This window comes from Heterocephalus glaber, unplaced genomic scaffold (genome assembly GCF_053883595.1).
Source record: "Heterocephalus glaber isolate CG9 unplaced genomic scaffold, H.glaber_assembly_v1.0 deba00001690, whole genome shotgun sequence".
In the NCBI taxonomy this organism is placed as follows: domain Eukaryota; kingdom Metazoa; phylum Chordata; class Mammalia; order Rodentia; family Bathyergidae; genus Heterocephalus; species Heterocephalus glaber.
The window spans coordinates 1,201,935-1,274,023 of record NW_028258415.1 but is presented as its reverse complement, the minus strand read 5'-3'; positions in this window follow the sequence as shown (position 1 = coordinate 1,274,023).

Here is a 72,089-nt window from a genome sequence, read left to right as displayed (position 1 = left end):
CATGTAAAGTAGAAATCAATTGAAGGCATAGACTTCACAAGGAGGAAATTAAAATTATATCTAGCTGTACATAATGTGATTGTAGGTAAAGGAAATGCAAAGAATCATTAGTAAAAATATACATTATAATAAAAAGTACATACAAAGATTAATGTTCATCTCATACCTATCTCATGTCCATTCATAAGAAATACAGTAAAATAAGATCATGTATATGAAGAATATATATGAAGAATGAAAAATATATATACATATATGTGAATGAATTTTTTCTTAGAACTTGACAAATTGATCGTAAAGTAAATGTAGATAAAGAAATAAGCCAGAATATCTAAGAAAGCTCTTAGAAAGAAAAGGAATGTATAGAGAAGTAGTTGATAGCCTTACCAAATAGTGATTATAGACCAATGGAAACAAATATAAAAATACAAAAACTATATCCAAGCACATATAAAACTCTAGAGGTAATATAAACATGTAATAGGCAATATTTGCAAAAGTAGATAAACATTCATGAAAGAATAAAATTAACCTATCTATACATAGAATTATATGTGAAAATACAGAACCCCTATTCAAATTTTAATTTAAAATGAACAGTTTTTAATTAGTGTGTCCCTAAAATTACTTCTTTTTATTTTAAATTCATTTTTATCTGGTGGTGCTGGGGATCAAATGCAGGACCTTGTGCTTTGGCATATAGGCACTGAGCTACATGCCTGGCCTTTTAAGTTTAATTTTATTTGTTGAAATTTGGCAAGCATGTTCCCAGGAATGCCACAGAGAATACTAATATACCAGGAATATATAAGATATAATGTAAAAAATAAAACCATATAAGAAACAGAATAAATTATGCTTAAATTCTTTTATGATCAAGAATTGAGATATATATTCTAATAATTCAAAATCCAGAATTAATAAATAAAACAATATTGACAAATTCAGATTTTTAAAAATCACACTTTTCCATGACAAGATCGATATCAGCCAAGTAAACCACACATGATGAGCTAGAAAAAAGTGTTTGTAATATTTGTCCCAAATACATAACATCTGTGATATCCAAGCAACCCCTACAGACTGATTTAACAGCCCAAAATCTAATAAAGTAATGAGCAAAATATAGTAATATTTAGTACAAGAAATATTGAAATTTGCTCATATACTATTTCATGGTAAGAAAAACAAAAATTTAAATTGCATCACAATGGCACTAATCATATAAAAGGCATATAAGTTAGAGACCAGATAAAGAAATGTACTCACAATCCTCAACTTGAAACTATACTACAAAGTTACTGTGATGAAAACAGCATGGTACTGGCAAAGAAACAGATCTGAGGATCAGTGGAACCAATTAGAAGATACAGAAACAACTCCAGACATACTCAGCCACCTCATCTTTGACAAAGGAGCCAAACACCCTCACTGGAGGAAAGATAGGCTCTTTAATAAATGGTGCTGGAAAAATTGGGTTTCAACTTGCCAAAGATTAAAACTAGACCTATATCTCTCACCATGCATTAAACTAAAATTGAAATCCATTAAAAATCTAAATATTAAAAAAGAAACACTAAATCAGTCGAAAGAGAGGTTAGGTGGAACTCTTGAAGACATAGGAGTAGGAAAAGATTTTATGAACAAAAGCTCAGTTGCACGAGAACTAGCACAATGTATCAACAAGTGGAATCTCTTATTAAAAAGCTACTGCACAGCAAGAGAAACCATCAACAACATGAAGAGACAACCTACAATGTGGGCAAAATTTTTACCAGCTCTTCCTCAGACAAATGTCTACCATCTAAACTATATAAAGAATTCTTTAAAAAATCAGACCTCTCAAATTTAAAGACCCAATCCAAAAATGGGCATCTAAAATGAACAGACATTTCTCAGACAAAGAAGTAGAAATAGCAAATAAACAGATGAAAAAATGTTCAACATCACTGGTCATTCAAGAGCTGCAAATGAAAACGATGCTGAGATTCCACCTCACCACAGAAACAATGGCTGCTCTCAAGAAATCAACCAATAACAAATGCTGGCAGGGGTGTGGAGGATAAGGAATCCTTGCCCACTGTTGCGGGGAGTGCAGACTGGTTCAACCACTGTGGAAATAAGTATGGAGATACCTCAAAGAACTAGGATTAGAGGTCCCTTTCCCCTATTGGGTATCTTCCTAAAAGAATTAAAAGAATCATACCACAGTGATATATGTGCACCCATGTTCATAGCAGCACAATTTGTAATAGCTCAAACATGGAAGCAACCCAATTGTCCATCAACTGGAGACTGAATAAAGAAAATGTGGTATGTTTATAAAATGGGGTACTACTCGACATAAAGAATGAGAAATTAGAGACATTTATAGCTAAATAGATGCATATTGAGGCCACATTCTTAAATGAAATAAATAGGACAGATGTGTAAATACCAAATAGTTTCTGTTGTGAGAAACTGAATGTGTAAATAAGAATCAAAAAGCATAATAGATATTGTGAAATAGGAAGAAAATGTCCAAGGGGAAGGGGAAGTGGGAGGGATTGGGGAAAGGAAAGAAGGGAATGGAATTAATGTGAGAAAAGGAAAGAATGGAAACAAAGTCTTTTTAAGAAGGGAGGGTAGGTGAATGGAGAAAAAATAAGAATCAAGTTAGATTATGTAAAGATACAAATTTCCAATGATGAATGTCTTTATATTGTATATCTAAAATGTACCAATAAAATTAATTTTAAAAAATACACTCACTTAAATTTGTTGGTGAGAATTCAAAATAATTTTTGTTAAAAACCCTCAGATATATTTGACCCAACAATTCATGTCAGTAATTGGTCCCAAATGTGTATATCAGTTCCGCACAATGAATATATTTATTAGGTATCACAAATATATACTAACAAAAAACATAAAAAGAAGGAATATACACATATATATTCATACGTGTTTGTCATATTTGCAAAAGTAATGGGAAAGATAAACCAATAATTAATAAAATATTTAATATTGAGGAATAATAGTATGTAGAACTGAATAAAGTTTCCATGTGATTTTGACATTAGAAACACAAAGAGAAAGTCCACCCCTAAATATTGAAAACAAATAAACCATAATGTGTGTGTGTGTGTGTGTATAATTACTGATCAGAGAAAAGAATTCTTTCATGTGACCATAAAACAGAGAATTTCCAATGTATATATTTGATGTAATATTTCTTAATGACAAATTGATCTACAAAGAAATCTTAAAATGCTTTAGAACTTTTATTTCTGAAGTAATATAGTATACATTTTTTCTTTCTTTTTTTCCCCCATAGTACAGGGGGTTGTAACCAGGGCCCTGCACATGATAGGTAAGTGTTCTGTGGTTGAGCTTTACCCACCCAGGTATAAGATTCATATTTTAATGAAATTTTATATACACACAGAAAAAATAGTTTATTATTTTTATGTTGATAAGAGCAAACAATTTCAATGCATGATATAATAATAAAATCAAAAAAGTTAAGTAAATTCCTGTCATATGTAACATAACTAAAAATATAAGCATGAACATATGCTTTATATTATAGGATATTGAAGAGTTTTATTTATTGCCAAAGTCTAAAAGCAGTAGCAACTTAACAGAATGAGCATATCTAAAGTACAGATTATGACTCCTATTTTTTTCTCTAGAAGGACTTGCCAACTATATCAGAAAAACTCAAGTTTTGCTTGGTATTTCTTCATTTTCCACAAAGTAAAAATATAGAATACAAATAACTTTGTTAAAAAATAAAGATCACAGAATTCAAAGTGAAGAAGCTTCCACTGGTCAATGAGAATAGGAAGAAAAGGTTTAAAGGGGAAGTAGAAGTGGGAGGGGTAGGAGAAAGGACAGAAGCAAAAGGAAAAAAATATGAGAAAAGGAAAAAATGGAAACAAAGTCTCTGTAAATAGGGAGAGGTGGAAGGGTTGAAGGAAGGGCAGAAGAATGGGGAAAAATAAGAACCAAGACACATCATGTAAAGGTACTAGTTTCCAAAGATGAACGTAACTGTAGTGTATCCTAAAAGGTACCAATAAAATAATGATAAAATAAAAAGACTGCAGTCAACTCTTACACAATAAAAAAAATAAACAGAGGAAACAAAATATGCAAGCCTCATTTTTAAGTAGAAAAATAATCAGGATGATAACATTTTTTTCATTAAGTTTATTGGTACATTTTAGGTATACAATATAGTTACATTCATCATTGGGATCTTGTACCATTACATGATGTATTCGGGTTCTTATTTTTTCCCCATTCCCTTCCTCTCCTTTCACCCCCTCCTCCTTTCCCTATTTACAGAGAATTTGTTTCCATCTTTTTCCTTTTCTCATATTTTTTCCTATTCCCTTCTTTTCTTTCCCCTATCCCTTCCACTTCCCCTACTCCTTTAGAGCTTTTCTTCCTATTTCACGATATCATTTATACATTTTGATCCTTATTTAAACTTTTAGTTTCTAACACCAGAGAAACTATTCAGTATTTACACGTGTGTCCTATTTATTTCACTTAAGCTTATGGCCTCAATGTGCATCCACTTAGCTATAAATGTCTCTAGTTTCTCATTCTTTATGGCTGAGTAGTACTCCATTTTGTAGAAAAAACACATCTTCTTTATTCAATCTCCAGTTGATGGGCATTTGGGCTGTTTCCAAGTTTAGCTATTACAAACTGTGCTGCTATAAACATGAGTGAGCATATATCACTGTGGTATGATTCTTTTAATTCTTTGGGGAAGATACCCAGCAGGGGAATAGCTGGATCAAATGGGACTTTCTTTTTTATTGGTACCGGGGACTGAACTCAGGAACCTGCCCTTCAAAGGCAGGCTCCAGAACCACTGAGCTAAATGCCTAGCAGAAATGATGCTTCTAATCGTAGTTGTTTGAGGTATCTCCATATTGATTTCCACAGTGGATGCATCAGTTTGCACTGCTACCAACAATGAAGAAGGGTTCCTTTCTCCCCTACAACCCAGCCAGTATTTGTTATTGGTTGATTTCTTGATAGCAGTTATTATTACCGGGATGAGGTGGAAACTCAGCGTTGTTTTCATCTGCATGTCTCAAATGACCAGTGATGATGAACACTTTTTCATATGTTTATTTGCCGCTTTTATTTCTTTGTCTGACAAATGTCTATTCATTTCAGATGCTTATTTTTGAATTGGGTTTTTATATTTTGGGAGTATGATTTTTTTGAGTTCTTTATATATTCTAGATAGTAGACCTTTGTCTGAGGAAAAGATGGCAACAATTTTTTCCCACATTGTAGGTTGTCTCTTAGCTCTGTTGGTGGTTTCTCTTGCAGTGCAGAAGCTTTTTAATAAGATGAGATCCCAGTTATGGATTCTTTGTGCTAGTTCTCATGCTACTGAGGACTTGTTCATAAAGTTTTTTCCTATGCCATGCCAATGTCTTCAAGAGTTCTATCTAACTTAGGTTCCAGAAACTTTAGTGTTTCTCTTTTAATATTGAGATATTTATTCACTTTGATTTTAGTTTTGTGAATGGTGAAAGATAGGGGTCTAGTTTTAATCTTTAGCAGGTTGAAATCCAGGTTTTCCAACACAACTTATTAAAGAGGCTATCTTTCCTCCAGTGAGGATGGTTGGCTCCTTTATCAAAGATGACATAGCTGAGTACGTCTGGAGTTCTGTACCTTCTAGTGCATTCCATTGATCCTCAGGTCTGTTTCTTTGCCAATACCATGCTATTTTTATCACAGTGGCTTTGTAGCATAATTTAAAGTTGGGGATTGTGATACCCCCTACCATGTCTTTGTTGCCTAGAATTGCTTTGGCTATTCTAGGTCTCTTCTGGTTCCAAATAAATTTTTGGATTGTTTTCTCTAGATCTATGAAATATAATGTTGGGATTTCAATAGGGATTTATTGCATCTGTATAGCAGCTTTGGAATTATGGCCATTTTCACTATATTAGTTCTTCCTACCCAGGAACAAGGGATGTCTTTTCATTTTCTTTTATCCTCTTTGATCTCTTATTTCAGAGTGTTGTACTTCTCAATGTAGAGGTTTTTTCTTCCTTCGTTAGACTGATTTCTAGGTATTTCATTTTTTTGATGCTATTGTGAAAGGGATTGTTTCCCTAATTTCCCTCTCCATGAGTCTGTTGTGTACAAGAAGGCTATTGATTTTTGAGTGTTTACCTTGTATCTAGCTATGCTACTGTATCTGCAAATTAAGTCTGGAAGTCTTTTGGTGGAGCTTTTTGGGTCTTCCATGTAGAGTATTATATCATCAGCAATAGTGACAGTTTAACTTCTTCTTTTACTATCTGTATTCCTTTTATTTCTTTCTCTTTCCTAATTGCTGTGGCTAATGTTTCCAAAACTATATTGAACAGGAGTGATGATAGTGGACATCTTTGTCTTTTTCCTGATTTTAGCATGAGGGTTTTCAGTTTTTGACCAATTAGTATGATGTTGGCTATTGGTTTTTCATAGATAGCCTTTATCAGGTTGAAATAAAGACCATCTATTCCAATGTTCTGCAGGGTTTTTTTCCTGAGTAGGTGTTGAATTTTATCGAATGCTTTTTCTGCCTCTATTGAGATGATCATATGGTTTTTGTCCTTGAGTCCATTAATATAGTGTATTACATTTATTGATTTATATATGTTGAACCATGCTTGCATCCCTGGGATAAATCTGACTTGGTCAGGATGTATGACCTTCTTGATGACCCTCTGTATTCTGTTTGCCAGTATCTTATTGAGGATTTTTCCATCTATGTTCATTAGGGAGATTGGCCTGTAGTTCTTTTTTTTGGTTGGGTCTTTCCCTGGTTTTGGAATCAAAGTAACACTTGCTTCCAGGAATGAATTTGGGAGTATTGCTATCCATTCAATTTCATTGAAAAGTTTAAAGAATAGTGACAATAGTTTTTCTTTAAATATCTTGTAAAATTCATCAGTGAAGCCATCAGGCCTGGGCTTTTCTTTGTTGGTAAATTTTCGATTATGTTTTCAATATCATTGATTGTAATTGGGGTGTTTAAATTTTTTATTCTTTTATATCTTCTTTGTTCAACTTTGGTAATTCATATGTATCTAGGAATCTGTCCATTTCTTCTGTTTTCCATTTTATTAGAGTACAGGTTCTCAAAGCTGGTAATGATGATCCTCTGGATTTCTGTTGGATCTGTTGTGACCTCATCTTTTTAATTCCTAATTGCATGGATTTGAGCCTTTTCTTTCCTTTTTTGATACGGTTGCCTAAGGGTTTATAGATTTTATTTATTCTTTTGAAAAACCAACTCTTCCTTGATTTTTTGATATCATTCTTCTTAGTCTCCATTGCACTGATTTCTGCTCTGGTCTTTATAATTTCCTCCCTTGTATGAGCTTTGGGTTTGTCTTGCTGTTCTTTTTCTAGGAGCTTAAGATTCAGCATTAGGTTGTTTATTTGAGCTCATTCTGTTTTCCTAGTGTGGGCATTCACTGCTATGAATTTCTCTCATAGAACTGCATTCATTGTGCCCCATAGATTCCTGTATGTTTTACTGGCATTATCATTTAATTGCAAAATCTCTCTAATTTCCTCTTTAATTTCCTGTCACCCATTGATTTTTCAGCAGAGCCTTATTCTATTTCCATGTGTTTGTGAAGTTTTTTGCAGTTTCTTATGCTATTGATCTCCAGTTTAACTGCACTATGATCTGATAATATACACGAGATAACTTCAATTCCTTTCCATTTACTTAAACATGTTCTATGAATTAATATGCAGTGTATTTTAGAGAATGACTCATGTGCAGCTGAAAAGAATTTACATTCTGATTTTGTGGGGTGGAACACTCTGTAGAAATGTATTATGTTCATTTGTTCAAAAGGTTGGTTCAGTTCTAGTATTTCATTTTGATATTTTGTCTAGATGATCTGTCTATTTGTGACAGTGGGGTACTGAAGTACCTCACTACAATTGTATTACTGCTTATTTGGTTTTTCATGTCCCTTAAAATTTGTTTTGTATAGTTGGGGACATTAGTATTTGGTGCATATATATTTAAGATTATCATCTCTTCTTGGATTGTTCCCTTTACAAGGATGTAGTGACCTTCTTTGTCTCTCTTAAATAGTTTTGGTTTGAAATTTACTTTGTAGATAAATAAGATAGCTACCCCTGCTTTTTTCCAGGTTCCTGTTGCATAGAAAACTGCTTTCCATCCTTTTACTTTCAGTCTATGAGTTTCGTTTTGAACTAGGTGCATTTCCGGCATACAGCACATTGTTGGATTTTTCTTCTTAATCCATTCTGCAAGTCTGTATCTTTTCATTGGTGAGTTGAGTCCATTAATATTGATGGTTATAACTGATATGTATGGACTTATCATTTTCTTGTTATTTTCCTGTTGTTGGCTCTTTTTTATTTTTTCTTCCTCTCCTTTTAATTTTTTGTCTTGCCTGATGGATTTGTTCTGTTAGGCCTCATGGAGTTCTGACCTTCATTGTCTTTTTCTAGGATATTTTTTAGAAATTTTTGGAGTGCTGGTTTGCTATTCATGAAGTTTCTCAGATATTCTTTGTCACAGAAGTATCTTATTTCCCCATCAATTTTGAAAGATAGTTTTGCAGGATATATCAGTCTAGGTTGGAGATTGTTTCCTTTTAGGGCTTGAAATACTTCACTCCAAGCTTTCCTTGATTTGAGGGTTTGTGTTAAAAGTCTGCAGTGATTCTTATGGGCTTTCCTTTGCATGTGATTTCTTTCTTTTCTCTAACTGCTTGTAGTATTTAGTTCTTCTGTTGGGCTTCTGGGATCTTGATTTTTATAAGTCCAGGTATAGATTTTTTTGATCATGGCTAGTTGGAGTCCTATATGCCTCATTTATCTGTATGTCAAATTCTTTTGCTCTTTTTGGGAAGTATTCTGGTATTAATTATTGTAGGGAACAGGGAAAAGGGACATTACTAGAACCTCTTCAGTAAGTCCTAGTCTTCTGTGAGCCACTGCAGCACAAGGCGAATTACAGGAAAAGTAGAAAAATGAGGCTGAAAAGAAGCTGAGCTTTGGGTCTGATCAGTGCTGATCTGGGCGTCAAAGACGAAAGCCCCCAGCTTACCGCACCTTTTATTCAGTACATCGGGAGAAACAAATGTAACAGATGACTTGCAGAGAGCTCAGTACATCCAGGTAAACAAGATGGTAGCAGTGTGAGAACAATGAGGAACTGAGTAGATGTTTGTTCCTCCCAGGATGTTTTCAGCTCCCAGGATGTTTCTTGTCCTGGAGAATCACAGCATCACCGGATCATTGAGGTCTCAGTTGTGACCGGAGGCCAAAATGGAGTTATGTCTCGGAATTCTATGGCTGGGCTGTAGGCAAGAGAACTAGGCTAACCAAATGATTTTTCCCTAAAATTATGTAGCATCACTCCTGACAAATTCTGTGACCAGTTTTTTTAATGTCATTTGTACTTTCTCCTGCTTTTTCATGGATTTCTATCAGTCTTATTTATTTTTCATTGCATCATCTTGGAGCTGTTGGATTGATTTCTCATGGTCCCTTACTAGTTTTAAGAGATCTCTCTTTTCATGGTCACTGACCACCACTTTGTTTTCTATATCTGATATTCTGTCTTCAGATTGGCTCAGTCTATTGTGTATACTTTCAATAGAGTTTTTAACCTCCTGGATATCTGTTTGAATCTGTTTCATGGATTCCATTTCATTCCTATGTTGGGCATTCATGATTTCCATTTCTTTTCTATGATGGGCATTCATGGCTTCCATCATGGTCCTGAACTCCTCTATTTTTTTTATCTGTTTCTGTTCTAGAGTCTCTAATCATGTGTTTCATTCTGCTAACCATCTCTGTAGTTGGAAATTATTTCTGTTTTGAATTTTTCTAGAGCCACATTCATTTGTTTTGTTACTTCCTGTGCTATCAGTTCAGGGTGTCCAGGTGGTTTATTATTAGACTTTTCCACCTTATTTCCCCCAGAGTTTGCCCTTGTTGAGGTGGAAGTCTGTGATTGTGCCTTGCTTAAATGTCTTCTCATTTCTATTTTTGTTGTTGGTACTGTCCTTGGTTTAGTTCCTGGGTTGATGCTTCAATATTGGTTATTGTAGGTATCATTGTTGCTTGTATTTAGAAGCCTTATGGAATGATTGCTTCTCAGATGTGTCTTTCAGATATAGCTGGTCTTAAGGTTTTGAGTCTCTAATGACTCTGGGGCAATCTCCTTTTCATTATCCCAGAAGGATAACTAATTAGATCGATCAGAACACCATAGCCTAAGTGATACAATCAACAATAACAATAGTGTAAAGTACAGCTTAGAAAATGACAATTTGTAGTATTTATTAATCTATCACCTTTAACCATGTGAATTAAATCAAAATTGAGGACCAGCCCAAAATACGTTTATAGTGAATAAACTCTTCAATATAGCAACTTTACCCTTCAGGATGGGGACTTAGAAGAAGTTGGGGAGGGAGAGATTGATTGGTAGAAGGATAGGAAAATGTTAGAAGCGAGGCCAGAGGACCCAGGAAGATCAAGCAAACTCTAGGGAACTGTTGAAGACAAGAGGAAAAGACAGAATGAGAGAACAAAGACAAGAACAGAACAACCTATCAGCAATAGGGAAGCTAGGAACTGTATTCACTTTCCTTTGAAGATAATGGCAATTGGGAGAAGAAAAAAGAAAGAAGAAAAACAAAGAAAGAAGAAATCTGAATTAGGGCAGGAACTTGAACAAAAAGGGAGATGAAGAACAATGTGGGAGAGCAAGAGAGTGAGAGAAAGAGAGAAAGAAAAGAAAAAAAGAAAAAGAAGAAAAGAAAAAAAGAAAAAGAAGAAAAGAAAAAAATCTGAAAAGAATAGAAAAAGATAACTAAAAATTTAAAAATTAAAAATAAGAGAAAAAAATAATTTTGAAAATAAAAAATAAAAATGAAGGACCTCCTTCAGGGTATGTCACTGCTGTCACAATAGAAAACATGAGCAGCAGTGTGCAGATCTAAGTCAATTAGTCTCAGCAAGCCAGTAGCAGACTCTTGAGTTTCAGGCTGATTTCCGTCTGCAAGGCCCAAGTTGAGCTCCCTGACCTCCTGCAGGGTTGAATTTTGCAAGGTTCTACTGCAGGTTCCAGCTGCCCTTACCCTGATGATAGTCCAGGTTCAGATGGGAGGTGGTGATCACTCCAACTTACCAACTACAGTGGTCTGGTGTGCCTTTATTGCAGAGATTCTCTTCACTTTTCCAGTGGGCTTCAATTTTCACCAAGGAACTGGAGAATGGCCCTCTTTCTGTTGTTCGCTTCTGCTCTATCTTCTGGCACACAGAACAATGTCCTTTCTGACCCTCTGTACCTCTGGTGTGGGGATCCAGGTACAGGTGCAACCAGAAAGCCAGAGGTGTGGGGGGGGTGCTGGGGGGTTGCTGCAGGCACCCTCAGCTCCTCACTGGTGCACCCTTGGCTGGGAGGCCCTCAAGGCAGGAGCAGCAGGGCAGTTCTAGGTGGCTCCCAGGATGATAACATTTTATTCTGAAGATTATTACTTACAAGAATCAAGTAGTTTACATTTCATAGGAAAGTAACATTTCATTTTGGTGAGGGAAAATTTTTCTTTTACACAGAAAATGTCATCAAATACAGGAACGTTGATGAGGTTTATCGCCAGTTTCAGGTCTAGTAGAGTAATTATTTCATATAATTCCATCAGTGATTGAAACAATTTCCTGAAGTTTGATGAAAGAAATTATGTTCAAGGGCTCATCCCAACACTATATGTATATTTTGGGGGGGGGGTGGATAATGGGATAGTGGTACCCTTTGGGATTCTAAACAAATCTCTTGGTGTAGTTTCCATTTACAAAACTACTGAGGATGACATCATGAAGAAGTAAACAGATAAATCCAGTAGTGGGAAAACTGATTCAATAGCAAAGTGGAAAGGAGGAACTACTGTAGCTTAAAAGAGAAGCATCAAATATCATAAAATGTAGACCTAGTTTAGATTATGACTGACACTATTAAACAAGTGATACTCTTAAAAAACAGTAGGATTTTGACAGCTTTATTATTCACCACTCCACATTCATATTAACCCACCACAAACTGTGTGCATTTTATAAGTTATGGAAAAATTTAATATTAGTAACTGAAATATTGTATATGTTTCAATAATTTATATGCTTTAAAAGAATTTGAAGTACAAGTATGTTTTATAGACTTATATTTTATAGACTTTATAGACATACCATCTCTTTCATCTATTTCACTTTTCAGACGTTATTTTAATTTCTTCTCATCACGTTTTGCATATTTTGGGACAAGTAGACACCACACAAGCAGTCTCATTACCATGAGCAGGTAATTCGCTGGATCTTAGCAATCTTGCTTAATTTAGTAAATTTTTTCTCCCACTATGTATCACTTACTCACTTAAACCCAAATTTTTAACATTTAAGCAGAGAAATTTTAGTCTGAACTAATAGATTTAATATTTCCAATAGGACTAAATGTGTTTTAATTAAAATAATTATAACACCAGTTATAACACATTTTATCATTCAGTTTTATGGTTTGCTATTGTTTAGTAACATTCTAAATATGTGTTAACTCAGTGATAACTTTTTATCTCTTCTTTAATACATACATTATGTAAGTAACACTATTTTATAAACTTACTAAATTGCATATAATTTTAACATTTAGCCAAAGAAAAAAATGCTAACTCTGACTATGCAAGATTCTATGTACAGAACTTTCTTCTTTTTCTATTATTTCTCAAATAAGCATTATGGCTTTTGAATTCATAAAGATCACAAGACATCGCTGTCAACTATTTGAAACCTATAGTACTATATTGTGATTTTAGAAAACTGCTTCTGAAGAAATTTTTAAGTAGGCCTTTTCATTTTATCTCAATGCATAAAGATTTTATTTATGAACATTTTCATATATTTACATGCAAATGCTGTCTTTCTTTGATATTTCATTTTCTGAAAGCAAAGGAAATATTTTGCCTTGGGCATTGCATTCCCATTATGAGCTGTTTAGAGACAGACAATAATATATTGTAGCACTTTTAAAGAATTCTTATAAAAACCTGTTTCCTATTTACACTATTTTAGTATAGAAAATCCCTTTCAAAAATCCATTGGAAAGTTAATGTGCAAAAGTATGGACTAAGAGATTTATTTTAATAGTATATTTTAAGATTTAGAGATATAAAGAATGTTATACAAAAATTTATGTAAATAGTAAAGCCAGAAAAGCTGATTTTACTCCTTAAAGAAGGATATAGAACTGAAAACAATTTAATATATTCATATACATATATTCATGCCACATATACATATGTACCTACTTACCTATGTTTATCAATACACACCATCAAAACACATATGCACACCCTATGCAGATTACACTATCCTGAAAAGAAAACAAAATCTTGCTTTTCAAGACTAATTTGAAAGCATGCAATTGATCTTCATTATCCACAACTTTGTTCTCTTTTTATTTAAAAGTAAATACAACATGAATTTCAATTAAGAATAACATATTGTTAGAAAAACATGGTGGCACAAGCTTAGTCTTAGCCCTTGAGAGGCTAAGGCAGGAGAATCACAAATTAAAACCAGAAGGAGCTAACAACCAAGATCAAGGTTAAATAAATAAATAAACAAATAATATATTTAATACTTTTTCACTTATTTTTCACTTTGTGTACTTTAGTTTGAATTATTTTTATCATTCAATATTTATAAGGCTTGAACAATATTATAAAAATTAACATTGTTTTCTAAAAGATTGTAATGCATATTTAGAAAAAAGAAAATCAACATATAAAGGAAATAAAATTTATAGAAGTAAAAATGAAACTAATGAGAAAATTATTAGTTGAATTAGGAAGGAAAACAGCATGCACACACAAAAAGCTTTCTGATTTAGAAAGTAAAACAGCATGCACACACAAAAATCATTCCAATTTAAGACAAATTGATTAAATAAAAAGAAGACAGTGAGTAAAACTGCTGTGTAAAATAACATTTCCTTTTGTTAATATAAAACATTCAGCACTTACACTTATCTCCACAAAAATGTGAGCAAAACATCACATCATTTACTTTTCTAAATTATAAAAGTAATTCACTCATTAAAAAATTGTTAATATGGCAGAGTGATGTTAGAATAATTGTGGATAAAAAAGCCTTTTTTCAAATTTCAGACTTTAAAATCTCTAGAGTATATATCTGGATAACAAACATTTTAAAATTATATATCTAATATGCATAATATATACACATGTATGTACCAAACACACACATATGTCCTCACAGCAATGTATACATATTTCTCCAAGGCATAAATAAAAGCCATGTTCTTCTGTGGATATTGCATTGCACTGCGTTTCAAATAAAATGGTTACATATAAATTAAAATTTATTATGCTATTTAAGTTTTTCTAATATTGAGTTGTTTGCTTTAGGTGAAGTGTTTTAAAACTATATTCATATCCATAATTATAATTTTTTATTTGTTCTGATAATAATTAGAAATTGCTCTCTCAGTGTCAAGGTACTAATATTTATGCATGTTTACTATCTTATTTTTTTGCTTCATATAAATATAACTATAAATCTTCACACATATAGGTAGTATGTGTGTTTATGTAGTATGTTTTGTATATATAGTATGCTGTGTGTAATATGCTTTGTATATTCATAAAAATCATTACAATGTTAACAGAATTTTTAAGCACACTAAATAATGTCATGTAACATGAGAATAAAATTACATCCTGTCTGTCTTTAAACTCTAAAAGCATTTGAAAATTTGTTTCATATTTTTAACTAGTAACAAAGAAATTTCCAGATGGTAAAAAATATGAATGAAAAAAATAGGCAAATTATAATTAGAACTGTGATAGATTAATTTCTTTTTAGTTGTCCTTACATTCTTTGTATCCATGCCAAAAAATGAGCCAATAGTCTAAAAAAATATAAAAATAAAAATAAAGAAGGAAAAATTTCTAGAATAGTTTTCAGGAATATTTGAAATTTGAAAATCAAAATAACTGTCCATAAAAATAAGTCTTTGTTCTCTTATCATGTTTATGTTTCCAAAAATACATGCCTGAAACTGAGAGATTGCAATACTGATTATGCTCAAAGGAGGCTGTAAGCAGTGCAGGCTGTAAAGAGTTATCCCCATAATTGGCTTGTATACAAAAGTGAGTCCTGCCAAAGCCTATGCATGCTGAGGTCAGAGTAACTTGCACCCAATTCCATTCACTTGACTAAAACTTTCTTGCTAGAAGGATAATGCTCTAATGGCAACCATATATTTTGTCTATTCTGTTCCTAATTCAAGAATGCTTTTTCTTGTCCTTTACCAGGCTTGCTTATATTAATTTCTATAGAAACTACATAATTGCACATCCTCACACATAGTTCTGCTCTTGCACATAGCTTGCCTTTACCCCAATTGATTACCAATAAAAATCAGTGGCTTGGACTGGCCAGCACCCTTGTTGGCTGCATCCACATTGGTTGTCCTGGTGCCCCACTTTCTGTCTCTCTGTCTTTTAGCTTTGTTTCCCCCAGGCCTGCCTTGCACACTGAATAGGAGACTGGAGCTGCTGTAGAGGTTTCCAGTAACATTTCAGCATTCCTCAGTATTAAACTTAGAATCCCTTCTTTTACATATTTTTGGATATGTGTATATTACATGATTATAAAAAACAATATGGCCAAAGATGGAGCCTTCCTAGACGGAGAAAATAAAGCTATCCCTAAATCATAGGAACAGTGAAACCAATTAAAAGAGGCCCACTATTTTTTCATGAAGAGTAAAAATTTATCAAACACTCATGAAACAAGATAAGCAGTAATGAAAAATGCAATTATCCCAAAGTTGAGGTTAATTTTTCCCTTGTCTTCTTTTCATGCCTAAGATTAGTTTACATCAATGAATGATAAATTACAGCAGGAGCCCCAGGAGGGTATCACAATTCATTAGCTATGTTCTTGGACCCAAAAAAGCAAAAGTAAAAGCTGATTTTTATTTGTATTTTATTTATATATTCATTCATTCATTCACTTATTTGGTACTGGGAATCGAACTCTGGGCTTTGTGCTTGCTAGGCAGGCACTTTGCCCCTGAGCTACTTACCTGGCTAAGTTCATTCTAATCTGCCCAAAGGACCACAGCTCTCTTTTGGCAGTTATATGGCTAATAACTACCACCTGTGGACAAAGACGTGTAACGTGTTTGACCCCTTCACCTAGAAAAAAATACGCCATCAAATATAGTGGTACCTTGGTTCAGGTACTTGATTCTTTCCATGATTCTTGTCACAAACCGAGTTGGAAGAGAACCTAATCAAATTCAATAATTGGTTCAATGTTGACCTTATAGGGAAATTTGATTCGGTTGTCATCCAGTTCAGTTTGTGACCAGAATTGTGGAAAGAATTGAGTTTGTGAACTGAGGTACCACTTGTATCATATTGATTATATATGAATCAATGGAAATGCTCTTGTATGGGATATCTGGACCTGTTATGCATTTGAGATGCTAAAAAATACCTGTTCACTTTCAATACCTGTTACTGATAATCATTTTCTTCCAGTATTTCCTGAATACATATCAAAATGCCCATACTTATAAGAAGACTAAGGCATCTGTTGTTAAACATTTCTGAGAAAAAGAATGAAGCCAATATTTTTGATATAAACCTCCTCAAATATATTAATATGCTAATGAGCACCATGATCTCCAGTAAGGTACTGCTGAAAGTGGCTGTTAGAATATATATGTGATTGAAATATAAGCTAGAAATGTTTTGCCCTTCAATTCCTATATAAATAACATTGCCCCAAATTTGAACTCTTGCTCTTTGGATTTTTGAAAATTTTAATGTCTACTACTCTACTTTTACAAATTCCATTGCAGATTTGAGGAAGGTTAAGTTAAATAATGATGGAAATATTGAAATCTGAAGCTGATATAATTTTAAGTACTCTTTAAGAGTACTATACAGTTAGCAATACAAAATAAGGCATAAAAGTTACTATTAAATGTAAAAGAAAAAGAAATCACCATCAACAATGCATAGTGAAAAAGCAGATGAATTCTATAAACATTTTGAGGTCCATAAAAATGTTTGTCTTAATTGTATGAACACTTTTATTATACTATTTTCTGAAAATTTTAACTATATGCTCTTAATAGTTTTTTATATGACAAAGATTTTATAATTTTTCTGGAGAGAAAATAAATGTAAATCTTCTTACATGGTTGATTAAAATTTGCTATTTTTGAAGGATTAGAAAAATTGCTTTCACTTCAATAAGTTGTTCTTTAAAAAATTTTAATACATAAAAATTATACACAATATTGCGTTTAATTGTAGTATTTTCATACATGCCTAAAACATACTTTGCTTATACTCTCTCCTAATACACACCATTATCATCTCCTTCCCCCTCCTTGATCCCCTTCTTCTTGTCAAATACTTCCCTTTATATTTCCACATCATCTTTTTTGGCCCTTTAGATTTCATATAGAAGAAAAAAAACCACATGTGATATTTGTCTGAGTCTAGATTATTTTGACTAATATGATGATCTTCAATTCCATTCATTTTCCTACAAATTCCATGATTTCATTCTTATTTATGGCTATATAATACTGTGTCTACATATTCACCCATTGATGGCCACCTAGATGATTTTGTAACTTGACTATTGTGAAATGTGTCATGATGAATAATCAAGATGAGAATGCTAGTATCTCTATAGTATGCTAACTTTAATTCCTGCAAGTATATATTGCACATTGACAGTTCTACTTTCAGGATTTTTGTGGAAACTCCATAGTGGCTTTACTAATTTACGTTCTTAACAGTAGTGTGTAAAGTTTCCTTCTACCCTGCATCCTCTTCGGCATTTATTATTTTCTGTATTCTTGATGATTGCCATCCTGATTGCTGTAAGTTGGAATCTCAATGTCATTTTTATTTACATTTCCCTGATCAAGAAAAATACATCAAGCATTTTTTCCTATGATTGGCCATTTTACTTCCTTTTTTGAGAAGTGTTTGTTTAGTTCATTGGCTAATTTTTATTGATTGGATTTTGTGTTCTTTTGGTGTTAATTTTTTAAAGTTCATTATATAATCTCAATATTAATCCATCAGAAGAGTAACCAGAAAAGGTTTACTTCCCGTTGTACCCTGTCTCTTTACTTTGTTGATTGTTTCCTTTCCTGTGGAGAAACTTTTTAATTAGATGCCATCCCTTTTGCCTATTTTGTTATTATTTTCTGAGCTATTGGATTTCTATTTAAGAATGCCTTATATGGGCCAGGGATTTAGCTCAGTGGTTCCGGCGCCTGCTTTACAAGCACAAGGTCCCGAGTTCAATCCTCGGTACCAAAAAAATAAATAAATAAATAAAATAAGAATGTCTTATATATATCTTGAACTGTTCATGTTTTCTTCTAGCAGTTTCAAAGTTTTAGGTCTTATGCTGAAGTCTTTTATCCATTTGGAGTTGACTTTTGTACAGGTAGAGAGATAAGGATCTACTTAAAGTCTTCTATGTGTGGAAATCCAATATTCCAAACACCATTTGTTAAAGAGGCTGGGTTTTTCTCTAACTTATGCTTTTGACCCCTTTATTGAGAACCAGATAGCTGTAACCACAGGGCTTTACTTCTGAGTTCTCTCTTTTATTCCATTGGTCCACATAGATTTTGTTGTTGTTGTTGTTGTTGTTGTTGTTTGTTTTGTTTTCAATGCTTGTACTATACTGCTTTGTCACTATGGCTCTATCATGTATTTTGAAATTGGGTATTAAGATACCTCCAGCGTTGGTCTTTTTGGTTACCATTCTTTTGGTTATTCAAGGTCTTTTTTTTAAACTTCCATATGAGGTTTGAGATTTTTATACTTCTATAAAGAATGTCAATGGGATTTTGATGGAAATTTCATTGACTCTATAGATTGTTTTTGTAATATGGTCATTTTACCAATATTTATTCTGTGATCTTCAAGTGTGTCCATCTGTGTCTTTCTTCAGTGTTTTACAATTTTCTGTATTGATATCCTTCATCTCCTTGGGTAGCTTCATCTCAGTATCATAAAAATTTTTAAGATAATTATCAACTTTGGGAAATCCTTTATCAATATATTTCATATAGGCTCTAAATATTTAGTGTTTCAAGTTTTCTTTATGTGTTAACCACTATTAACTAATCCTTGAATTGATTATATTCATTGGCTGTGATCATTAATCCTAATATATTGACTTCAGGTGTAAGTTTGTGTATACATATTCCCTTGCCTGTTCCTTGAATGCAGTAAACAGAGCCTGATGGATAATTCTTGTCCAAGTTCAGAAGACCAAACTGCTAATAGAAATGCAAACAGTAAAGGACAGGCTTAGGAGATTTAAGTTAGAAACAAGGACTTCACTTGCATTTGGACTAGAGGCCATGTGTGTTACCTACTGAAGAAAATTTGTCAACATTTTGCCCACATCTTGTACTTTGTAGGAAACTGAGATTAAGGGTGTTGAACTAATTAATCAGATGAAGAATATTTTAAGACACCCCAACATTCAGGCTCTGGCACAGGTACTGATAGGTACTTTTAACTAGATTTGTAATGGGAACTTGGAACAAAAGCAGGAAAAGTTGGAAAAGCAGAAAAATTTGAAAAACTTAAATTTTGCCCCAGAAAGAACCACATGCAAAATTAAGACCAACAAAGGCATGGTTGATGAAGAATAGAAAGAAAGACAAAGATTCCTTAAAGGCATCTCAGGAATCACCAACATCCCACCCACATCAGACTCAAGATTGAAAAACCATCAACCTTTCATTTGAGAAAAGAGTTCATTGACCCCTGCTCAGCAAGAAGGTACTCCTAGGGAATTGGTTTCCCATGCTCAAGCATCTAGGCACTCAGAGGCCACTGCAGCCATGGTCCTAGGGCTGCTGGCTAGTACTTCTGCTGACAGTAGAACTTAGTGCTGACCATGTGATACTGGTTTTAACATTATGCACAGTGCAAGAGCTCTGAGGTCAGAGAGGCTTCCATCCTTATTAGAAAAGAAAGCCTTCAAGGATAGCCAAATAACCTGTGAGAGGGTAGACAGTAGTGTAAAAAGTTGGGGGAATAAACCCAAATGTGCAGTAGAGACCCAAGAATAAAGATGCCGAGAATACAGAATGTCTGCTGAAGCAAACTGCAGATCATGAAAGGAGCCAGCTCAAAAGAGAACCATTGTGGCCAAACAGCCAGGCCACAGAAGTTTGTCACCCCTCCCTCAAGCTTTTGGAATTCACATTGTACCACCATGTGCCCCTGCTGAAAAACACAGATTTATATAGAGATTTACATATAAGGATTTATGTTTGCCTGCTGGAATTTTGTCTTGCTTTGGTCCAATTGTTTTGTGTCTCCTAGTTCTCCTTTTAGAAATGAGAATTATTTATCCTATGCCACTGAACCTTGCAATTATGTATCTTGTTTTCTATTTTTACAAAAGTCCATAGCTAAAAATTTGGTTCTCAGAAAAGACATGGACATGAACATTTGAAAAACAATGGAACACTTGAGTCATTGGGTAAAGAATTGTTGCATTCTATTTCTATGCAGAATATTGTATTATGTTAGGCAGAGTGATGAACTTGCTATTGTCTTGATTTGGAATTTAAGTATAATTTAAAGAGATGTATTTCAGTGTGATAGTGGGTGGATTGTGACCATTAATCCTGAGTTAAATGTCAACTGAGTTAGATGAAGACAAACCCAGAAGATTAGTAAAACAAGTTCCTGAGTATGTCTGTGTGGGCCATGGAGCTGTATTAGGTTCTATGTATCTATACACATTGTACCTTGCTAGTTCCTGTCTAGCTTTGTTTCCTGGTATCCTTGTGTTATTTTTTTCTCAAAGATGCAGACATTATCCATTTCTAGTAATATAGTACACATTAAAAGCGAGAAAAATCTTCCATTTTAGAAATTTTAGACAAAATATATGATTATGTCATTTACGTAGATGCAAGCAGAGCCTCAGCCAGCAACTCTCTCTAGTAAAATCCTACAATATTTGATCTATAGGTATGAGATTTTACACAATGTGAAGCCTGATTGACAAATACAATGTTTAGTATTAAATTTTTATTACAAGTAAAAAACTCATTGCCATTGATCTCCCTGAAAGCACTCTCCTTCATTTCAAATACAATTATCCCATAGTTCATGCCACTTTTGAAAGCAGTTCCAGAAGTTCCTCTTTAGTTATGCTATCACACCTGCCTTGATGAGCTGAATTGAATTCAAAACACTTACCTTTAATAGTAATTTTTACCTTTGGGAAGAGCCAGAAGTCCCACAGTGCCAGATCCAGTGAATAAGATAAATAAGGACACAAAGTAATGCTTTTTACCAGTCTGACTTTTCAGTGAACAGCACTCAGAAGCAGTACTCACCATATTTTTTTTTTATGTGACGGAGACTGTATTTGGCCAACAAAGTCCAAAATACTTGCTCTCTGACTCTACAAAGAAGCAATACTTTGCCAACCCTTGTCATACAACATTTTAAAGTGTTCACCATGATTAACTATGTTCACATTAGATTTTTTAAAATTCTTTTATTGGTACATTTTAGGTATACAGTATGTTTACATTTATCATTGGGTGCTTGTACCCTTACATGATGAATCTTTGTTCTTATTTGTTTCCCCATTACCTGTGCACCCTTAACCCCCTCCACCCTTCCCTATTTATAGATTTCATTTCCATTTTTTTTTCTTTTCTCATAATTTTTCCTTTCCCTTCTTTCCTTTCCCCTTCCCCTCCCACCACCCCTATACTTTTGGACCTTTTAATATTTCCAACTATCAATTATTAGTTTTAATTATTTTAATCCTTATTTACACTTTTAGTTTCTCACACTAGAGAAACTATTAGGTATTTACACATGTGTGTCCCATACCTAGTAAAGATATGAAAGAGGATTTCCAGAACTTTTGCAGAAAGGGGCAAAAAATGATGGAAAAGTGTGTTCAAATTGAGGGGGATATTTTGAGGAGGATTAATGGCAATTTGTATTTTATGGCAATATATTTTTTTTTAATTTAAAGATTCACTATACATTTTGATCACATCTTGTATTTCATGGGAACAAGGAACTCATTTTATAACAAGGAGTGTGTGTGGCAATACATGCACTGCCATAATATTTGCTGGCCTTATCACATACTATTCGACTCAGGAGCTGTCAGCCTAATAGATCAACTGAACATCTTTATGGAGGCATATCTGAAGCAAGGGCTTTGAAATGATACCCTGAAATGTAAAACCCCATCTTTAATAGCCCAGAATATATCCTATGTCAGCACACTTGTTTGTAGGCCTAAAAATTATAATACATGAAACTGGAAAACATATGTGTTAACTTTCTGTTACTATAACAAAATAACTTAGGAAACTAACTTATAAAGAGAAAAGATTTATATGAGCTAACAATTTTGGAGATTTCTGTCCATGATTGATGGATCCTGTTGCTTTAAGGCTATTGTGAGGCAGCAAATCATAGTGGGAACACATAAGGAAGCAAAGATGTTCACTTCAAGGTCAGGGAACAAAAGAGAAATACTGGATTGCTAGGGTTCTAAAATGGCTTCCAATGGCCTAAGTACCTCTCACTAGTTCCTACTTTATAAAATGACCCTCCAATGGCACCATCCTGGAAAGGAAACTTTTAAAAGCTCAGGCCTCGGGGCCATTTGACATCTAAACCACAGCATCAAAAGTGGATATAGGTAGTTAGTTCTCATTGTAAACTATTTTTCTTGATGAATTTATTTTTATGTCTCTATAAGATTAGCACTTTAAGATCAGCGCATTATGTGCTTTATATGCATTTATTATTATTTTTATTTCATATTTTAATAAATGATTATATTGTTGTCATATGAAGACAAATTCAGGCAAATTGTTTTTCACAGTAGGCAAGCAAATACTCTTCAATGAAAGATCCGTATTAAAAGTCCATAATGTAACAATATAATAAACATGAAATAATAAGAGATTTCACAAAATGTGAATATATATTTATTATACATGTAGTGATGAAGTGTTTATAAATGTGCATGTCTTACTCAGTTTTGCCTTGCCCAAACTTTAGATATGACTTACTGTGATTTTGAAGCTTTAATCTCTCAAAAATCACCTCAAGTTTTTTTTGTGTGTGTGTTGGGGATCGAACTCAGGACCTTGCTCTTGTCCATAAGGCTTTTATTTGTTGTTTTCCTATCTTTTATTTTCTTACATTTCCAGATAACAAATGTACATCCATACTACTTAATCACATCTTGTTTGTGAATTATAATGTCTTTATGGAGGTATAGTTGAATAATGATCAGCTGGCAAGCAATTCAGTTTGTGAAGATAAAAGTGTCCTTGATACCCTTAACAGTGGAGTTAGAGTTAAAGAGAATAGACACAGTGGAACAGATTGTATAGTTCAAATAGTTATTATCTGCCTCAACCTGGGAATATGAGAAGACCTAAATATGTAACTTGATAAGAAGACATTTTTAAGAACATGGCAAGTTAAAAAATAGAATATTAAGAAAAAAACATGAGAAGTCGAATGAACAAATAAGCTGCAATAAGAATTTTAACAATCCTAGTTATTGCCATCAAGGTTTTTCTCAAATGCAGAAAGCATGTGGGAGTTTATAAAGAAAATGTTTCACTAAGTTTTAAGGCTGTATACTTTACAAAAATTATAGCAATTGCCTAACACAAAGAAGAAAAAGCAGAAGAAAAGGGAAGAGACAAAGAAATTAGAGAGGTGTAGAGGAGAACAATTCTGTCTTCCAAAAGGACAAAAGACAAATAAGAGTTCCAATTTAAAGATATTGTCTGTTGTTTACATTTTCATATGAACAAAATTGTAGATATAGAATAAATCTATATTCAAATACAAAATATGTTTTCCTAATTATTGTACTGTTGCTTGGCATAGAATGGGTTTATTAACTCAGAAGAGTTTATTTAATTGATCTTCCAGCAAAATTACAATTTTTAAATGAATTTTATTGGTACATTTGAGGTATACAACATAAGGACATTCAACATTTGAAATGTGCACCTTTACATAGTCACTCTTGGTTCTTATTTTTTCCCCATTCCCCTGCCCTTCCTTCAACCCCTCCATCCCTCCCTATTTACAAAAACTTTGTTTCCATTTTTTCATTTTCTCATATTAATTCCATTCATTTCTTCACTTTCCCCTACCCCTCTCACTTCCCCTTCCCCTTTGCCCCTTTTCTTCCTATTTCACATTTTCTATTATACATTTTAGTCTTTATTTGCACATTCAGTTTCTCACACTAGAGAAACTATTAGGTATTTACACATGTGTGCCCTACATATTTCACTGAAGAGTATCACCTCAATGTGCATTCATTTAGCAATAAATATCTCTAATTTTTCATTTTTTATGCTGAGTAGTACTCCATCTTACTAAAAAACACACACACACATTTTCTTTATCCAGTCTCCAGTTGATGGGCATTTGGGCTGTTTCCAAATTCTAGCTATTACAAACTGTGCTGCTATGAACATGGGGGCACGTATGTCATTGTGGTATGATTCTTTTGATTCTTTGGGGAAGATACCCAGCAGGGGAATAGCTGGGTCAAAGGGGACTTCCAGTCCTAGTTCTTTGAGGTATCTCCATACTGATTTCCACAGTGGTTGCACCAGTCTACACTTCCACCAGCAGTGGAACAGGGTTTCTCTTTCCCCGCAGCCCCGCCAGCATTTGTTATTGGTTGATTTCATGATAACAGCCATTCTTTCTGGGATAAGGTAGAATCTCAACATTGTTTTCATTTGCATCTCTCAAATAACCAGTGATTTTGAACAATATTTCATCTGTTTATTTGCTATTTCTACTTCTTTGTCTGAGAAATGTCTGTTCATTTCAGGTGCCCATTTGAGGATTGAGTCTTTAAATTTGGGAGGTCTGATCTTTTTAAGTTCTTTATAGATTTGAGATAGTAGACCTCTGTCTGAGGAACAGCAGGTGAAAATTTTTTCCCACATTGTGGGTTGTCTCTTCACACTGTTGGTGTTTACTCTTGCTGTGCAGAAGCTTTTTAATAGGAAGAGATCCCACTTACTGTTTGTGCTAGTTCACGGGCAACTGAGGTTTTGTTCATAAAATCTTTTCCTACACCAATGTCTTCAAGAGATCTATCTAACCTCCATTCCAGCTGGTTCAGCATTTCTGTTTTAATATTTAGATCTTTAATCCATTTTGATTTTAGTCCAGTGCATGTTGTGAGATATAGGTCTAGTTTTGGCAAGTTGAAACCCAATTTCTCCAGCACCCTTTATTAAAGAAGCTATCTTTCCTCCAGTGAGGGTGTTTGGCACATTTGTCCAAGATGAGGTGGCTGAGTGTGTCTGGTGTTGTTTCTGCATCTTCTAATCTGTTCCACTGGTCCTCAGGTCTTTCTCTTTGCTAATACCATGTTATTTTTTGGTACCAGTCATTGAACTCAGGTCCTTCTGCTTGGGAGGCAGGTGGTGGAACCACTGAAGTAAATCCCCGGCCCACTATGCTTTTTTTTTTTTTTATCACAGTAGCTTTGTAGAATAGTTTCAAGTTCAGTGTTGTGATACCCACCCACCCCCACCGCCCCACCACGTCGCTGTTGCCTAGAATTACTTTTGCTATTCTAGGTCTCTTCTGGTTCCAAATGAGTATTTGGATTGTTTTCTCAAGTCTGAGAAGTATGCTGCTGGAATTTCAATTGAGATTGCATTGAATCTATATAGCAAGTTTGGAAGTATGGCCATTTTCACTATGTTGATTCTTCCTACCCAGGAGCAAAGGATGTCTTTCCATTTTCTGATATCTTCTTCAATCTCTCTTTTCAGAGTACTATAATTTTCAGAGAAGACGTCTTTGATTTCTTTCTTTAGGTTGATTCCTAGGTATTTCAGTTTTTTGGATGCTATTGTGAAAGGAATTGTTTGCCCCATTTCTCTTTCAGTGAGTCTGTTGTTTATGCAGAGGAGAGCCTTGATTTTTGTGTGTTGACCTTGTATCTAGCTACTTTACTGAAATTGGTTATTAAGTCTAGAAGACTTTTGGTGAAGTTCTTGGGGTCTTCTATATACAGTATCATGTCATCTGCAAATAATGACAATTTGACTTCATTTCCTATCTTTATTCCTTTTATTTCTTTCTCTTGTCTAATTGTCATGGGTAATGTTTCCAGAACTATATTGAACAGGAATGTTGATAGTAGATATCCTTGTCTTGTTCCTGATTTTAATGTAAAGGATTTCAGTTTTTGATCATTTATAATGGTATTGGCTGTTGGTTTTTCATAGATGGCTTTTATCAGATTGTGGTAGAGACCAACTATTCCAATTTTTTGTAGGGTTGTTATCATAAATGTGCATTGGATTTTGTCACATGCTTTTTCTGCATCTATTGACATGATCATATGATTTTTTTGTCCTTGGCTCTATTTAAGTAATGTATTACATTGATTGATTTGTGTATGTTGAACCATCCCTGCATCGCAGGGATGAATCCCACTTGGTCAGAGTGTATGATCTTCTTGATCATCTTCTGCATTCTATTTGCCAGTATCTTATTAAGGATTTTTGCATCTATGTTCATTAGTGAGATTGGCCTATAGTTCTCCTTTTCGGTTGGGTTTTTCTCTGCTTTGGGGATCAAGGTGATGCTTGCTTCCAGGAATGAATTTGGGAGTATTGCTTCCCTTTCAATTTCATTGAAGAGTTTAAACAGTAGTGGCAGCAGTTCCTATCTAAATGTCTTGTAGAATTCAGCAGTGAAGCCATCAGGGCCCGGGCTTTTCTTAGTTGATAAGTTTTTAATTACATTTTCAATTTCATTGGTTGATACTGGGTTGTTCAGAATTTTTAGGTCTTCATTCAACTTAATAGATATGTATCTAGGAATCTGTCCATTTCTTCTGTGTTGTCCATCTTATAGGCATATAGGTTCTGGAAGTAGGTATTGATCATCCTCTGGATTTCTGCTGGGTCTGTTGTAATTTCATGCTTTTCATTCCTAATTGCATGGATTTGGGCCTTTTCTTTCCTTTTTCTCATAAGATTGGCTACGGGTTTGTCAATTTTCTTTATTCTTTTGAAGAACCAACTCTTGGCTTCATTTATTTTTTGTATCATTCTCTTAGTCTCCATTGCATTGATTTCTGCTCCAATCTTTATAATTTCCTCTTTTATGTGAACTTTGGATTTGTCCTGCTCTTCTTTTTCTAGAAGCTTGAGGTTCAGCATCAGGTTGTTTAACTGAGCATGCTCTGTTTTCCTAATGTGATTATTCAGTGCTATGAATTTCCCTCATAAGACTGCTTTCATTGTGTCCCATCGATTCCGATATGTTGTATTGTCATTGTCATTTAATTGTAGAAACTGATTTCTTCTTTAATTTCTTCTGTGACCCATTGGTTATTCAGAAGTGTGTTGTTCAGTTTTCATGTGTTTATGAAATTCTTGCAGTTTCTTTTGCTATTGATCTCCAATTTTATCACACTATGGTCTGATAATATGCCAGAGATAACTTTGATTCCTTTGCACTTACTTAGACATGTTCTATGAGTGAGTATTTGATCTATTTTAGAGAATGACCCCCATGCAGCTGAAAAGAATATGTATTCTGATTTTGTGTGGTGGAACACTCTGTAAACATCTGTTAAGTTCATTTGTTCAAGAGGTTGATTGAGTTCTAGTATTTTGTTGCTTACTTTTTTGTCTAGTTGATCTATGTATTTGTGACAGTGTGGTACTGAGGTCCCCCACTACTATTATATTAGTGCTTATATGATTTTTCATGTCTGTTAGTATTTGTTTTATATAGTTGGGTGCACTAGTGTTTGGTGCACATATATTAATGATTGTCATCTCTTCCTGTTGGATTGTTCCCTTTACAAGGATGTAGTGTCCTTCTTTATCTCTCTTAATCAGTGATTTGAAATCCACTTGATCTGTTAAGAGGATAGCTATTCCTGCTTTTCTTCAAGTTCCTGTCACATGTGGTATTGTTTTCCACCCTTTAACTTCCAGTCTACCAGTTTCTTTTTGGTAAGTTTGTTTCTTATATGTAGCATATTGTTGGATCTTGCTTCTTGACCCATTCTGCCAGTCTATTTTTTTTTTTTTTTTTTTTTTTTTTTTGGTACCAGAGATCGAACTCGGAACTTTGTGCTTGCAAGACAGGTGCTGTCTGCCAGTCTATTTCTTTTGATTGCTGAATTGAAACTGTTAACATTGATGGTTAGAACTGATATGTATTGATTTATCCTTGTCATGACTTTTTCTTTCTGTTGGATTCTCCACCTTTGCATTTAAATTCTTGTCTTGGCTGATGGATTCATTCTGCTGGGCTTTCTTTGGTTGTGATCCTCATTGTCTTTTCCTAGGATATTGTCTAAAATAAACTAAATATACTAAAATAAAAAGAGATTTTTCTCAAATTATGTCTTGCATCATGGGCACAATCTCTGCTGTTATCTGAGAAATTATTTATGATTTCATTTTTTCCAGGTCCTCTTTCCTTGCCAGTTCAGGGAATCCAGGATGTTCCATCTCGTTTCCCTCTGGTGTCTAACAAGCAGTTAGAGAAAAGAAACAAATCATATACAAAGGAAAGCCTATCAGAATCACAGCAGACTTCTCAGTGCCAACCGTCAAGGCAAGAAGAGCTTGGAGTGACGTATTTCAAGCCTTAAAGGAAAATAGCCTCCAACCCAGAGTGATATACCCTGAAAAACTAACTTTCAAATTGATGGAGAAATATGATACTTTCATGACAAAGCACCTCAGGAACTTCATGAATACCAAACAAGCAGTCCAAAAATTTTAGACTTTATCCTAGGAAAAGACAATAGTATCAAGAAAAATGAAATATTAAGAATCAATCTAACAAAGGAAGTGACAGATGTATACACTGAAAATTATAGTACTCTGAAAAAGGTGTTTGAAGAGGATATCAGAAAATGGAAAGATATCCTCTGTTCTTGGATAGTCAGAAACAATATAGTGAACATACTCATACTTCCAAAAGTGTTTTAGAAATTTAATGCAATCTTAAGCAAAATACTAACAGCACACCTCACAGTACTAAAAAAAAATCCTAAAATTTATATGGTACCAACATAGATCTAGAATAGCAAAAGCAATTCTGGGCAACAAAGGCAAGGCAAGGGCCATGAAAATTTCTGATTTAAAGTCATATTACAAAGCTACTGCAATAAAATAAATAAATAATCAGCATAGTATTGACAAAAATAAAAAAGACCCAATGATCAATGGATCAGCACAGAAATGCAGAATGAACTCCAAGCACACTCAACTACTTTATCTTTGACAAAGGAGCCAAACACCTTCACTTGAAGAAAGATAGCCTCTATAAAAAATGGTGTTGGAAAAACTGGCATCCACATGCTGAAGATTAAACCTAGACCCATAAATCTCACCACGCACTAAACTAAAATCAAAATGGATCAAGTATCTAAATATTAAAAGAGAAACACTTAATCTACTGAAGGATAAAATAGGTAAAACTCTTGAAGATATAGGTGCCAGAAAAGACTTTATGAACAAAAGCCCAATCACTCAGGAGATTCTATAAAGAATCAAAACTGGGATGTCATCATATTAAAATGGTTTTGAACAGCAAAATAAATAACAAACATAGTGAAGAAACAACCAACAGAATGGGAAAAAAACTTTTTTACCGCTATTCCTCAGCCAAAGGACTAATATCTAGAATATATAAAGGACTCAAAAAAAATCAAACCCATCAAATTTAAAGACCCAATTAAAAAATGGGTTTCTAAAAAAAATAGACATCTCTCAGATGAAGAAGTGCAAACAGCAAATAAATATATGAAAAAAAGTTCAATATCACGGGCCATTGGAAAGATGCAAATTAAGACAACACTGAGATTCCATCTCACTCCAAAAAGAAGGGCTATAATCAAGAAATTGACCAATAAAACTTGAATTCTAATTAGGCTTCTATCTAAATAAATTTTACAATATTATTAGCACTAAATGTAATATAATATGTACAAAATTTATAACTGCACATTAATTGTGAGAAGCATTAAATTCAAATTGTAAAAAATACCTGTTTTTTTTTTTTAAATTAGGAGGAATAGAGTTTTAAAGAAACTTTCATGTATTGGAGAAGGCACAGGAGAAATTCTGATATATGCATTGTCGTATCCTGCTTTGAATCTTATAAGCAGAAAAGACCATGAGTAGAAATATTGACAAAATTTTCAAAAGGCCTATAGTTTAATTAAAATAATTGTATCAATATTAATTTCTTAGTTTTGACAGTTATATTACACATTCACATTAGCAAAAGGTAAGTGAAAGGTGTACTGGAAATCTCCCTACTATATTTCCAAATTTTAGATAGACCCAAAATTATTTCAAAATAGAAGTTGTTAATTTTTTAATATAACCAGTAAGTTTAGTGGTTTTCTTGTAACACATTTCCAGGCCCACTTTATCAGTCAGCATTGAATAATACTGTATTTCCATGATTAAGACAGTTTATTCACTCTTTTCACAATTGCTGTGAGGGTAATAACCCTCAGTATGAAGATTACAATAATTAAGAATATAATACACACACAAACACATCATATATCCTGGGTACAAATGTACGTAAATAATACATAGAAAAAGTAGATTGGATTATTAAAACTCCAATTGGGTGTCCATAGGAAGAATGGACATTATAAACTCTCAAGAGTTAATAAAGTTTTAAATTTTAATAATTATCATTAACCAACCTTAATCACTGTATATCTGGTATTATTCAAAATACTTGATTTACTATTTTATTTAACAAATATTTTACAAGTTCCTATAACGTGCCTAACACTGTTCTAAGCATCAGAGATACAGAACAAACAGACAGCCTCTGTTACAAAACTTACATAATAATAAGGGATACTGGAAGTAAATAAATATACAACCAACTTATAGAGACAGGCAATAGCAAATAAAATCAGGAAAAGGCAACCAAATTAAAGAGAAATGCAGCTTTTAGTGAATATATGATATGTGAACAGAGACCTGAGTGAATTGAGGTAACAAAACACAGGATTTTTAAGGTAAAGTTAATTCAACCACAGAAATGAGGAATTGGGAGGGATCACAAAAACAATGGCTATCATGATGTAAGGTAGATACACAAATCACTAATTAAACATAATAGAGTTTTAAAGATTAGTACCAATAGAATTAATTATGGGAAATGCTTCTGAATACCTCCAGTGAAAGAGAACATTGCTAAGGACAAGAGATTTCATGTACTACAAGTCCCTCTAAAATTTTGGATACTTTATTATGTACATGTATTGCTTTGCTTAAATTAAAATATTTTATATCTAAGTCTTCTCTGAGTAGTACTATATTTTTGGTCCATTATAATTATCCTACCAAATTCATATCTACTGAGGATGATATCATGTCTATATATAAAACATTAAATATTTAAATAAGAGTTTTTAAAAATCCTGTTAATTTTGAAGGGTTTGTTAGATATAAAATTTCTCTTTTGTTCTCTCTTTTCCAGGAGCAAACCCTGTGTATTCCTAGCACCAAAATCCACTTCCTATTCTTCAATCCTATTTAATCTTATCTCATTTCAAAATCTTACATAAGTTGTATATTTCTCACTGAAATTCCCAATTATCATCAGAACTAACAAATTATGAAACATCTTCAATTCTCATACATATTTCCAGGTTAAGAGTTAAGACAAGCTCAGAACACATTGTGAATACATAAAAAATGCATATTTTCTTTCCTCTGTGTCAGTATTTTACAGAAGTGTATTAAGGAGTTCTAAGGGAGAACAGTTGGTAATCAGCCATGCAAAATAAGGACAGGAAATATGATAAGTTCCAAATATATTTAGGAAATAAGTCTTTGTGAGTTGTGCATGTACTGTTTCCCATGTAACTCTTTTGAAAATAGAAAATTTGAGAAATTTGTCATCAGCATTCAAAATTAATGTGTCAAGTTGTCATGAAAAAACACTAAAACCTATTGAGCCAATCCTTATTGTTTTGATTCTCTGTCAAAGGCATTATCAAGCTGCCTGTAGTACAATTTAGGACATTACCTTTCTTAAAAAGTGGAAGCACATCTTTTACAGATGCTTTCAAATATTAATTGATGGCAATGTGCTTAAATATTTGGTTTTTTTCAAAACATAGTGAATAAATTGACATTTAAAAAACAATGGTAACTTTTCATTCCATCAAGACTCAAACAGTTGCAAAGTTTATTTCTTCAGTATTACATAAATATAATTTAATATCCAATACAAATTTAAATATTCATTAAAATATTTCTCTTGATTACTCCTTTCTAAAGCACATAACTAGCATTGCATATTTACTGCCAGATGTTCAGGATTAAATGTAACATCATTAATTCAATTATATCCACTTTAGCTTTTGTTAATTGTTGTTAAAGTAAAATGATCACAAAGCTGAAACAAAAATTGATAATAATTGGTAAGCTATTATCACAGCTGAGCTTGGGTAATCATTCAGTCCTATAAAAAAAAACCTTTATTTTTAGCCATTTGGTGCAAACTGCAATATTTCCTTTTGTTTTTAACATTAGTCCTTGTAAAATCAAGAATGACCCATGAAAATATTACTGGAGATTAAGATTTATATTTTATACCATTCTTTAGCAACATGAAATGTAAGTATGCATAGCTATAGTACATAAAGAGTGATAAGCTTCTAGAAAATTAACATTTACATAATGTCACATTATTTTACAGGTGCCTAAAAATGAAAATATGATTTAATAAATATATTTATTTGTTCATCAAGCATATATATTAACTACGTGACAAGAGTTATGCAATGTGCTACCAATTCAAATTAAATAGGGCTGACCCCAATGCACAAAATCCATTTGAAGAAAAAGTCAAAAGAATGTCTTCTCAGAGGAGTTTTCCAAAGTAAACTTTTGAGAAGTGAGTGAACAGGAAACAACTTCTAGGCAAAGAAATGATAAAACATGATTCCTTCAGTAGCCTCATTCAGCTTTATCAGCGATGTCATGGTGGGAGCACTTTGGGTGATGTTTAAAATGGAAAGATGGAAATCAAAGATGGAAAACAACAAGAAGAGCCTTCGTGTCTTGATAAAGATCTTACACTTTGTTATCTATATAGAAACTGGAATTGCATTGAAGATTTTTAGCAAGAATTTGCTATGGCATTCCAGATATTTTTAGGATCAAGGAAAGAATAAAACTTATGTATGTAGATAAATAATCACTTTATATTATTTCTTTTTATAAAAAATAAATTATGCCTCATAAAATTCAGTTAATGCTACTTTTTCTTGTAGTTACTTCTTATTTCTCTAATATACAATGACATGAAATATATCTTCCTTTAAAATCATGATAGGTAGCCCTCCCAAAATCTAATTACCTATATATGATTAACAGAAATCTAAATTGTACTAAAGAAAACATAGAAATTTATCATTTTCTAACCATCTTTCTCATCACTTCAAAGATCTGAAAACTGAAGCTGAGAGTAGAAATGTATTTTCTCAATAATAAGTTTGATCATAATTCAAGAATTTCTAAAAACAGGAGAAATTTTTGTGTGTAAATTATGCCTTGGAAAACCTGTTTTTAAAAAATAAATAAGCATTATGATGTGGGCAAAGATTGGTTTGGAGAGAAACACTAAAGAAAAAAATCCATAGACAGAAATGGTGAGTTAAGTACTTCAACTTTTATAATACAGTACTTTGATATTTATATAATATTTAATTTATGCAATCTATCCCTTTTCAACTGTCTCTCCCTAAACATAATTAACAGAATTCTGTCTTTTTGTTATTTCATTTTTACATATAAAATTTTCACAAAGTCAATGCAAGTAAGCAGAGAAAATAAAATTTCAAATTTATATGAAAGATTAACTAAAATTCACAAGCATTAAAGCTCTTGCCTTAGGTTAGACAACAGCAAAAGAATATGGACTAAACAGTCTTTTAATCTAGTTCAGGCCACTTTGAAAAGTATTTTTCCTCTCTCAACCTCCTCCCCTAAAAATACATAGAATATAGCAAATGTTTCGTTTTTAAAAACTGATAAGCTACACCACCCAACTAAACATACCAGATACAAATATTCACAACTTACTGTAGTCTTCGGTTTTTTGTTTATAAAAATGAGAATAACAATATGAATCATACAGAGATCGGTGCAATGATTTGCAAGATGGGATTATATGCATGCTACTCCCAGGCCCAGGCAACAACTGGCCCACATAAGAACATTAGCCCCATTCTGCACTTGCCATCTCCTGACATTAGTCTCTCTCATGCTCACCCCCTGGGCTCTCTATAGGTAAGAGAGGATGTACAATAACTTTTTGGGGTAATTATCCTTCTAGTAGTTTCCATTTTACTTATATTTTGTGAGAAAATGCTAAAAAATTTAAAAGATACTCAAACAAATAAATAAAATTGACATAAACATATGTGGCACCAATGATAGTCTAGTCTTGTAAGTCATTTGTGTTTGTTGTACCATGCTGTGTGAGGCATGTTGGTGCAAAGGAGTGAGGAGAAAGCAAAGGAACAAGTTTGAAACATGCTATATATAACCACTTTGGAAAAGTCTTTGGCAATATCAAACACTGAGCATATGCTTGTACCACGACCCAGCATCCCATCCCTTAGCATATGCCTAGCAGGAAACAACATTTAATTGTCTGTTTATAGCAATAGTTTCTGCTATATCTCCAAACTTGCAACTGCTCAAAATGCCCACAAAAGTATAACTGGCAATGGTGGTATACCCACACAAGGAAATCTAGACCGAAGTGAGAATCAATCTAAACTCTATGCAGCCCAGGAAGAAATCTCTCAAACAAAATTAAATGGTAGTGGCTAGATATCTGACACTATATATGTTGTGACTCAACTTAAATAAAGACAAAAACAAGCCAAATTAACCTAAAATAATAGAACCAGGTCATGGTTCTCCTTGGGAAGAGGAGGTGATCAGAAGAGGGTGTAGGTGGACACTGGGAGTTGGTTATGTTCTGTTTCTTGATCTGCTGCTCATGACATGGGTTATTCAGCTTTGGAAAATTCCCTGAGCTGCACATTTACAGGAAGCATATTTTCCTATATGCATAGCATACAGTTTAATAAAATGGTACTTTTGTTAAAACAATATAGAAAATAAAATAAAGAAAACAAAATTTTATAGATTATTTCCCATTATGTATAGACATTGAGGTGAAAGGTAATCCTACTTTTTACAGAGATAAACCATGTAATAGGAACTTACAATACTAACTATATACTGTATATGGATTCTAAAATTCTACACTAAAATATCATTTCTGAAATAATTTTTATATGTCTGGAGAAAATTTAAATGTTATGATAATGTAGTAATATTTTGGTATTTATTTTAAAAGAGAAACTACATTATATACTTTAATAAATAATTTTATAAATACAATAATATTTAACAATTTATAAAGACATCATTCAAGAACTCTGCTTAGTATTTAGCTGTATATCATCCTCTGTCACTGGAAAGCACTTAGAGGCAAGAGGTACATCTTATTTATTTTGCTAATCACTACATAATATAGTTTGTGGTACCTACTGCATGCATGGTACATGTTTCTGCATCAAATAATATGCAATAAATGAGTTAAGGTGTGAGGACGATAAGTATATTTTGTCCGGTTTCCTTTTTCTTTTTATCATACCCTAATCCATCTACCTCAGTCAATCTGTCAAGAAGACATTCAGCAGTGGTACAGAGAAGGCTTTGTGGCAAGGAACTGAGGCCTTCTGCAACAGTCAACACCCACTGGACAACTCTGTGAGGGAACCATAATGGAAGCAGATCCAGCATCCCCAAGCAATACTTCAGGTATCTCTACCTTGTCCAGTAGAACTCTTTTTGTTCTAAATCATTATATAATTTGTTACACAAAAAGAAATAATCAATACACTAAAGTTTGCTGGCTATAAATAAAGCTACCACAAAAATTCATTTTCACATGGGTAGGCATAAGTTTTCATTTCTCTTTATAAACACCTAGGAGTAAGATCGTTATGTTGTATGTTTTATGAATGAGGCAAAACAACACTTCATTTTCACAGACAAAAGGAAGATCCGTGATATTGTAATTTGGGGGGAGCTTTGTATCATCAGTTGTTTTGGCATTTTATTTCTTTTTTTACACCTTCAGGGATTTTTTTTTCTTTTAACAGCTGTAATAGGAGGTCATGGTACATGATTGTAGTTTTAATGCACACGTCCATCATGAATAATGATGGTGAGAATCTTCTTGTGTGCTTATTTGCCACACATTTTTCCTCTTTGATTCACTGTCTTCACAAGATTTTTGGCACTTTTTTTAACAGATTGATTGTTTTCTAATTATTGAGTCTAAAGGGTTTTTACTAAATGCTGGATACAAGTCCTTATCAGAAAAAGTTTTACCCAACTTCTGGATGGTCTTTTCATTTTTTAAATGTCTTTTGACAATAAACTTTTAGTTTTGATACAGGCAAATTTGTTTTTATATGTAATTTATTTTTTTGTTTATCTCAAAAAAATCTTTATTTAAGCCAAGAAATTTCTTCAAGAAATTTTAATGTGTTTTTGGTGTAAGATATTCCAAACTTCAGGTTGTTAATTCAAGAAAAATCTGTTAAGATTGTGATTAGAGTTGAAACAAATTCACAAATTTTCAAAATAATATTAATAAGATTGATTTTTCTAATTCCATCAGCATATATTTGATTATTTTAGTTCTTTAGTTTTTCTTAATAATATTTTTATTTTGTGATTTATAAGGCTTGCATATTCATTAACATTTTTATGTTTTTATCCTATTATAAAAGTTTTACTTTCAGTTTCCATTTCCACTAGTATTTAGTTTTTAAAGTGTGTTGATGTCATCTCTTTTTTTGGACTTCTTCAGGAATTTTATTTTTCTTTCATCATTAATTTTACTGGTACATTTTAGCTATACATAGTGATCACACTTATCATAGGGACTTTCAACCTGTGCATAATATATCTTGATTCTTCTCCTCCCACCCCTGTCCTCAGTCTTCACCCCTCCTTTCAACCCATCTTCTCCTCATTTACAAAAGCATTGCTTTCTATTTTTTCCTTCTATTCTCCTTTCCTTTTTCCTTCATTCCTTTCTCCCTCTCCCATCCCTTGTTTCCCTTCCCATTTGAACCCTTTCTTCCCATTTCCCAATATCTATTATATATTTTGGTCCTTTTTTACACTTCTGATTTCTCACAGCAGAGAAACAATGTGATATTACTACATTTCATATTTATGTGAAAAAGTGTTCAACATCACTGGTCATTTGAGAGATGCAAATTAAAACAACACAGATTTCATCTCACTCCAGAAAAAATGATTATCATTAAGAAATCAACCGTAACAAATGCTGCTAGGGCTGTGAGAAAAAAGGAACCCTTTTCCGCTGCTGGTGGGAATGTAGACTACTGCAACCACTGTGGAAATCAGTGTGGAAATTCCTCAAAAAACTAAAACTAGGGGTTCCATTTGACTCAGCTATCCTTCTCAGTATTTTCCCAAAAGAATTAAAAGCATCATACTACAGTAATATATGCATACTCTTGTTTATAGCAGCACAATTTGTAATAGTAAATCTTGGAAGCAGCCCAAATGCCCATCATTGAACAAATGGATAAAAACAATGTGGTATTTTTATACAATGGAGTACCATTCTGCCATAAAGAAGGATAAACTTGAGCCATTGATAGGTAAATGGATGCATCTTGAGGCCATACTCTTAAATGAAATAAATTGGTCATACAAGTTTAAATATCACATTGTTTTTCTGGTGTGAGAAATCAAAAGTGTAAAAAATGTACAAATATGAAATGTAGTGCATTTAAAAAATATGCAACTATGTAGTTTTACTTACTATGAAAGTTAACTTCTGCTCACATAAGATTAGCTCTCAGTAGTTTACTCTCAGTAGTTTCAAACAAAGGAATCAAAACCACTTAGCTACCAATTTTTTCTTCCTTGTGGTTTCACATAGAAAAGAAACAACTGAAAGATGCACTTTAATATCTACTCAGGCTTTAATTGTTCTCAATCTAAGGTGGTAGAAAACCACTCAATTGAAAAATTCAGGTTTGTCATCTTTTCACTTAAGGGAATTGCTAGAGATCACTAGGTATTATTTATTACTCCAGACAGCATAGGGCTGAACAATGCGCCTTCAGGAATGGCAGCACTTGAGAACTCTAAAAATGTGCTTTTTGTTAAGCTGCTGCTATCCATGCATTTATAGATATTCTACCCCACAATTTTTCTTTAGGAAAAAAAACTATAATCTCACTTCTTTGGTACAAGCCATATGGTTTAAGAAGCATGGACAGACAATGAGACTTACTGAGTTTTATTCTCTTGGTGGACAAGAAACATTCCAAACACCACGAAAAATAATCTGTCAAAAAAACAAAAAGCAAAACTCAAAACAGACTCAACCACAAGTTATACAAAACCCGTACCTGGCTCATTTTAGTAAATATAAAGTGTAACACTTACAATTTCGACATTAAAAAATGGCAAGTCTTTGGATTTTTCTGCTTAAAATAAAAATCCCCCCAAATTTTAAGAATTTGAGTTTTTCTTTTCTTTCCATGCAGCAAAAAGAGGATTTTTTTTCTTTTTTTTCCCCCATTAAGTTTATTGGTACATTTTAGGTATAAAATACAGTTACATTCATCACTGGGAACGTGTGACATTAAATGAGCATCTTGGTTCTTATTATTATTCCCCTTCCCTTACCCTCCCTTCACCCACTCCACCCTTCCCTATTTGCAAAGACTTTGTTTCCATTTTTTCCTTTTCTCATATTTTTCTTTTCCCTTTTTTCTTTTCCCCTACCCCTCCCACTTCCCCTGCTCCTTTAGACCTTTTCTTCCTGTTACACAATATCAGTTTTACATTTTTAAATTATAATATCAAGATTTAGGAGACATTACCACAGATTTTACAGAATTTAAAAGGATAGAGAAAGCATATTACAAAAATCTTGTTTTGAAATAAATTTGACAACTTCCAAGAAGTACCTTGGAAGACAAATTAATGAAACTAACTCTGGAGGAAATATAAAATTTGAATAGCACCTATTACAGAAAGTATATTCCTATCTTGAAAACCTACCTATATGACAACAGCAGACTCATATACATTTTAACTGATAAATTATATCAAACAATTAAAGCAGAAAAAAGAAGGAACACTTCTCCCCTCATTTTAGGAACTCAACATTGTGCTAATCCTAAAACTGGATAAAGATAATAGAAGAAAAAAGTATGAACATAGAGAGAAATTTGTTTAACAAAACAAACTATTAGAAGTCAGATCTGGCAGGATGTAGAAAGTGGTTTTGTTATAGGGATGGCAGTGTCGGTTCAGCATTGGAAGATCCACCCCCAAAAGTCATCATTTTAACAGAGGGAAGGAAAAAGCCATATGATCCTGTCACTAGTTGGAGAAAAAGTATTGGACTAAATTCTACAGCTGTTCATGGTAAAAGCTATCAGGAGACTAGAAGTAGAACAGAACCTTCTCAACAGATTAAAGACATGTACTCCATACTTCCAGCGAGAACGCCTTATATGAATGGAGAAGATACAATGTTTTCTCCTTAAGGTGGGGAACAAGGGCAGATATGCTTACCCTTTATCTGTCCATTAAACTTTGAAACCTAGGCCCCACCAAAATAGTCTGGCAATAAAATGACACAACTAGGATAGGATTGGCAAGGTAGAAGCAAAATCTTCATATGTAGATGAAACGATCATCTACAGAGAAAATACTAAGAAATCTCTAGGAGCCCCTAGAACTTGTATTTGAATTTAGCAGGATTAGAAAACACAAGGTATATATAAAAATTCAGGTCTGTGTATACTTGCTATAAATGAAGAATTAGATATTGAAATTTAAAAGTAATGTAGAAGTACAAAGGACCTAGAAAAGTTAAAAAAAAAAACCCAAAAAACAAAAACAGTGTTAGAAGACTTTTAGTACCTAATTTTAAGACTTCTTCTAAAGCTACAGTAATCAAGGCAGTGTTGGTGTAAGGAAAGACATATAGATCATTTGAATAAAATGGAGAATCTAGAAATAGAACCACACATATATGGTCCACTGAGTTTTGAAAGATTATTTAACATTAGCATTTTATAGAATATAAACTCAATTCAAGAGCCGAGGCAGAGATAGTGTTTTCAACAAACAGCACTAGAACACCTGGGATCCATATATAAAAAATTAACCTCAACCCTTTTTTTCCATACATGAAAATAACTTGAAGGGATCTATGAACATAAATAAGAAAGCCTAAAAGTATAAAACTTTAAGAAGAAATTAGAAGGGAAAATGTTTATGAATTCAGGGTAGGCAAGAACTACCTAGAATACAAAAAACATGATGTATAAAAGAAAAACATTGATAAATGAGATTCCATCAAAATTTAGAACTTTAAATGACATCATTAAAATGAAAAGTAGTCCTTAAACAGACCATATTTACAATGCATATATCCTATGACCAGAATCTATAAAGAATTCTTAGAGCTCATTAATAGACAACCCAATTAAAAAGTAGACATAAGAAGATGATAAATAGCCAGTACAGCACAAGGAAAAGTGTGCAACTCTAGAATCCGAAAAATACTAATCAGTACAATAACATGTTTGAATTGTACACTCATTAGGGAGATGAAGTGAAAAGTTTTAAAAGCCTTGTCATGACTTTTTCTTTTTGTTGGATTCTCCCCCTTTGTATTTAATTTGTCATGCCCAATGGATTCATTCTGCTGGGTTTCCTGGGGTTGTGATCTTCATTGTGTTTTCCTAGGTATTGTCTAAAATTTTTGGAGTGCTGGTTTGATATTCATGAAGTTAATGAGGTGCTCTTTATAATGAAATTATCTTATTTCTCCATCAATTTTGAAAGATAGTTTTGCAGGGTACATTAATCTTGGTTGGAGGCTGTTTTCCTTTAGGGCTTGAAATGCATCACTCCAAGCTCTTCTTGCCTTGAGGGTTTCCATTGAGAAGTCTGCTGTAATTCTGATGGGCTTTCCTTTGTATGTGATTTGTTTCTTTTCTCTCACTGCTTGTAGAATTTTATTCTTCTGTTGGATTTCTGGAATCCTAACTATTATATGCTTATGTGTAGATTTTTTTTGATCAAGGCTATTTGGAGTCCTATATGCCTCACTTATCTGTATGTCAAGTTCTTTTCCCCTCCTTGGGAAGTTTTCTGCCATCACTTTTGTGAACAGTTTTTTTAAGTCATCTGCACTCTCTCCTCTTTCTTCATTGACTCCAATTAGTCTTATGTTATTCTTCTGTGCATCATCTAGCAGCTGCTGGATTTATTTCTCATGTTCCTTTACAATTTTGAAGCAATTTTTCTATTCCTCATCACTAATTTCAATCTTTTCTTCTATATCTGAAAGTCTGTCCTCACATTGGTTCATTCTGCTGTGCAGACTTTCGATGGAGTTTTTAATCTCCTGGAAATCTCTTTGCATCTGTTTTATGAATTCCATTTGTTTCCTATGTTGAGATTCCATCATGTTCCTCAGATCCTCTATTTTTTTATCTGTGTCCTCTCTAGATTTATTAATCATGTCTTGCACCATGAGCACAATCTTTGCTGTTATCTGAGTAATTATTTCTGATTTCATTTTTCCCAGATCCTCTTTTGTTGACAGTTCAGAGAGCCTAGGTAGTTGAGTATCAGATTGTTCCATCTCATTTCCCTTTGGGGTTGCTGTAGGTGATCCAGAAGTCTGTTTTTGAGGCTTGTTTACATGTCTTCTCATTTCCACGGGTGGGGGTGTGCTTTTGGCACCTGTGTGCCCATGTGGCTCACCTTCTCTGCCCTAGGAGCTTGGGATGGCAGCAGGGAAGCTTCTTTCCGGGTGCTGGGACCAGCTCAGCTTCTCTGCCCTAGGAGCTTGAGATGGTGGCAGGGGAAGAAGAGGATCTTGAAGTGCAACCCTTACTCTAACATTTATCTCTGGCTGCCTTCAACAAACTGCTGAGAGATTGATTTCATTTTCTTTCAATTTTGAAATATATATACTCTTTAGTATTTAAATTTTTCACTTGTCCAGCTTTCAGGAAAACAGTCTTAATGAAATAAAGAGACTATAGGGGGAAATATTATCATCTTTTTAAAAATTTTCTAGAAAAATCCATTCATATTTTCTAGATTTATTTGTACCTGTAACATGGAGAATGTCACGAGATCAGGTCCTTCTCACATAATCTGGTCTCTCCATGAGGACCTTGCCTGTGTGTTTTCAGGCTACCCTTACCCTCCCACCTCATCATCTGTAGTATTAGATTGTGAGCTCCCAGCAGAGTTCATCTGTCTTGTTTTCATTATCACCTCTACCCCACAAGTGCTCAGTAAGTGCTTTAAATACAGAAATAAATGAATAAATATAAGTGGATTCCTTATGGAAATGGCTGCTGGAAACATTTCCCTACTCCCACAGGGCTGAGTTTCTCTTCTCTGTCACCTTTGCACCCATGTCTGGAGCTCATCCCTTACTCCCTATTGTCATGCAGTGCAGGCCCAGGTTAGCAAGAATCCTGCAACAAGATGGGGTCAAATGGAGTCATATGAGCTCAGAAAGTTTCCCACATCCCTACCCTCACCCTCTGCCTTAGCTCCATTCCTCAGTATAGGTATTGTGTTATTGGCAGAGTTACCTTTCCTTGTATTTCTTATCTCCTGTGCTTTCCATCCAACCCCAAAATGAACTGTTAATTTCTCCAAAATATAGAGTTGAATGTTATTGCCCTTCAGTAAAACTGTTTGGGAAGCAAGTAAACTTGAGCAGGATTCGAAGAACCCAAAACACCCTAGAGAGCTATAAACTCCATAAAAGAATAATTATATTGGGAAACTATAATAATCATAATAATTATCATTGACTAAGCACTTAATATGTTCCAAATATTTTGGTAGGCATTTTGCATTTATTCTGCACCAATTTTTTGAGAGAAGCACTACTGCCTTTTACAGAGGAGTAAGTAGGTGGCATTCAAGATAGGTTTATCTTATATCGAATATATTTATTTAAATATATTGCAGCTAGAGTTCCAAAAAAGTAATCATGGAAAAGAGATTCTGGTTTGTCCAAATAGAAGTCTAGCATGCTTTTGATCCTAACACACTCACAGGATGAGTTAACTGAAAGGCATGGACTTGGTTTAAACACTTTCATGTCACTGGAGCTTTTCTAAAGTGAGAGTTGGGGAGACCATGGGTCTGGGAACCCAATACAGGGAGTGTGTCTTCAAATAGAACCCACAGAGAATGAAGGATGACTGAAGTGCTGAAGGATGCCCAGCATTGTTCTCTGTGTTAAGCAGTCAGGACCTAGGCTCATTACCAATAAGAGAGTATCTACCATTGATTCTCACAGAATACTCTTTTGAATTTTCTCTCAGAATTGTTTTATTATTAAGTTTAATATTGATTAAATTTTAATTTTACGTACTTGAACAACTAAAATACTCAACTAGCAATGTTTGAATTTTTTAATAATTCCAATTATTAGACCTACTAAGGTAATATTATAATCTCAACATATAATATTCTCTTTTTTAAAATACTTGACCTACTCAGTTCATAATGGTGAACGCCTGCAATTGTAGCACCCTGGGTGGCTGAGGCAGGAGTATCACGAATTTGATCCCACTCTGGACAACTTAGTGACTCAGCAAGACTCTGCCTCAAAATAAAATATTTGACCTCATTTTTTTCTTTCCCCCCAGCATTACTGAGGAATAATTGGCAAATAAAATTTATGTATAGAGTATACAATGCATATTTTGATATATGTTGTTGACATTGTGAAATGATTAAAACAAGTTAATTGAACCATCTTTTTGTGTGTGAGAACATTTAGGTCTACTCTCTTAGCAATTTTCAAGGGCATATTATTACTAACTGTAGTCACCATGTGGTACAGTAGATCTCAAAAAGTGGAGAGATGTGAGGAAAAGGGTGGAAAGTTTCTTCTGTAAAACAAGTCTTCAATTCTAAAAAAGGAAAACAAACAACAATAACAAACCTGAAAGATCTATAACATATCTTTATGTTTTTTACTTAGATTAATATGAATCTCAGGCTCATTGATATCCATACTTTTCTTGTTTCAATTCTCCAAATGTTCAAGATCAATTCTTAAAATGTTAAGTCTCTCACTGACCTTGCAAGTAGCTCATCACTTTGCCAGTAAATATCTTTTCTTTAAATTCTTCCTCCTCTTTCTCTTTGGCATCTTTTCTGACTATTCTTTGCATTCTTTAAAAAACTATTTTACATCAGCATAGATTCACATTTCTTCTCCTACATTTTTTGAATATGCTGTCCAAAATTTCTTAAGAAAATGAAAAACAAACCTTTTCTTTACATTATCATGATTTACCTGTTTAATTGTGATGTATCTCTAGGCAGTGGGAATGGGAGGGATATTATTGATCTGAAATTATCAAGGAAAAATAAACACAGTGATGGCAGTAAAATTTCTATGCTGAGGTGGGGGTATTAAAGGAGGTATAAGCTTCATGGAGCAGCATCTGCACAAAATGAATCATCAGTATATATTTCACATTCATAACACAGAGCGATACAAATATTCCATGGAATCATCTTTAATACGAGATACTTTTCCTCAACCCCAACTAACTCTCAAAACATTTTCTTAAGAACTCCAAGTTAATCCAATAAAAAAATAGTTTTCATTAATTTATTATGCAATCTTATACAAGATTTAAAGGACACTAGACTGAAATAAGATCATGACAATCTAACTAGAAAGGAATTAATTTGTTTTGAGCAACATTTATCTTGAAATATGAGCTATTGGAATCTCAGAATAAAATAAAATATTAGAAAAAATAATCTTTAAAGGTCAAGTAAATTATGCATAATAAATGTGAATTTTAATGAATAAAAATTCATTTACATATTATGTTTTTCATGTGATAAACTGGGTGACAACTTTAGCACTTTTCTAGACCAAATAGGCATTTCTCCTTAATGTTACTTAAAGACAAAAAATTCACAAGATGGATAAAACATCAATGCATGTGAAAGTTAAACTTTAATTATAAATTTATATAAATGTATAAATCATAAATGCCCTCAAAAGCACCAACTGCTTTAAAATAAAGTTCAAGCTCTACCATAAAATGCTAAGGTCAAAATGTGACTTTAAATATATTAATAAATTCACTTTGTGATTTCATACCTTTAAAAGAATTAAAAATAACACAAAAATTACTGATTTCATTCACTTTTCATAAAAATTAGAAATTCAATTTCATAATATGCAAAGAAAAACTTTTTAAATAAGACAACTATTGTAATACGGTTTTGTTTACATTAATTTAAATGATAGAATACAGTTATTTCTTTAAGATGTTGCATTAGAATATTTTAACTTCCATTTACAGATATTTATTATATTTTCATTCCTTTTATAACAATCCTTCCTTGGCTTTCTAGACATGCTTAGCACTGTATTTGGATGCACTGTGTTAACAATGTCTTGATGTATGTTTTGGTATAACTAGGTACTGTTAAAGGTGACCTTTTGATTTGATTGTTTAGTTGACTTTGATGCTAATAAGATAAAGAATGAGATGTCTAATGAACCTTGTATATGGAAATAATGATAGATGGCTTATTTGGAATTCTACAGACACAGCACTGCCAAGCCTGCTGAGGAGACTTTGACACCTAACTAATTTTAGAGAAAGGTTTTATTGATTACACAGACACAGGACATATTTTAATCATTTTTACAGCATTATATTGCCTGAGGTACCAAAATCCATTAAACAAGGATTATAAACTTTGTTTTAAACTGGATGCTAAATTGTTTCTTGGTGTACAGTCAACAATAGCTTTGTGAGATCAATCACAGTTACTAAAGCATATTAAAATTAACTTGTTTAATTTTAATTGCTCGTATGCCTGACCCTCTGAGGTGTAGCTGTTCATGAAGCTAAATTACTTTTTCCCAGATAGTAGTTTCATTTCACTTTACATTACAATCATTCCTTTCCTAAGGCCATGGATATGTTTTAGTTTTAGCACTTTTACTAAATTTCTTTTTTCTATCATTAAAAGTATACTAAAAACAACTTCTAAATCTTACATTTTTATAATTCTCTGCATTTTTCATGATTCCAGGGAATAAATATTTCAGTGAAATTATTTGAACTAAATATTAAACATATTGTGAAATTATATGCAGGCATATATATGCAAATGTTTCATATGGGTATATTCTTACAGAATCTTAATAGTTTAGTCAAAAACTATATTACCATATACCTAGGGAAAAAAACTACTTAATTTCACTCAATGTGAATTTTCTTATTTTAAGTGGGTATTTTATATGTTTGATATGTTGCATAGTCAGAGTATAAATATATGTAATTTTAAAATATTCATTAAAATGTAAAATATTATCAAAGTAGTAATTCTGTAACACATGAGAGAAAAAGGGACATAAATGTGTTAGCATGACTTATCTGAAAATATATTAATTATAACAGTCAGAAAGCCTGAGTTCAAATCCTAAATTTAACAGGATAATGTGGCCAACGTGATAGTTAATTGCTTTGGGCCTTTTTTTTTCACTTCTGTAAAATAAAGATAAATAGAAAAAAAATCAAAGATAAGTAAATTTGTATATCATGGGAATACAAGGGGCAATCAAACTTTATGGTGAATGTTTAAATTTTTAAAAAATGATTGCCATAAATAACAAATTGTCATTAATCTTCCTTGAAAAAAATACTCTTTCTTGCTTTGATCACACTTACTCCATTATTCTTCACACTTTCTGAAACAGTTCTAGAAGTTGTATTTCCTGAGTGTCTTTATGAAGTCTAATCAAAATTACAAGGAATGCTGCTACTGGATACCATCCAACAAAAAGTCAGGCTTATGAAAACATTACAGTGTGTCTTCATCCACCTTTTTCTGGCACCATGTAAGTTCTGGCTCTTTCTCAAAGTAAGAGGTAAATGTGTTGAATTGATCCAGGATATCGAGGTAGGATGCAAAACTAAAGAAAATCACTGAAGAGAGTTTAGGAAGAACTCTTGAAGACATTGGTGTAGGAAAAGATTTTATGAACAAAACCTCAGTTGCCCATGAACTAGCACAAACAATCAACAAATGGGATCTCTTCTTACTAAAAAGCTTCTGCACAGCAAGAGAAACCACCAGGAGTGTGAAGAGACAACCCACAATGTGGGGAAAAAAATTTCACCAGCTGTTCCTTAGAAAAAGGTCTACTCTCTTGAATCTATAAAGAACTTAAAAAAATTAGACCTCCCAAATTTAAAGACCCAATCCAAAACTGGGCATCTGAAATAAACAGACATTTCTCAGACAAAGAAGTAGAAATAGCAAATAACATGAAAAAATGTTGAACATCACTGGTCATTTAAGAGATGCAAATGAAAACAATGCTGAGATTCCACCTTACCCCTGAAAGAATGGCTGCTATCATGAAATCAACCAATAACAAATGCTGGCAGAGCTGTGGGGAAAAAGGAACCCTGCTCCACTGCTGGTGGGAGTGTAGACTGGTGCAACCACTGTGGAAATCAGTATGGAGATACCTCAAAGAACTAGGACTGGAAGTCCCATTTGACCCAACTATTCCCTTGCTGGGTATCTTCCCCAAAGATTTTAAAAAATCATACCACAGTGATACATGTGCACCCAAGTTCATAACAGCACAGTTTGCAGTAGCTAGAACTTGGAAACAGCCCAAATGCCCATCAACTGGAGATTGGATAAAGAAAATGTGTTTCTTTTAATAAAATGTAGTACTACTCAGCCATAAAATATGAGAAATTAGAGACATTTATTGCTAAAAGAATGCACATTGAGGCGATACTCTTAAGTGAAATAAATAGGACACATGTGTAAATACTAAATAGTTTCTCTAGTGTGAGTAATTGAAAGTGTAAACAAGGACTAATAGGTATAATAGATAATGTGAAATAGGAAGAAAGGGGGCAAAGGAGAAGGGGAAGTGGGAGGGGTAGAGGAAAGGAAAAAAGGAAATGGAATTAATATGAGAAAATGAAAAAATGGAAACAAAGTCTTTGTAAATAAGGAGGGATGGAGGGGTTGAGAGGAGGGCAGGGAAAGGGGGAAAAGTAGGAACCAAGATGGATTATGTAAAGATGCAAATTTCCAGTGATGAATGTCATTATATTGTATACCTAAAATGTACCAATAAAAAAAAATTTTTTAAAAAAGAAAATCTTTAAAGAAGACTTCCAAAACTGCTTCAAAAAGTAGCTAGAACAATGAGATTGTGTGTGTTCAAAGCAAAGGGGGCTGTTTTGAAGGGAATTAATGGCAATGTGTCTTTTACTGCAATAAATTTTTTATTTAAACATAAGATATTTGGGCTGAGGATTTAGCTCAGTGGTGCTGCACCTGCTTGGCAAGCACAAGCTCCTGAGTTCTATCTCCAGTACCAAAAATAAATAAATAAATAAATAAATAAACCATATTTTTCAATCTCACACAATGTTTTAGAAATTTAAGTATCCGTTATTACTGTGCCTGTAGACACAGAGGCATAGGCTGATTTGGATATACTATACACTCAATTTGCCAAAGGATCAATTAATTTCTCTAATGCAGAAAGATTTGGAGGAAGATAAAACAGTGTAGCGAAGAATTAATCTAATTTTAAAATAACATATTTCATTTTATGAGCTTCATTCATTTTCACAATGATAAATTCAAAATACCCAGGTCAACACTTACAATTCCAGGCTTTGTAGGATAACACTGTCATAAACACTAAAACAGCATTATCACAAAATATATCCATTATTTATACATAAAGTAAAATCTTAATTAACTTAATTGTTCCTTCTCTATGTTCCACTCAGTATAAATGTTTAAAAATTGACTTGATGTTTTGAATTTTAAATGAAGTTGAAGACCACTGTTGGTGACATGTCCATAAACATAAATTGAGTAGGAACATCACTAGCAGGATTATATTTAGTCATATATATATATATGACTATATATATATATTATATATATAGTCATATATATATTTAGTCATATATATAATGTACATTATTTCACTTCTTGAATATATGCTCACTTGTGCATCCATTAAAATTATAAGTCATTTATTATTCTCATCAAAGGATTCAAGATTCAGGAATGTTATGTGTGTTGGAGTCAGATTTTTCTCTTTTCAGTCTTTAAATATATTGTATGCGAACAATAGGAAAACACTGTCTATTTCCAAAGGGAAAGACTATCATATGACAGGGTTTATCAGTTTATGCTTAATATCTGGTTATTGTCCACCCTTCTATGGCCAAATACAGCAAAACTTCATTTCTTGTAGTGCATAAGAATGGTAAGGAATTCTGGTCACAGGAAGTTACAATGAGACTAGATATCTGGTGTTACCTCACGCAAGTGTCTGGGACCTCGGCTGGAAGGGCAGGACCCTTTCATCTCTGAGAAGGCAAACACATAAGGAAGGCTACAGACAATTTCTAAAGGCATTTGAAAATTTCTTTTTATGTCACTTTTGCTATTCTCTCATTTAGCTAGTCACCTGGCCAGGTCCAGTCACTGTGGGACAGTCCACCAAAGAATATGGGTACAGAGAAGCCTGAATAAATTAAGACCCAGTAAAATACAATCTGTCACATAAAGCATAGAGTACTGTTGGTACAACTTTTTATATCTTAATATATTAAAAGTACTGTTGGTGTCAGATCCCTTTTACCAAATCACTGCTTTAACCTTTTGATTGGTTTGAGTTGTTGTTGCTGTTGCTTTTTTCAATAATTATGTGAAACTAAAGCAATTCTGACTAGTTCTTAATTATTTCTTCTTCTTTTACTATCTTTTCCTTTCACATAAATATAGTAAATCTATCTTAACTATTTAATATACTATCAATTCTTAAAGCTGGAAATATTTGCTATCCCAATTTTTTCATGTATTTTAAGCACATCCTTCACTGTTTTTATACATTACAGTGACCACATTTATTGATAACATGACAAATCAAGAAAAGGAAAACAGAAACCTTACAAAGTCTGTGTGGTAAGGAAAATTAATACCAAGAACTGAGAATATATATTTTAATATGATGATTGAGAACTAATTAATACATATTAAAAAGTGGAAATATGTTAGCACTATTCAGAATTCAAGAAAATTTTTTAAAACTCAGAACTTTTAAGCATGATAAATATTATTTTGAAAATCATATATAAATATAAAACAATATTTTGTGAACACCTGTGAAATTGAAAGAAATACAGAAGTATATAAATCTTTTTGAAGTCTACAGATGATAATGCAAGAAATGAATATGATAACAAAGTATACTCTTTGTTTATGTTTTGCTATTTAAAAGTTGTTTCCCTTTAAGACTTTTCCATTGCAGTTTCACCCTCCCAATATCTATTGTTTACATGAGGCATTTCTCTTCTTCCATTTATTTATACAGGTTTAGGTGTGCATAGATCTTTCTGTTTATGTAGCTCTGTATTTTTGCTGTAATTTGAGGCTTAACTTCTCAACATTATTTGTTAAGTTTTGGTAACTTGGAACTGCTTTCTCACTTCATTTTAAATCATTCATGAATCATATTATTAAATTACATATTTTTAGAACTTTTTGTCCTATTTAGCCAGGATACATCAATGTGCTACAAATAAAAAATTCCAAAGCAAATAAATTTATGTCACTGATGCCTAGAAATTTTTTCTTAGAAAATAAACATATTGTGAGAAGCCCAATGAGGTTCCATCAGTAAGTGCTTGTAGATCCAACCAAGCAGCCAACTTGGACCAGAGATGTGTGAGTGCATGCATGTCCCAGCCACAGCCCTGCCCAGATCCCAGCAGCTTGGGCACACAGGCCCCAGCCAAAGGCCTCCCTAGAAAAGATCTGTACAAGCAAACAAGCAATAGCCAGAGACTCCCGCCAGATACCATCAGTAAGTGCACACAGATCCCAGCCAGAAACACCCTCAGACACCAGTGACTTGGGTGCACAGCCCCCAGCCAAAGGACCTCCAAGACAACAGCAACACAGGACTGCAGGCCACAGCCAGAGGTATGCCAAGATACCATCCCAAATATGCACAGGCCCCAGCCAAAACCCTGCCCAGTCAACAGGGCAGTTCAGAGATTCAGAAGGCCACCATTCTGAACCCAGGAAATTGCCCAGTGATGAGAAACAGAGAAGAGGCCTCTCACTGGCTTGCTGAGAATTGAAAAGGACTGGGTGACAAAAAAGTCACCTCAGCAAAGATGCAGCAGGCTGCATCTATTGAAATGAGAAGACACATAAACAAGTCTCAAAACCAGAATTCCAGATCACCTAAGCCAACCCCAAAGGGCAATGAGATGAAACAATCTGATTCTCAACAATCTGGACTTCCTGAACTGGCAATGAAAGAGGATCTGAAAAAGACAAAATGAGAAATAATTTCTAGATGATAACAGAGATGTTGTTCATAGTTCAAGACATAATTAATAAATCTAGAACAGACACAGATAAAAAAAATAAAGAAGCTCAGACATATGATGGAATCCCAGGATAGGAAACAAATGGAATCCATAAAACAGATGCAAACAGATTTCCAGGAGGTTAAAAACTCCATTGATAGTTCACACAGCAAAATGAGCCAATGTGAGGACAGACTATCAGATATAGAAGACAGGATTGTAATTAGTGACCAAGAAAAGAAAAATTTCTTTAAAATAGTAAGGCACCATGAGAAATCAAATCAGCAGCTGTTAGACAATGTGAAGAAGAATAATATAAAAGTGATCAGAGTCAATGAAGAAATAGGAAAGAGTGCAAATGATATAAAAAAAACTGTCCACAGAAGTAATGGCAGAAAACTTCCCAAGTAAGGGAAAAGAACTTGACATAGAGATGAGTGAGGAATACAGTATTCCAAATAGTCATGATCAAAAAAAAAAAAAAAAAAATCTACACCTAGGCATATAATAGTTAAGATTTCAGAAACCCCACAGAAGAACAAAATTCTATAAACAGTTAAAGAAAAGAAACAAATCACATACAAAGGAACACCCATCAGAATCACTGCAGACTTTGCAACACAAATCCTCAAGTCAAGAAGAGCCTGCAGTAAAGCATTTCAAGCCCTAAAATAAAACAACCTCCAACTCAGATTGATGTACCCTGAAAAACTATCTTTCAAAATTGATGGAGAAATAAGATAATTTCATGACAAAGAGCACCTCAGGAACTTCACGAATACCAAACTAGAACTCCAAAAATTTTAGACAATATCCTAAGAGAAGACAATGAGGATCACAACCCAAGGAAGCCCAGCAGAATGAATCCATCAGTCAAGACAATAATTTAAATGCAAACATGGAGAATCTAACAAAAAGAAAAAGTCATGACAAGAATAACTCAATACATATCAATTGTAACCATCAATGTTAACTGTCTCAATTTAGCAATCAAAAGAAATAGACCGGCAGAATGGGTCAAGAATCATGATCCAACAATATGCTACATACAAGAAACACACTTAATTTTAAAAGAAACTCATAGACTGAAAGTTAAAGGGTGGAAAACAATACTCCGTGAGACAGGAACCTGAAAAAAAGCAGTAGCTATCCTCTTTGTAGATCAATGGATTTCAAACAAAAACTGATTAAGACAGACAAAGAAGGACACTACATCCTAGTAAAGGGAAAAATTCAAGAGTAAGAGATGACAATCATAGATATACATGCACCAAATACAAGAGCACCTAACTATGTAAAACGAACACTAACAGACATGAAAAACCAAATAAGCATGAATACAATAGTAGTCGGTGACCTTAATAAACCACTGTCACAAATAGGTGAACCAGACAAAAAATAAACAATGAAAGACTAGAACACAATCAAACTCTTTAACAAAGGAACTTAACAGATGTTTACAGAGTGTTTCACCACACAAAATCAGAATACACATTGTTTTCAACTGTATAGTGGTCATTCTCCAAAATAGACCACATACTCACTCATAGAACATGTTTAAGTAAGTGCAAAGGAATTGAACTTATCCCCTGTATATTATAAGACCATAGAGCAATGAATTTGGAGATCAATAGCAAAAGAAAATACAAGAATTTCATAAACACATGGAAATTGAGCAACACACTCTGAATAACCAATAGGTCACAGAACAAATTAAAGAATAAATCAGACAGTTTCTATGATTAAATGACAATGTCGATAAAACAAATCAGAATCTATGAGACACAATGAAGGCAGTCTTATGAGGGAAATTCATAGCAGTGAATAATCATATTAGGAAAACAGACCGAGCACAAATAAACAACCTGATGATGAACCTCAAGCTTCTAGGAAAAGAAGAGCTGGACAAACCCAAAGCTCACACAAAAGAGGAAATTATAAAGATCAGGGCAGGAATCAATGCAATGGAGACTAAGAGAATGATACAAAAATCAATGAAGCAAAGAGTTGGTTCTTCAAAAGAATAAAGAAAATTGACAAACCCTTAGCCAAACTTATCAAAAAAAGGAAAGAAAATGCCCAAATTCATGCAATTAGGAATGAAAAGGGTGAAATTACAATGGATGCAGCAGAAATCCAGAGGATCATCAATACCTACTTTGTGAACCTATAAGCCAATAAGATGGACAACACAGAAGAAATGGACAGATTCCTAGATTCATATGAATTCCAGATTCATATCCATGAATTACCAAAGTTGAATGAAAATGACCTAAAAATTCTAAACAACCCAATATCAATTAATGAAATTGATAATGTTATTAGAAACTTAACAACAAAGAAAAGCCTGGGTCCTAATGTCTTCACTGCTGAATTTTATGATTTAGAGAAGAACTACTGCCACTACTGTTTAAACTCTTCAATGAAATTGAAAGGGAAGCAATACTTCCAAATTCAGTCCTGGAAGCAAGCATCACTTTGCTCCCCAAAGCAGAGAAAGACCCAACCGAAAAAGAGAACTATAGGCCAATCTCACTAACGAACACAGATGCAAAAATCCTCAACAAGATGCTGGCAAATAGAATGCAGAAGATCTTCAAGAAGATCATACACCCCACCCAATTGAGATTTATCCCAGAGATGCAGGGATGGTTCAACATAACGCAAATCAATCAATGTAATACACTATATCAATAGAGTCAAGGACAAAAACTATATGATCATCTCAATAGATGCAGAAACTGTGTTTCACAAAATCCAACACCCATTCATGATAAAAACCCTACAGAAAATTGTAATAGACTATCTCTATTTCACCCTGATAAAAGCCATCTATGAAAACCCAATAGCCAATATCACACTAAATGGTCAAAAACTGAAATCCTTCACATTAAAATCAGAAACAAGACAAGGACATCCAAAATCACCTCTCCTGATCAATATAGTTTTGGAAACATTAGCCACAACAGTTAGACAAGAGAAAGAAATACAAGGAATAAAGATAGGAAATAAAGAAGTTAAATTGTCATTGTTTGTAGAAGACATGATACTCTATAAAAAAGACCCAAAGAGCTCCACTAAAAGTCTTCTAGAACTAATAACCAAATTCAGTAGAGTAGCTGGACACAAGGTCAACACTCAAAAATCAATAGCTTTCCTGTTCATGAACAACAGACTCAGTGAAAGAGGAACTGGAGAAAGAACTCTGAACAATAGCATCCAAAATTAAAAAAAAAAACAAAAAAAGGCAATACCTAGGAATCAACCTAATGAAAGAAATCAAAGACTTCTACTCTGAAAAAAACACTGAAAAAAAGAGATCAGAGAGGATATCAGAAAATGGAAAGAAATCCCTTGCTCCTGAGTAGGAAGAATGAATATATTTAAAATGGCCATGCTTCCAAAACTGCTGTATTTCAATCCCAATTGAAATTCCAAGCAGATACTTCACAGACCTTGAGAGAATAATCCCAAAATTCATTTGCAATAAAAAGAGACTTAAAATAGCAAAAGCAATTCTAGGCAACAAAGACAAGGTAGGGGGTTTTACAATCCCCAACTTGAAACTATACTACAAAGCTACTGTGATAAAAGAGCATGGTACTGGCAATGAAACAGACCTAAGGATCAGTGGAACAGATTAGAAGATGTAGAAACAACTCCAGACACACTCAGCCACTTCATCTTTGACAAGGGAGCCAAATACTCTCATTGGAGAAAAGATAGCCCCTTTAATAAATGGTGCTGGAAAAATTGGGTTTCAACTTGCCAAAGATTAAAACTGGACCTAAATCTCTCATGATGCAGTAAACTAAAATCAAAATGGATTACAGATCTAAGTATGAAAACAGAAACAATAAACCAGCTGGAAGAGAGGTTAGGAAGAACTCTTAAAGACATTAGCTAGTGCAGGAAAAGATTTCATGAACAAAACTTCAGTGGCATGTGAACCACCACAAAGAATCAATAAGTGGGATCTCATCTGACTAAAAGCTGCACAGCAAAAGAAACCACCAACACAGTGAAGAAACAACCCATGGTGTGGGAAAAATTTTTTACCAGATGTTTCTCAGACAGAGGTCTACTATCCAGAATCTACAAAGAACTTTAAAAAATCAGACCTCCCAAATTCAAAGACCCAATAAAAAGTGAGCATCTGAATTGAACAGACATTTCTCAGACAAACAAGAAGAAATGACAAATAAACAGATAAAGAAGTGTTCAACTTCACTCATCCTTCAAGAGATGCATATAAAAACAATGCTGAGATTCTACCTCACCCCCCAAAAATGGTTGCTATCATGAAATCCACTAATAACAGCTGCTGATGGGGCTTTGGGGAAAAAGGAACCCTTTTCCACTGTTGGGAGAGTAGACTGCTGTAACCACTGTGGAAATCGGTATAGAGATACCTCAAAGAACTAGGATTACAGATCTCACTTCATCCCGTTATTGCCCTGCTGGGTATCTTCCCAAAATAATTAAGAATCATACCACAGTGATATATGTATACCCATGTTTATAGCAGTACAGTTTGTAATAGTTAAAGCTTTGAAACATTCCAATTGCCCATCAACTGCAGAATGTATAAAAATGTGCTTTTTAAATAAAATGGAGTACTATTCAGCCATAAAAATGAGAATTAGAGACATTTATAGCTAAATGGATGCACATTGAGGCAATACACTTAAGTGAAATAAATAGGACAGACGTGTAAATACCAAATCGTTTCTCTGTTGTGAGAAACTGAATGGGTAAATAAGAATCAAAAGGCATAATAGATGATATGAAATAGGAAGAAAAGGTCCAAAGGGGAAGGGGAATTGGGAGGGGTTGGGGAAAGGAAAGATGGGAATGGAATTGATGTGAGAAAAGGAAAAAATGGAAACAAAGTCTGCATAATTAGGGAGGGGTGGAAGTGTTGAAGGGAGAGCAGGGGAATGGGGAAAAAATAAGAGCCAAGATAGATTATGTGAAGGTACAAATTTCCAATGATGAATGTCATTATACTGCATATCTAAAATATACCAATAGAATTAATAAAAAACATATTGTAGAATTATCAAGTCAATCTGAAGTCAACTTTAATCAATGTCTTTTAACTACATATAGACAGATAACTTCAAATGTGGAGCAATTCATTGTGTGCCATAACCTCCTATGAGTTAAAAATACATACAGAATTTGTTCCCAGGAATTTATGAAGAGTTGAGCTTTTTTAATTCAATTAGCAATATATTAAAAGAATTGTTTTGAAGCCATATCTCTAAGGAGATATTTTTAAAACTTCATTTTTTCTCTTAAAATTCACATTCTCTAAGTGAATAGTTTGTATATCTCAGAGTCCCATGTCATTAGCTAAGTCTAGCCAAATGTGGCTGTTTGGATAGTCCATTGCCTACTGAAAATGTGTCCTTCCATAACCATCTTAAAGGCATGCCAAGGGATAATAGGGCTGGGGAAAATTAACATCATTACACAGATTTTGAAAAGGCTACTGTTCTGTTGCCATATGTGAAATATTTATCATATCTGATGCACAGATTGGGCTTCCTGGTCTGGGAAACTAATGCACACATTGGCTGAGGTCTCCAGGCTTGGTCTTGTCCATCCCGTTATTAACAGCTAGGAGAGTACTAAATTAAAACCTGAAATTCTTGCACATCTCATCTAGCAGTCTTTCACAAATGGTCATGTACCTCATAATGACAACATTTTGGTGAATGATGGACTACTGTTAGATAGCAGCTCCATAAAATTATAATGCAGCTGAAAAAATCCTATCACCTAGTGATGTCATACCCGTGAGTACAATGCATTATGCATGTCTTGTGTAGATGCTGGTGTAAAGGGACTTACCCTGTTTTTCAGCTATATGAATGTATAGACCATGCAATATGTACAGTATGTAATTCTTGATAGGAAATGACTGTTAATTGGTTTATGTATTTGTTGCACCATAAATTGTTATTTCAGAGTTAATCCTTCTACCTACATGAAAAAAAGTACTATAAAAATAGTCTGCTTTGTTATACAAGACCAGTGCTTTTACTTCGGAGCTATGGAACCTTTGCCTTAATGTGGCCTGTTGTGCTGGCAGCGGCCTCATACATTTTGTGCTCACTAAGTATATTGATTGCATGGAGAGGCTACAGTGAGCAATTTACCTATACATCATTATGTAAGTGCACTCTGTGATGTTCACACAATGATGAAATCACCTAATGATACATTTGTCAGAATTCATTCCTTTTTATACAACATGTTACTATAGATCGAAAAATTGTTTCCTCTGTGATTATTATGGTATCCAAGAAGACAGAACATCTGTTTTGGCTTGCTAACATATCTCTAGCCCCGAGTGGTTTCATAGTTGATAGGCATTCACTAAATATATAGTGAATAAACAAGTAAATGTATGAATGCACATCTTATAAAGATTAATCTGCTGTCTATATTAGATTTTAAAAGACAGGTAATGTTGAAGGTTCTTTGATTTCTGTGAAGTTTCAGGCAAACATTCAAATATGATGAGGTTCTGAAATTTGGGAGTGAATTTAGAAATAGAACAGAAGATAGCTAAAGAATCATCATATAGAAAAGAGCTTTCATATGTCTTTCTTGTTGGTCATACCATTACTGCAATCTGGAGAACCTAATCTCTTTCTCTTTTCCTTATCTATTTATTCTAATACTAGCAAGGGACTCATAGTCTCTGCTCTACTAGATTTTCTCTGCTTACCAGTTTTTCTGCAATACTTTCCTTCTCTGAACTCTTACAGTTTGTGGGTGCATGGGTGCCCATATACATGTACAGTGCAAATAGCCCATACTAAAACAATCCTATTTATTACCTCTGTGACTCTAGGCAATTTTCTTAATTTTTCTGACACTGTCTTCATATCTTATAGAATTATTGTCAGGGTTGAAATTAATAAGATATATAATTCTTTTTGCTAAAATACTAAAACTTCACTTTTACTGTACTTAAAATGAAATCCCTAAACATTAGCACTTATTTTTTTACATTAAATGTTTCAGATTTTTCATGTAACCATATGGACATTTAATGATGGTCCAATAGGTCTTTGTACCCTCTGTGGCACAGTTTATACTTTCATATTTTTGAATACTCTTTGAAAATTTTATAACTAGATCTATATTCATGTATATTTCTATATTATTTGGTTTCTATATTATTATTCTATAATAGCTTTAAGGTAATGCCCCCAGGCAGGTGGATATTTAAAGCTATGGGGTGATTGAAATAGTGCGTTAATTCAGGTCTAACAAATACTAAGGTTTGCTAGCTTTATGTGTCTTGCTAGACTTACAATTAGAATTCTACCCAGTAAGGACTCATTTTTGAGGTTCTAATGAAAATGATAGATATTGCAGTTGAATTTTTTCATGTGTCATCAAAGGTAAATAAAGTGTTATTCTCCACTGATTCTTGTATATGCTTCCTTTAATCATTATTCTGCAGCTGTATACCTTTCAACCCCAAAGTTTTAAACATCATGCTTAAGTTTTATGATAAAAATGATTAAAGTTTGATAAAAGGTAGAGATATTAACATAGTTCAACTACACATCTTAAAAGTTTTTATAACTTTAATACTTCCATAAAATATTCAGATATAATTCCAAGAATTTCAAGTATTTCATATAGTAAGGGTAAGCACCTATTTTAAAGCCCATTTATATTCAGCTGAAACTGTATATTGCCTTCAAAAACCTGAAAATGTTTGGCTTTTCCTAGCAGCATATTGCTCATATTCATTCCCCTACTTTTCTGGAATTCATTTGGGCATATAAGAATTAAAGTGAGTTGGAACAACATATTTTCCTGTATTTTGTCAGTTTGCACTTTGGTAAATACCTACGAAGAATTTTGTGGAGACAGAGTATCTGTAAGTTAAACAAGTTAACAAATAGATGACTAAGATTGAGAACTGATCAATTATAATCACTTTTACTTACACATATCAGGCTTTATTATGTTTTATTCTCTGGAATTTAGCTCTTCCTTAAGTCAGTTTAAAAATAAATTATGTGAAGCAGAATATGCCTTGTAGTTTGCTGTTTAGATGATAGTGAAACCATCCAAGTGGAAAATTGGAGCGTCTTATAACTGTCACATGATTTCCTCTTAGCTAATAACCCACATTCCCCCAAACTGAACAAGTAGCACTTCTCTGAATTTCATATCAGCTTTTTCCCTGAAGTTCAGCCTGTTTTCAAAGCAGTAAATGGTGTTTTTTGAAAGAAAGATCCTCAAAGAAACATGAATTTGAGAAGAATATTGCCCTATGTGAAAACTGCATCAGAAATGCTCCTTGCTGACTTAAGGCCCAGCATATCTACCTTCATTTCCACAGCTCTAAACTCAGCCATGCGTTTAACATGCAATGCAAGACCTGAACCCAAAATACTCAGAGAGTGCACAGAAAGTATGTTACATGAGTCAGCACCGAATCTATTAACTATACTTTTTTTTAAACACAACTGTCTTAATAAGAATAGAAAAATGAAGGTGCTACAAAAGTATCATTGTTGCATTCAAAAGCAAAAATTTTAGACATATCAATTAGTATACAAAAAAAAGAACATGAGATTTATTAATATAATTTGCATTTTTAAAAATCATTAGCCATTCTTGCCAGGATTAGAAGATAAAACCATTGAGGGAAAGTTTATAAACTTTTAAGTGTCACTAAGCAGCATGTTCTGGTATTTAATTAGTCATTAAGCATTTATTATCACCTGTGACAATAGATTCTTAGCTATGTGGCCTATGGTAAAGCAGAGACACACTGGTACTGTCCTTAGATTTGAATTATAACAGGTGCCATAAATATGAAAAATCAGTGACCACTATTTCAAAAGAAGAAACACTGTTTTAGAGCAAAAAATAGGAAGGCATAAACTTGCTGTTATATTAATTAAGTCCTCTACAGTACAGTTTAATCCTTAGTAAATTTTTACACATAATCTAGGAAGGAATGCATATGCATCAATAACATACTAGATTTTTCAGGCAAAGTATCCATATAAGCTATAATCAATATGCTTCAGGTTGATGCAAGCAGTACATTAAGAGATGTGGGGTTGTCAGAAGTCAAAATGAGTCAGGATAAGAACACCACTTATTCAGTTTTCAAATGTTGATCATGAAGTAAGACAAAATAAAAGTTAAAAAGTCCAAGAAAGATTGGGAGGAAGGTGCCTTGCTAAGACTCAGAAGAGAGGTCAGATGTGGATGTATATTTAAAATTCACCTTTCAGTAAATAGTAGCTGAATTGACTGGCTATTATAAGGAAAGAAGAGAGAAACCTGAGGATATTTCTTATATAAATACTATAAAATGAAAAGGAGTTGTGCTTTAAATAACATTCCAACTTATGAGTTCCATTTCCCTAATGTCTTCCTCCTGAAAACTTTAAGATACAACAACCCTATTCAGTTAATCATTAAAGTTTAAAACCGGTTAATTTCAAAACATATTTCTATTTCATAATAAATGATATTAAATACTCTAAAAGTAAACTCTATGTATTTACTTATAAATACCAATGAACCAAATTTATAGCAAAAAAAACCCCACAAATAAATCCCAATACCTCTGCTTCTGCACTTGTCTGAATAATGTAAAAAATAACATCCCAAAGACTGAAGCTATTTCCAGATACGGAGATACATATTACTATTAAGAAAAGAATACTGGTGGTATGTATTCCAACAAACCAAGACAAAAACTAAAATTAAAAACTTGCGAAAAAGGAGAGCATGAAATAAAGAGGTTTCAGTTAGTAAGAAAAATTGTAAAGAACAACAGATAACTGTGTTACTATGGCTCGTAAACAACTGAAATTACAATAAGAAAAATAATATAAATTAATTTCAGCAAGTGATATGAATACAATATCCATATCTTATATTCTACATTGTTTGTAGAAATCTAAACTATTAAAACTATTATGGAGATCAATATGAAGACTCCTCAAAAAATTAAAAATAGAAATTTCATTCAACCCAGTTATTCTCCTTGTATCTTCCCAAAAGAGTTAAAGACATTATATTACAGTGGTACATGCATACTCATGTTTATAGCAGCATAATTCATAGTAGTTAAATCCTTGAAGTAGCCTATATCTTCACCAACACATGAATGAGTAAAGAAAATGGGGTAATTATACACAGGGTAGTATTACTCTGTCATAAAGAAAGATAAACTTGAGTCATTTGTAGAAAAATAGATGCACCTTGAGATCATAATGTTAAGTAAAATAAATCAGACACACAAGGTTAAATATCATATGGTTTCTCTTATATGAGAAACCCAAAACATAAATAAAGATATGTAATACAAGATAGATAAAATAAAAGGTGGATAATAGGAAATATGGAGATAGATCTTTTGCAAAAGGGCAGGAGACCAAGAGAAGGATGAAGGGGTTAGGAAGGGAATGGAAGGAATTAAGATGTGTTTTGTACATTTGCCAACTCCTCACAAGGAATATAATTTCCACAAGGAATATAATCATTATATAATGCAAAAATGTACTAATAAAATATAAAAATTGAAAAATACATGCCGAGTAGGAGAGAGTTAGGAAAAGCAAGTTAGGCAAATAATCTCAGGTTATATGAATATTTGTGAACAGTCTTTCATTCTTACTATGAGAAAGTAAGGTTAAAAATCAATTTAACTATAATGACATTTTACAAATAAAGGAGCAAATTTCACTTGTCATAACCAGGGCAAAGGGTTGAAAGGGAAGAAGAATTGAAATGAAGAAAGTTTACTTTAATATTGATCTGATGTTGAAGCAGAAAGAAGTTTTTGTATAATAAAAACAAATATAAACCATAAAGTAAGAAAGACCATGCATATAACTACTGAAATTTTTAAACACATTTGGAATAATAAAACATTCAATTTAATGGTAGATGACAAAATGAGGAAAATCCTAGTACAATGTTTATATCAAAAAATATTATATTAATTATTAGTCTTATACTCAATAAAGAAAAAGTCTCAGAAAAACAGACATGGTACATATCCAAAAATTTTAAAAAACAAAAATTACAATTGAACAATATTTAGCATTCTTATTAATCAAAATGTTGCTGGGTATTATAATAATGAGACGTTCTTTTCTCTTCTCATTTTTGAAATTAAAACAAAAATAATAAAGATTCTCCTCAGTATAGGTAAAGGCACAAACATTTAGGTTCTACTGGCATGTAAATTGCTATAATATTTGTAGGCATTGTTTATTAATAGACATTAGTAACATTAATTTTAACTTTATAGTTTTATTTGTAAGCTATTATAACATTAAGATGAATAGAAATATACACAGGTGTGGATTACAATGGTGGTCAGGATAAAATGCCAAAATATTAGAACCAAAGTAAATACCCAATGATAGAAAGCAAATTCAATTTTGTGCACACATTATGCTTCATTAACTCATAGTAATAGTATAGACAACTAAGCCTTAAGGAAATAGTATTAGATCATTTGAAAATGTCCAAGCATTAGTCTCTCTGGCCTGACAGCCTACTAATTTTTCAACATCAACTGCCAAGGAACAGATTACATAGTGTGAGAAAGTGAATTTATCTGGGTGGTTCATATATTTTCAAAATTAAAAGATAAGCTGCATAAGGAGAACAAAAAGAAATTTATAACCACCCTGATGATTGCCAACAATTCCATTAATGACACAAACTTAATCTAGCTGTGCAATGAAGTAAGAACATGTAATTGACAGGGTCAGCATCTTCTGTGGAGAGCCATTTGTGTGATTTCAGATTGCTCTGAACTGAGCACACATGGAACTCATTCTGCCATGACTCCCGCACAAGCAGTCGATTTTATATCATTTCAAAAGTTAATATCCTTTGCTACTGTTTTGGCTAATATCACTTAGAATATATTTTATCAAAATTCTGGTCTTTTGGATGCACTAAGAATTCAGCCCAATCACATTCACAAGACTTTGCATTGCCCACTTGCCTGGAAACCCAGACACTCCAGGTCTACAAAAATTACCAAGCATGAGCCTCATCAATCATTTTGACAGCCTTTGGACCAGATGGGAAACCCATGAGGAGTTCCATTATATAGAAAAATCAACTCACAAGAAAACTGTTAAAGGAGGAAAGCTTTTCATCATCTTCACATAGTCTGCTTAACTGTGTTTTCACGCTTTTTCTCATGAAAAGAGAGAATGAACTCAGCAAGTACAAAGACAGGTAATGACAGGTAAAAAAGCCAAAATCTGTCAAATTTTACTCCTCCCACAACAATATTTAGGTCCTATTTGTCCTTTCACAATCATAGGTTTTTATTATTATTTAGATGCTTAGCAATAAATATTTTAATTTATTCATTTGGATGGAGTTTTTCTAAACAAGTCAGACTGATGATAGCTTCGAAATGTTTTTTCCTTTGCACTGAATGTTAATCAGTACATTTGTACTTTATAAGATTCATGACTAAGTAAATTCTGTTAATATTAGTTCATAAAAATTATTGCAAAATATATATGCTTTTTAAAGAAATAGATGAAGATATAAATCTATTTAGAGAATGTGTGAGGCACTTGATTAACTCTAAGGCTGACATTTTTTGTCCTCTCCTAGTCATCTAAAATGACTTCTTTTACTAGAAGAAAAAAAAAGATTGAAAAAGAAAACAATTGTGCTGGGGATTTAGCTCAGTGGTTCTGTCACCTGCCTCTCAAGCTCAAGGACCCGAGTTCGATCCCCCGTACCAAAAAAAAAGAAAATTTATCCAGTAAGGAATAATTAGCTAATATTCTGAAAACATCTTTTAATTTTCCTCGGTGTAGTAGATACACTGTGTGCATTTATAATGGCAGGAAAGGATAGCATTTCTTATTTAGAAAATATGAGACGAAATTCTCTTTTAAGGAGTTATATAAGGTGATTATTTCTACATATGAAGTGAATATTTGAATATCCTCTTCCTCAATGACTACTATATTGTGAGTGGTATTATTACAAAATTGTATTTATATTTAAGGCACTTCCATTTGTTTTAAAATTCTCTGGAGCTAGTATAATACAATCTTTTAAAAAATATTTTCCCTTCTGATTATAAGCATACTTGGAGTGCCTCAAATATAGATCTATTTTTAATCATGCTTCAGGCTGATTAAACACTAAAAGTGGCATAGGACAGTAATTTTTTCTGCTTATTTTAAAATTTGAATTAATTACATTAAACCTAGATCTAGCCTGAAGCACATTTTAATGAATGAGCAATGCTATGGGGGATGATGTGGGGAAGTTGCCCTAACTCTGAATGGTTCATTTTTATAACTTTAAATGGCATAGTAAGTAGCGTTGCTTTAATGAGTTTATATGAAATTCTTTTAAAAAATCCTATCGAGTACTTTGAGGAAGACTTTTAAAAATAATCTTACAACATAATTTTTAAGAAGTTTAAGACTATAAAGAGAAAAAAGAATATATTTAATAATGACAGTTGAAAAACAAATAATTTTTTAAGGAACTCATTTTAATTAAAGTTCAATTTTCCTTGACAGTGTCCTGAAAAAGTGCAGTGGTACATTTCTGTAAAAGAAACAATCTCCTGACAGTCTTGTTTCACAGTCATTGCTTGTGGGCTTTCTCTATTAATAGAGTCACTTCGGTGAACTCTCATTATGTCTTCCCAAGCTTTGACTCTGCCCAGCAAATATCGATCTGTAAATGAGCTGCCCAAGGACAATGGTACCATTAATTGCTAAGGGATCTGAAAAACAATTAGAGACCTCCTGGCTTCTATTCAAATGAATAGTGAGAGCTGTCAGCCAAATCAGATATGGCTGTGCTTGCCTATGGACCAATTGGAATTCTCAGAAATGTCCTCCACATCTGTCACTTTCTGAATCACTTCTCACAATGATGTCAAGCCTTATAGCTCTACAGCCTTGTTTTCTAAGAAATTGTTTGCATAGATGTAAACAAAAAGAATATTGGGTTCAATGTAGCCCTATAGAGGAAACTCAATATAGTAGCTAGGGTCACAAAAAGATATTAAAAATACTTGACTGTAAGAAAGATTAAATATTCATCTAAGTTGAAAGGAATAATGCAGCAACAAAATCTAAAAATTTTTCAAATACCATACAATGATATTATTAGCATCTATTAATTTCTGATCTAAGTCAATATACCACCATTTTAAAACCAAGAAAACACATTATTTCCCATCTTTATTCCAAAGTACACTTATTACATTCAATTCCTAAAATTAATATCTCAAAATGTTATGTATTTGAACAATTATATAGAATTGTGACACCCACCTTTGAAATTAACATACACAAAAATCATTGTATTTATTTCTTAATAATCATTATTATTTCCCTCATTTTCTGTAACATAGATTAAAATATAAATAAACATTATATGGTTTATATGTAATTCTAACTTAAGATCATGCATTTTTAGAATCCATTCATGAGATTTGACCAAATTTATTTGCAAAAATTATTAATCCTCAGCTTTGCAAATATATATAAAATATTTTATATCATATACATATGATTTCATATGACATCATATATAATATTTGTGTTACTTTATTTAATACTATACATAATGTGTTTAGTAATTCACATATAAAGGAGCTGGGGCTATAGCCAGAGGTAGAGCACTTGCCTCCCATGCACAAAACACTGGGTTTGACCCCAAGCACTGTAAAAGGGGAAATGGGATACAAATTCCTACTCTTTTTAATCATCTTCTATTAATCTTCATTTTATCAGTGTTTATTATGTTTTTGTTGCCAATCAATTCATAAAAGTAGAGAGGACTTGCTCTATTAAGAATAATAAATTATGTATATGAAGTATACATATTGAAATACAGTTGCATGGTTTATTAAAAATATTTTCTGTACACTTAGATTCAGTTTCTGTATTAACCTGGAGATAAAACGGAAAAAGAGAAAATATAGCTATAGGAACAGACCGGACTTAATTGGATTAAAATATGTAAAGAAATTGATGTAAATAGTTTGACTATATGTTCTTTTTGTCCATTCTAACCTATTCTTTTGAAACCAAAAATGCATGCCTTATGATTTGGCAAACAAATATCTAAAAAGTTTAAATTCTCAGCCCTAACAGCATTTACAATTGAAGTTAGGGAAATTGCTCCAAGGAGTGTCTTTGTTTTCTTATTTGCTTTTCATATTTTCTTTATGTTTTGCCCTTTCATAAATTCATAGACAAAGGGGCATTAGTACTATGTACCAATTTTCTTTTCTTTCCTTGTGTTATAGTAGAAAATTGTAAGAGTTCAATTCTTCTCAACATAGCTAAAATTTAGATTTAAAAATGAAAGATCTACCAAACTGCCCATATTTCCTTAATATATAGATGTGATTATTGTTAGTATTGACTTTAGACCATTTTTATGGGGATAAAGTTAATAGCTAATGAATCTGAAAAGTGTTTTATGTTTTATGTTTTGTTCTATATCCTTGCCTCCTCATCTCATTTAACACTTTCAATATTATTAAGTGGTCAGAGTATAGATTCACCCAAAGAATTCAGAATGCATCTTCAATTTACCTAAGATCTTCCCAGTAATATAAAGACCTGTACAACATACAAATTCACTAATTCAGTTACTATCTCTGTCTCTTTTCTACTTTTTTTCATTTTTATTAGAATTATCAAACAGATAAAAACATGAAGAGAACATTATTATACATAATTCACATCTATACATAATCATTAACAATCAATCTTCCTCTCTCTACTGAGTTATTTTAAAGTAAATTCCAGTCATAGTAGTCCCATGTAGGTCTGTAGCCCCCAAACATTACCATGTATAAATAAAATAAAAATAATTCCTTAATGTCATGTAATATTTATCTAGCAACTTTGACATTTCCCCAAATATTTTAGAATTTCTATAATTGAATTATTCAAATCAGTATTTACACTACATGTACATTTTTCTTCTTTCAGTCATCTTATAATACCTACCATATCTATGAAGTCTTCAGTCTTTCCACTCTCCTACTCAATTTGTTATTAATCCATTATTTTCCCATTTCCTCATTCTGCCTTTTCAATAACCTTTTTATTCTAAAACAGAAATGGCCAATCTTCCTCTGATAATTCAACTATTTTGCTACACAATTGGAATCCAATATATTTAGGCTACAACGATGTCCCGTTATTAATACAGGACATTATTAACAACATGCTATTTAATGATCATTCTTAACTATTACTAAAAGAGCTGTAGAACTTTTATGCACAGTGTTCAATAATTTCTGAGATCAGTTCCAAAAATCTACCAACCTAAACCTAGTCAGGACGGCTATGTTATTTTTATTTCAATAACTATGTCTGTGGCAAATGTTTAATTTCTCAAAAATAAATAAGATTATTTTAGTTGACCCAGCCAGATCAGAGATAACTACAATTGTCATTTTGCCATATTCTATTTTCTTTCTAATGTGCTTATGTAAGAAATTTATAGAATTCCCTGGATTAAAGGTAATGAAAGACTTATAGCTATAGGAACATACTCTAGATTCAGATGACAATAAGTGAAGTATTGTGGCTGATAATTATTAACTTTTGGATATAGAAAAAACTGAGCATCAGTTTCCTTGCCCCCCAAAAGCAAATAGGGTTTATACCATTGAGCAGTTTTAACAAAATGTAATGCAGCAGTTAAAACTGTTAATCCATTCATTATACTGCATAGATTTAATTTTAGGCTTACTTATTTACAAACTAGACAAATTATTTATGCTTCCTAAGTTTTCTCATTTTTAAATAGAATTATATAAAAATATAAGTGTATATATTATTGAGTTTCAAAAAGCCTCTAGCATTTAGCTTATATACACGATAACAGAAAAGCTTCATCTAAAAGCATTTCTTGTTCAAAAATCTCAAATGATATTCCTGTTTCCAAACTTAATAGTTATGACTTCAATTATATTACAGAAGCCATTGTAGGAAAATATTCAACAATGGAACATAAAAGTGCAAAGAACTCTTTTTGTTGATTCTGCACACTTTGTTTATATTTGATTATATTTAGTCAACTAGTGATTAAGTTGACTTGCTAAAATTGGTTAATGATGATTATGCACTGTATAAGAACTCCTGTGACACCACATGAAATATATATTACTGAGACTAGTGGGCATAAAATTTCCTCTTCTGTCTGGTAGCTGTCTATGCAAATAGGATATGTGAGAATATGCATAATTCATACCCATTTTCTGACTTACATATATTCTTTATTGCCCCTCCACAAAAAAAATATCCAAAACCCTAGAACAAGCCTATTCTAATTTTGATTTTTATTAAAATATAGCCACTCTCTTTGGATCAAAATAATTATTTTCATATTCTACAAGAATAGTTACTTTGTCTGATCTGTCTTGATTCTTAGCAAAAAAATTTGAAATAAAAATAGATCCTTATTTTTAGGGTTTAACTTACATAATTGCTTCTGTATTAATTTGTTTTTGCATTATAACCTTGATCTAGTGCAACAGAAAATATTTTTATAAGTAATTGATGATTTCAAATAATTTTATATGTTTAATATAAAAATAGTTCACATTTTAAAAGGATCTGTCAAGAAAAGGTTTTAACTACACTCAAATTTTTTAAAAGAAATCTTCAGACGCAATTCAGAATCCCACAAAAGACATTCAAAGAGCCTTAGGGAGAAGGTGCAGATATGACACCTCTAGTTTCTACCTGGACAGTTCCTTAACACATTTGAAACACGGGAGCCTCCTAAGAGACTCAGCGCATTGTTTTGTCTCACTCACTTGGACAGCCTTTGAGGTTTGGGCCTGAAATGCATCCAAACTTAACATAGTATTAGTTGTGTTAATTTTAACATAATAATGTTTTCTTAAAAATTTTTAAATGCATAATAAAACAGAGGTACCATGTCCAAAGGATTTAGAAGGAATTTAGAAATATAAAGTCTAGTGGCTTAAAATTAAAGCAAGCAATATCCAAGGCAACCATGTATGTGTCTAAGGCTAAGCTGGGCAAGTGGCTCATCCAGAAGGCAGAAAATGTCAGGCATGATAGAAGGAAAAAGAAAGGCCTGCTGCTTGGTATTAGCCACATCAGGAAGAAACCTGCAGAAATAAGGAAATAAAGAAAAGCAGATTGTACACACTAGCTACACACACAACAGCAATATAGATCTAAAAGTCAAACTCCTAGGGCCTATTTTTTCTTTCTTTAGTTCAGATTGTCTAGGCGTTTGTTGCTGTCACTGAGACACAAGGTCTTTGAAACATTTTTCAATATTTCCCTTCCCTATTGATCTATAATTTTAAAAATTAGAAAATTTTCATTAGACTAGAAATATTAATATAACTAGGAAATTGCTGTTTATTTTAAAATGCATTTACAACTTTGAGTGAATGTGAATAATGTTGCATGAAATCTATGGTATGGTACATCACTTGACCTTATATAAATTATTATATGCTCTCAAAGCTTTCACTCTGGGGCTAGTCATTAAAGTTGCTTGTTTCAAACTTTTTCTTTATGTGAGTGAAGAATCAAAACTATTCAAACTTCCTCTAAAAATAATACATTCTTCTGTCTTGGACCCTGGCGTACATAGAAAAATGATAGCATTAGAAAACAATAATATATGCTTTGAATGTTCCTATAATATTCTCCCTCAGTGATCTGCCTTTCTCAAGCATCCTTGATACTAAAATAAATCTATCTAAAGCATAAAAATACAGAATAAAATACCTGCAGCAGTAAAGTATGACTAAAGAGTTTACATTTGTACATAATATGATATGATATGATGTACATAATACTCAGCTGGACGTTTCCATTTATTAAATTCCATGACTTAAATTACAGACATATTCTGAAGGGCAGGTGGAAAATCAGCAAAAGGCTAAGTAAATTTTTATTCATGGCAGATGGTAAAACAATAAATAAGGTTTAAATGTTTAAAGAGCCTAGTAATATCAGGAAAGAAGAATAATGATAATTTATAGTAGACAATTATAAGTCAAGAATGCATAGGGGGCTGGAGATTTAGCTCAGTGGTGCTGCCGCCTACCTGGAAAGCACAAGGTCCTGAGGTCAATCCCCAGTACCAAAAAAAAAAAAAAAAAAAAAAAAAAGAATGCATATTGTAAGCTCTAAAGTAGCTTCTGAAAGAATAGTGGAAAATATAGGACTAGACATTAATTTCATGGTAAAGATATGAAAAGAAATTAAATAATAAAAGTTTGAATTTTGTTAGTTCAAAGAGGACAAAAAAATAAAATGAATAATAGATAATATATGAGACAAACAGAAATATATCAGCAGTTATATTAGAAGAAAATAAATTATAAATTCCAAATAAAAGAAAACATCTAGACTGCATAAAGGAAGAAATTACAAGCAGCATATAAGAAGCACATTTTAAATATAAGGCTACATAAAGTTGAAAGTACAGTAACAGAAAGTCAAACTTTCACTAAAAATATTTATAGGTATACTGATACCACATTATGTAGATAATATATATTATCAGAAATAAAGACAGACATTTCAAAAAATTTTAAGATATATTTTTATATCTTCCAAATGGGTTCAATGATAATAAAAATTCTTAATCTTTATTGAGCTACTAAGTATCTATATATTCAGCAAAAGTAAACAGAACTAAAAGGAAATATTTATTAAATCTCAATATTTGTGAGAACTAACATTGTTTTCTCTTTAGCTAATGAAAAAGGCTGATAAATAATAAACATGTAAAAAGATGACCATAACAAAACAAACCTAATTAATGGATATAGAATATCTTGCACATTAAGAAAAGCATCTTCTTTTCAAAAAATATTTTTAAAAAATCAACCATATGGAGCTATAAAACAAATCTAAACAAATTTCAAAGTATTTAAATCATTAGATTAGGATTTCTGCCCACAAAAGTATTACCGTACCAGAAAAGTTACTGACTTCTAAAAAATAGTCAAACAAGACATCACAAGTAAAAGTATCTTTCATTTATGTTGAAAATACAAGATGTTAAACTTCAAACTCACAGCTAAACTTTTTTTTCAATCTGTGTTCTTTGCCTTTGTCAAAAACCACTTGGCTATAAGTGTGTGAGTCTTATAGGGTCTCTATTCTGCTGTAATGGTCCATGCGTCTATTTTTAGGCCACCATCCAGTTTTAATGACTACAGCTTTGTAATACATGTTGAAGTCAAGTTCTAT